A 72,089-nucleotide genomic window follows, 5' to 3' on the forward strand; every position below is an offset into this window, starting at 1 on the left:
TAAGCTTTTTAAATGTTTTATCAGGAACACTTTCTTTGGCTTTTTATTCCAACATTACTGCTTAAGCCGTGTGTACATGAAATGCGCGTATTCCAGACAGTTTAACAGGTTTTGTTACATTTTGTAATAGACAAGAAGTTGAAATCAGGTTCATATCTTAAGAATTAACACTCATACGACTCATTATGTAAAGCATCACAAAACTAAAGATATAAACATGCAATTTAATAATACTTTTAGATATTTGAATGATATGTTGGCTCTCAATAATGACGACTTCAGTATGTATACTAAAGAAATATATCCTGTTGAACTTACTTTAAATAAAGCTAATACTAACAATGACCACTGCCATTTCCTCGATCTTGATATCTAAATCACTAACAAAAAGCTTAATAATATTAAAATTTATGATAAAAGAGATGATTATCCATTTCCTATCGTTAATTATACATTTTTAGATGATGACGTTCCCTTGTCACCATCTTACGCTGTGTATATATCTCAACTTTTACGATTCGGTCGTGTATGTAACAATGTTTTAGATTTAACGAGAGAAATTTAGGTATTACTGAAAAATTATAACACCAGGGTTTTGGATTTCACAAAATAGTCAAAACATTTACTAAATTTTATTATCGGTATAAAGACATCATTCGTTAATATAGCTCAACATGCAGACTTTTTATACGTTCGGGTATTTAACATCGAAATTTTTCTGGAAATATTTTTTATAAAGCACAAAAATGTCAGTATTCACCTCAGAAACTAACAAAACCTTTAAATAGACTTATTAAGAAGGGATATAGTTACCATACTGTTGTTAGGTCATTAAAGATTGCATATTTTGGCATCGAAACTATACATATTTATTCAAAAAACAGTTGTTGGCATGACACTGGTTTTATCTTCTCATATATGGTATGATGGTATGATACTAAACCCCTAACGGGAAGGATTGTGCCTGATATTCATATGATGAAATCATAATCTTTCAATCAGTTTAATTAAAGTCTGGCGCTGGCATGTCAGTTAACTGCTAGTAGTCTGTTGTTATTTATGTATATTATTGTCATTTTGTTTATTTTCTTTGGTTATATCTTCTGACATCAGACTCGGACTTCTCTTGAACTGAATTTAAATGTGCGTTTTGTTATGCGTTTACTTTTTAACATTGGCTAGAGGTATAGGAGGAGGGTTGAGATGTCAAAAACATGTTTAACCCCGCCGCATTTTTGCGCCTGTCCCAAGTCAGGAGCCTCTGGCCTTTGTTAGTCTTGTATTCTTTCAATTTTAGTTCCTTGTGTACAATTTGGAAATAAGTATGGCGTTCATTATCACTGAACCTGTAAATATTTGTTTAGGGGTCAGCGAAAGGACGCCTCCGGGTGCGGTAATTACTCGCTACATTGAAAACATGTTGGTGACCTGCTGCTGTTGTGTTTTCCTGAGGTCGAGTTGTTGTCTCTTTTACACATTCCCCATTTCCATAACACGACAATGAACATGCGCACTATGCAGCCAAACACACAACAGAAACAACAGAAAAAAACATAATTTAATATATGTGAAAGTTGGGTATATCAATACCGAGATAAATCATTTGGCATTGACAATTTACATTGTATAAAACAGTCATAGTAGGGAATAGGGTATGTTCTGTAAATAGTGGAAACGACATTAATGTTAAAGTATAATCTAAGACGTGTGTAAATTGTTATCAAAGGTACCAGGATTATAATTTAGTACGCCAGACGCGCGTTTTGTCTACATAAGACTTATCAGTGACGCTCATATCAAAATAGTAATAAACCAAACAAATACAAAGTTGAAGAGCACTGAGGATCCGAAATTCCAAAAAGTTGTGCCAAATACGGCTAAGGTAATTTATGCCTGGGATGAGAAAATCCTTAGTTTTTCGAAAAATTCAAAGTTTTGTAAACAGAAAATTTCTAAAAAAAAATGACCACATAATTGATATTCATGTCAACACCGAAGTGCTGACTACTGGGCTGGTGATACCCTCGAGGACGAAACGTCCACCAGCAGAGGCATCGACCCAGTGGTATAATCTACGTAATATAATTTAAATTGTTATCAAAGGTACCAGGATTATAATTTAGAACGCCAGACGCGCGTTTCGTCTACATAATACTCATCAGTGACGCTCATATCAAAATAGTAATAAACCAAACAAATACAAAGTTGAAGAGCATTGAGGATCCAAAATTCCATAAAGTTGTGCCAAATACGGCTAAGGTAATCTATGCCTGGGATAAGAAAATCCTTAGTTTTTCGAAAAATTCAAAGTTTTGTAAACAGGAAATTTATAAAAATGACCACATAATTTATATTCATGTCACCACCGAAGTGCTGACTACTGGGCTTGTGATACCCTCTGGGACGATAATGTTGTTCTTTATGTTAGACACATCGTATATATCAACCAATTCATTGTTGTGTTGATCACAGTAACGTATTGAGATATGTGAACATCGTACTACGGAACATAGGGTATACCACTGCTGAGAAATGGATTGGTAATTGGGAACTCATCCCGTTTGTCATGGATTGTCGTGTGTAGTCGTCAGCCTCATTCAATATTGAGGACACTATCAAGGTATGCAGCAGTCCCTTTTGTGCCATTAGTATCCATGCTTTTAAGTTCAATTGGATAAATGAGATGCAAGTCTGACAAAAAAATGGTTATTCGGTGAGAGGACATCATCAGTATATCTGCAAGTAAAATTAAAGAATTGTGTAAGTTCCTTTTTCTTCTTGTCTTGTAGAAAGTTCTGAATGAATACTGATTCATACGAGTACAAAAACAACCCAGGCAGATTATGTTTACTACTAGTATCCATTGAAATATCAATCCTCCAAACGCAACATATCATGTCCAAAGCTGATAAGAACACCAGAGGTCGACCTGCATAATTGTCGACCAAGTTTTATAACATGTATAAAGAATGAAAACAACACAATATCAATTGCTTATTCATGTTATTGTTTTCTACGTTTTAACCCGCCATCGTCAGGAATGCTTAAAATTAAAAAAAATGTCAAATACCTATAGAAACCAATACACTCAAAGAGATATATAACAACATAACCTGAATTATTTGAATCCTTAGATTCTTTATGTTGCAATTGTTTTTAAACCGGCAAATTTAGAAAAGTTTGCCACTAATGATTCCAGTAGTTATGTATCTTAGCGGATGATACCCTTGACCGTTTTAATATTTTATATTGGCCGATGCATTGTCTTTATTAGTATTGGTGAGAATATCTACAGGGTAAACATTTCTTTTGTCGTAAATTTTATCTAGGAGTTTTTCATGTGAAAATGATATCTTAATCTTTGAAAGGATAGTGCTCAGGGTTTATATGTTATTGATATTTTGTAAGTTCTGAATAAATTTCAGCAGTATATTAAGACACTTCTTGATTAATCAACGAAACAATTCCATCAGGATAACAGTTCATGTTGTTTAATTTAATTATCAATGTAATGCAATTTCGACGGGTTTCGACTGGAGTATGTTATTTGACACTCTCCGCTTAACCCAACGAAGCTGTACTAATTACCAAACAAACGTGTCACTACGTTCGTTAAAATGTCTAAGCGATAATTTCGATTTTACTATTTAGAACCCTTTGTATAATAATTTCCATTTTAGAAGCAAACATCTGTCCAGGAAATTGTGATCGGGAAAATATGCTCTTTGTTAGCATATCAATTGAGAGATATTTATTTCATATGCAGGGTCAGTTGGAATGTTGCTATTCCTAATCGAGGTATTTCGAGATGGAATTCACAATCTGAAGGATACTTTATTGTATCAGTGATACTCCTTATCTCAAGATATAATGGGATGATGCATATATCATAGTCACCAAACCTTGATATAGTGGTTTGTCGAATTTGGTGATAATACTTATTTTATGTTTGCATACCAAGTCTTTGGAACTTTGTTTGGTATGTTTAAAAGAGACAGGCGTGCTTCTTATAATGTTTGAAATAGATACAAGACAAAACTGCTGCTGTATGATTTATTCCATAATATTTCTCGAAATCGTTTTATTTTTTTGTAAACTTCACATCTTAATTACATGTTCTATGAATGTCTTCATTGAACTCGATAATTGGACTTTTATGACTGAATTATTGTAATTACATTTAAACAAACACGCTCAAGATAATATTTCAATTGATTCATGTTTCTGTAATTAGCTAATTATTTCGTGTTTAATTAGTATTTAAAATAGTTAGTGTTTACTACTAAGGTGTTTAAAATTTAGTTAAAAGTGTTATAGAAGGATTTATTTTCAAAAAAGTATAAACATTCATAAACAGCGTAACAGACATCGTACACATTTCGAAACCATGGTTGATTTTATTGTTGTGTTTTTATGTGTTATATTTTCAATAGAATTTGCACAGCTGAATGTAATAAAACGTAAATTTATAACAACAAAATATAGAAGAATTATACCGACTAGTACAACAATCATACAACAAATGACCCCGTCTCCAGCGGTCTGTGCATCTTTGTGTACCATTGAGGAAATATGCTGCTGTGCAAGTTATGATACGAAAACAATGCAGTGCAACCTAGATGCATCTTGCTGCCCAAAAAGTGAGATTTCAGCAGATGCACTGTTGTTGAAAAAGTCAAAAGGTAAAAGTAGTATAGTGTGTGGGTTTTTTTAATTTAGTATACATTAACCTTTTTACTACAGAAGGAAAAAATGAAAGAATACTTACATGTTCAACAAACGTTTAAAAGGTTACATGGCAATCAATGTTTTTGATTTTAAAACTTAAAAAAGATAAACTAAGGATGCTTTTCCATTATAATGCCAAATGTATTTAAGTGAAAAAAAGAAAAGCTCATAAATAAAAAATGATTATACATTTGCCATTTTTTTCTTTCTTATGTGAGTTTGATATGCTTATACGATTTGATAATAACGGTAGACCATCATAAAGGTTAAATCAAGAGACATTTATATATTTACTTCGGTTTCACCAAGGTAAAAATGCTGATGTATTTAATGAACTTAAAACTCTAGTAGACAGAAAAGTAAAACAAACCATACAGTTTTTTGACAATAGGCTGATAAGAGATTAGGGGTCTGATATAAAATAAGTTGTATTTTCCGTAATTTGCCAAATGAGAATATAATGACCAAATTCAAATAAAACAGTATTCAATAAAATAAATTTGACCGACATAAACCAGCGACTAAATTCAGGCTTCTGACTTGGGACCGGCACATTATGAACCATGTGTTGATATTTCTTATTTTGCACAATTCTCAAACCTTATGATAAGTCTTTTGTCTAAAACACATGATTACATCGAAGAGCTACCGTAAACCATATTACAAATAAAAAGCTTTTGGTAACCAGAGAACGAATTCCATATCCGAACCCAACCGATCTAGGTTTCAAATCATACATTTATCACTGAATCATATTCTCGATACTCATTCAAAAACCTTAAAGTTGTTTTGATTTAGGTTACATGTATGTCATTCTCTTTTTAAAGTCTAATTATCTAATAATCAAATTTCAGTTTCACTTCCATGTCCAATCGGATGGTTAAAAAACGAAAACAAATGCTACTACTTCAGCAATGAACTGAAAGATTGGACAAATGCTAAGGTTGGTAATTCGAAATGTATTTCATATTATCGTATGTTGCTAGCACTATTATAACATTTAGTAACATTCTATTTGGGTAAATAGACAAGCTTTTTATCACTTTTTTTTATTAAATTTTATTTTTAAATGTATTGATAATTTTTGGTATGTCATCTGAAGCTCATTCTTGCTATAGGTTTATGAATAAAAAAAAGATGCCGTACTTTTACAAATAATACAACTCTCCATAAGACACCAACTGACACAGAAATTAACAACTTTTGTTATACCTTTCATATCTTTTTTTTAAATTTCTATTGGATAAAACGTTATCACGCGTCATGGAGTAATTCTGTTGTTTGTCATTCAATTGCAAGGAAGGACGAATCACTCTAAAAATGTTCACCAGCGGTGCATAACCTATTATTCACTTTTTAAGTTTGTTGATTTGTACTTGATTTACCTCCCATGAAAATGACATCACATACGTATATAAACAAAATGGCAGCGTACGCGTTACCTGACTGGTAGTCCATCGAGAGACGAGGAAATAAGGAATTGGACATGAATACAGCTGACAGTGTTAGCAGCCGATGATACTTAAGTTACCTCCCCTGAAAATGACATCACATACGTATATAAACAAAATGGCAGTGTACACGTTACCTGACTGGTAGCCCATCGAGAGACGAGGAAATAAGGCATTGGACATGAATACAGCTGACAGTGCTAGCAGCCGATGATATCTCTTATAAACGGTCCTTTCCAAGGCAATCAATAATTTACAAAAAAAATCAATTTTTGTTGTAAATTCGAGAAATTCTAGAACACAAATGTATTTTAAACGTCAGTTTGTGTTTGTTATGTTAAAAACATAGACTAGTAAGTGTTCGAAAAGCCCTTCCACTGTTAGTTCGGTAAAATAAAACAATTGTTGCGCCCACAATGAAATAACCTGCTCGTGTTGATAATTTTAAACATTCATCTCCTCAACGGGCCATAATGGTAAATAGTTCACTGTAAGGCCTATAACGATGAACAGAACCTTTAATTCGCTATAAAAGGCTCTGCATTGACTTAAATTAAATAAATTGAACGGGAAAAAAAAACATGTATATGTATGTAGGGCCTATGTTGTCATGTTGTCTAGCGCGTTGGGCATAGTGCAAGGTAATTTGGTGCCACGATATCTCAGTAGCATGTGTTCGAATCCCGATCAGGGAAGAAAAAAACGTTTGCTTCTAAAAAAAATAGAGATCTATCTTTATTGGGCTGTTATTAAGACGACCTATGTGTATGTATTACAGATTGTCTGTGAAGATGATGGAGGATTGCTTGTAGAAGTAGATTCAAAAGGTGAAAACGACTTTTTAAAGTTGTCAGCATGCGCGACAAGTATGTATATTCATTGCATTAAGATGTAAGCAAGTGAACCAGCAATACACTATGAACTTGCTACGCTTATATTTTTGATAAGTTTTCACAGGTGGACATGTTCTAAGATTGTGATATATCCTTCGTGTAAAAGTTTTGCATAAACATAAAATGTGAGCATCGGTATTATAACTGTTTTAAAGAAAAAAAGAATTCGGATAATACTACATCATTTCATAAAATATCAACTTATTTTATTATATCAATATTTGAAAATTTCCAAACGCTCAGATCATCGGTTGTATACGATTTTTTACTTACAAGGATATTAACTGGTTGAGTACGAAATGAAAATTCTGTCAACGAACTAAGAGTCATTACGGTTGACACTCTTCACCAGAGACAAAAAGGTGTAGACCTAAGCAACAATAGGTATCAATATAAATGATGAGCGAAACTAATACAGCATAAAAGCTACAAAAACTCATGAAATGTTATTGTATATAATCGAGAAGCCAACGGCCGTATATTTGAACAAAAACAAATATGATATACAGCAACAGGCGACAGTCACTGATTTACAGGTTCATTATGTTTTACTCATTTTGAAATCATGTTATGCAAGCACGTTTAACTTAGATAAAGGAAACAGTAGTATTCCACAGTTCATAAGTCATAAATCAAAACTATGTTGCATACGATATTTCTACCTACCAGTTAACTATAACATCTTAGCCACAAGTTTATCGTTTTCTGTTTAGTATCAAATTTATATTCAGATCCATTTTGTTTTATCTCGTGATCAATTTTATTTGGAAATCGTCAATGGCAGTCAGCAGGGTTTAAGAACATCAGTTGTTCGACCTGTTAGTAAAATGCGTGTTGTTTAAATAGACTTTTTTACTTTTTTGGTCTTTTGGAAAAAGTTGTTTGTGCTGTATTTAGACCCTTCTACAACGAAATTTGTTTTACATGCACACGTATGAAAATTGCGTTTTTTATCCAACACAATTATACGTTTGAACGTAGTTTTCAATTTAGACTCGTTTATATATTTTCGCTTGGGCTTGTATCATATTTCCCCTCCAGTTTATATGATCCGTTCATCCCCTATCTATACTATTAAACGAGAAGACCTCATTTTGGGTGTCGCTTCTCTTCTTTCCACAATAAATTAATCTTCATGCCTCTGTGTCCTATATGTACAATGCATAATCGCATTTGTCATCCATTCATATGATTATCCAGATTGAGTTAATTTGGGAGAAAAAAGGCGTCCGGATATGTTTCCGTCATTGGAAGAAATTTTAAGTCAGATAAGACTTCCGGTTTGCGTTTTCTGTATACTTTTTAACACACATATACTACGAATATTATAAAGTGTATTATCTGTCTGATATCTGTCATTGGACGAATTTTAATTCAGATTAGACCCTCGGCTTGCGTTTATTGTATACTTTGAAAGAAATACTTATACTAGGAATAAAGTGTACTTTCTGTCTGATACCATTTTCAAGTTTACTATCCACGGTGGTCACAGAGTTTATTAAATAGAGAATGTCTGTATAATATATCAATGACCGCCGTGGATCGATTATTAAACTGAGAATTGAATTTAAAAGAAAATACACTGTATGTATAGTAATAAATGAAGCAGGACCTTTTCGGGACGTCAGGAACGGGTGTTTTTAAGATCAAAATTTAAGGATTGACCTTTTCGGGGTCCGGATTTCTTTTTTTCGAATTTCTGGAAGTCGAGGTATTTAATTTATATTAAATTCGGAACCTCGGGATTTCAAGTTCTTAAGACCGGGATATCTGGATCAGGACCCCTCCCGGTGCGATCCCCCCTTTTATAAATGTTCATAATACACAGATAAGCGCTAAAATTATCCATGTGTCATTAAAATTAATAGAGAACTAACCAAAAAAAATGATTTCTTTTGTGAAAAAAGGAGGAGCCGGCCTAGAAAAACAATTATCCTGTCCCAAATTACCTATGACTTTTGATACCTTTTTCTGAAATTCTCCAGTCGTAAAGTTTTTTTACGAAAAAAGAAGATGAGGTATGAATGCCAATGAGACACTACTCCGCAAGAGACCAAAATGACACCGAAAACAATATTTAAAGTTAAAAAAAATAATTTTCCTGTCCCCAAGTACCTATTACTTCCGATACTTTTCCTGAAATTCACAAGTCAGTAAATCTTTAACAAAATTCTTTCTACAGCACTTTAAATACTTTCAACAACACTCTAAATGCCCGCGATTTCGCGGGTGTGTTCTAGTAAACTTCTAAAATTCAAGAGTCTATCTGAAATTGAGGGTAAATCATTTGACCTTCGAAATACCGTTTCGACCACTAACATCACTGAAGAGACATATATTGTGAAATCTAGATCTGGTGTATAAAACAATATTGACACCTTGTGTTTGTGTCATAACATCTTAGCCACACGTTTATTGTTTTCTGTTAAGTATTAAATTTATATAAAGATCCATTTTGTTACATCTCGTGATTAATTATATTTGGCAATCGCCAATGGCAGTCAGCAGGGCTTAAGAATATCAGTTGTTTGACCTGTTAGTCAAATGCGTTTTGTTTAAATATACTTTTTCACTTTTTGGCCTTTTGAAAATGTTGTTTGTGCTGTATTTTAACCTTTCTACAACGACATTTGTTTTACATGCACACGTATAACAAATTCGTTTTTTATCCAACGCAATCATAGGTTTGAACGTATTTTTTTCAATTTAGACTCGTATATTTATATATCTTTATCTTAGTCTTATCAAATAGAACAGTTTTGTGTAACTGTTTACTCGGATAATCGTTTAACTGATTAACCGGTTAACCGGTAGTGTACATTAATGTTTGTATCTGTAGTACCTTACAAATGTACGTATTTTTAATACGATATATTGTAGTTTGGCATTATAAGGCATATTGTTAGGCTAAGTTGTCTGTGAGAATTCCTGGCGATGTTTGACTTTTGATCAACTAAAACTGCCGTCTCTACTATGGCATGTATGGCGTGTTTAATAACTTCAGATTGAGAAGATAAGCAAACTTCTTGATCTCATCAAATTGAAAATGTCTGAAACCGACTTAAAACAATGCGATGACGTCACCCTATTCACATACCGTGCATTCTTTTTCTAGAATCAACGCTTCACGAATGTGTCGCTGAAATGGACTCACCAGATTATCTTCTATTGTTTCCTTTGTATGTCTTTTTTCATTAAATTTGAAAAGACAAATTTACTGATTTCTGTTCGCTGATGACACAATCTCAAAAACTTACCTATAACTTCTGAAATTTCTATATGCCTTCACTAAGAATCGAACACGTCCATGAGTTGCGTTACGTGATACTGACATCAACATATGACGAAACCATGGGCTACAAGTCGGTTACCATTTAAATGTCTATTATACATATATATACATATAACGCGTCAAAACATCAACCAAACAATGTTAGATCTGTAAATTTGCTTTCGCAATTTTTTGGTTTTCCCTCGCCGAGATTCGAACCCATGCTACTGTGATATCGTGACACCAAATCTCCTGCACTGCAGCCGTCCCGCTAGACCATTCGGCCAGCTGGGTTCTAAAAAATAAAGCTTTAAGTGGCCGTGTGTTACCATTTCTAGTCAGTTTTAATCTAGCGGCGATCTGCAGTATATGATATATAAGGCATGGAGATGTTATCGTTACAGATCAGCTCAAATATCTATAGTAAAGGATCCTAAAAATTAATGTATGATACAGTCACAGAAAATAATTATATTTATAAGTACGTCTGAGTCAGTGACAACTCTACAAAAGATTTATTTATTGGATCGCCATCAATGATGGTGATACGTGGCTGTGTACATTATGTATATACAACTCGTCTAAACATCAACCCAACGATGTTAAATCTGTAAATTTGCTTTAGCAAATTTATTGTTCTTCCCTCGCAGGCATTCGAACCCATGCTACTGTGATATCGTGACACCAAATCGCATGCACTGCAGCCGTCCCGCTAGACCACACCACCACCTGGACTCTACAAAAATAAAGCTTTCAGTGGCCGTGTGTTACCTTTCCTCGTCAGTTTTTATCTTGCGGCGTACTGCAGTACATGGTAAGTAAGGTATGGAGATGTTATTGTTACAGATCAGCTCAATTGTCTATAGTAAAGGATCCTACAAATTAATGTAAGATACAGTCACAGAAAATAGTTATATTTACAAGTACGTCTGAGTCAGTGACAACTCTACAACAGATTTATCCATCGGATCGCCATTAATGATGGTGATACGTGGCTGTATACATAATATATAAATGAATATATGATTTGCAACGCGAAAACGGACGGGGCTTGTACCTTTGTATATACATAATAGGTTAAACGTATAGTATGAGTTGGTAGCTACGAGGTTTCATGGTTAATTTAAATGAGTTAAAGACAAGGAGTTGTCTGTTTAGGTCTTAATCCCTGAATTCTTTTTCTTTTCCTTATTCCCTTGTTTTCAGCTTTTGTTCTTGTTTTGCATGTTATAATATTGTGGATATTTTGTGAAAAAAAAAGTTTGGTAGTTTATTATCGATTTATTGTTGGTTATTCTAAATATTATTTCATCTGTTTCACTCTATAATTTTACAAATGTTAATTCGCACAATTCCTTTGCTAGAATCGTGATGTGCCTAGAATTTGGCGTCTTGTTAGAAATTTGAATAGAATTAAGATAGAATATATATCTTATTTTGTAAAAATTGCAAAATTTAGCTCTTGTATGTCTTACGTCAGAACATAGAACAGTTAACATGAGAGTAACTTGTGTGAAAGAAAGCAGACTTGAGGCTATCATAAACTTGAGGATCACATTATATAAAAGATTCAAGTGTTTTATTACAATTTATAGAGTACTGGTTAGGTGGAACCGACGAACAAAAAGAAGGTGTTTGGATATGGTCACACAGTCAGAATCTTATAACCTTTACTGATTGGAGAGAGGGAGAACCAAACAATTATAACGGCAATGAACATTGTCTTTCATTGAAGGAAGCCTCTGGGTATGCATGGAATGATGGCCCATGTCAAAATTTGATGCCATTTATCTGCGAAAAAGGCAAGTAACTTTTTTTTCTCTATAAATGTTGAAGGCCGTACTTTAACCTATAATGGTTTAATTTTTAAATTGTTATTTGGATGGAGAGTTGTCTCATTGGCACTCACACCACATCCTCCTATATCTATTAAATACATGTATCAAAAGAACGATCGAATGTTTTGATTTAATTTTCGATATAATTCCAAAGTTTTACATTCAATTTGATTTATAATATTTGCTATGTTATTAATTAGCAAAGGTACCAGGATTATAATTTAGTACGCCAGGCGTGCGTTTCTCCTTCATAAGACTCTCATCAGTGACGCTCATATGAAAATACTGATAAAGCCAAACAAGTATAAAGTTGAAAAGCATTCAGGATCCAACATTTTTAGTTTACCCCTAAATGAAATTAACAAAATGCGATGTCCGGCATTGGACACTCAAGTTTTTTTAAGCTTAATATTAAGCAGATAAGTTAAGATTTCTGACTTTCTGATTCTTTTTGAACTTGGTGTTTCATATGTCATTCAATACAAAAATCATTCTATTATTAAAATCATTTTTTTTCTTAATTTTTTCTCACTTTACACATGGTTTTATAAAAAAAAATTATACGACCATTAACCTTTAAAATGATATGTTTATTTGACAATTTTTTTATTTTTTTTTTGCATTTACCTAAAAGTATACTTACGGAATTTGCTATTGTTCGGTAAACCATCATCAAACACAGATTGTGGTTATTGCTACAACAGATATATTAACCCTTGCCGTTGTTATTGCTGAAATAGATATATTTACCCTTGCCGTTTTTGGCACAACTTTTTTATCTTTTGGTCCTCGATGCTGTTCAACTTTGTACTTTTTCGGCTTTCAAACTTTTGTATCTGGGCGTCACTAGTATGTCTTGTGTGGACATAATACACTTCTGGCGTATAAACATTTTGAACTTGTTGCCTCTTTGTTGGCTGTTGTTCGTGTGATTCCTTGTCATTTGTGGTCTCCAATTTATTCATATTGTAGTCCTGTGGTGTTGTGTTGTCATTTTGATGTTATATTTCACATGGTCATAAAAGTGCGAAGTTTGGCATGCCACAAAACCATGTTCAACCCACCATTTTTGCCTTTAAAATTGCACTGTACCAAGTCAGGAATATGGCCATTGTTATATTATAGTTCGTTTCTGTGTGTTTAACATTTTAACGTTGTGTCGTTTGTTTTCTCTTTTTTTTAATGTAAATTCACATTGCGATAAGATGTGTCACGGTACTTGTCTATCCGAAATTCATGTTTTTGGTTTTGATGTTATATATATATGTTATATTTGTTATTCTCGTGGGATTTTGTCTGATGCTCGGTATTTTTCTGTGTGTGTTACATTTTAGTGTTATGTCGTTGCTCTCCTCTTATATTTAATGCGTTTCCCTCGGTTTTAGTTTGTTACGAGGTAAACATTATTTCAGGCCTCTAGTTGAATTTTGGAATCAAAACTGTGCATCGCTAGTTATACGAGTTTTTCCACCTACTCCAAGAACGGAAAATGCGTATCACTTAAGTTGCTCTTTACAGTTGCCGTTAAAGAAATATTGTTATCGACCCTAGTCGTCTTGTATCAGGTTATGTCGTTATCACATATCGATAATAAGCAAAATATGTCGATATTTAATTTTAAATGATACCTATTTATGATTAATAAGAATTGATTTTACATGTGTGCTCCTCTATTTTTAATGACTATAGATTATGACTATTTCGTCTATCAAATTTGTTCTTACTGCCTGTTTAATAATTTTTTTTTTTTTTTTTTTTTTAAACTCAAATGAAACATTATTGATTTTTTCCATTTCGATTTACCTGATAGCTCTACTCTCACTTTAACTACAAATGAATATTAGCAAGCAATCCAGTGCAATCATGAAAACAGGAATGTTATGAATAGTAACCCTAAATTAATCTACTTATTTTATGTTGAATTTATTGTTTTTAGCAAAAACATATTGAGGTTCGAGAGTCTCCATTGTCTACAGATGATTTACATTTATGTCAGGTGTTTTAAGATAACTTCTTTAATTCATTCTAGGCATCTATATCCGTTATTGTTTCTCTTACTTTGTCTTTCTATCTTTCTTATTGACGCATTTTTGTATTGTTTTTGTTTCAATATTTCAAATTCAAATTTAAAACTCCAGAATCCCATGAGTGTGTTTATAGCGCATGCACAGTTTGAGAAAAAAGTGTGGACCAAAGGGAAAACATACTAACGAAGCTACGCCGTTTAATTATCTGAAGATCCTAATAATTATAGTTGTACTTATTACATTACTTGCAATGTAAAACCGTGGTTTCCCAGTTAAATACAAACAGAAAATAACAAATGTGAAATAAATTCCGTTATTTCACTCATCTGACGTCATACAACAATATGTGTTGTCTAGACGTCATCAATGACATCGATTCAAAGCAACTTTAAATCCGTAGAAAAAAAAACATTTTCTACTTTAATTCCACTTACAATTCCATTGCCAATGTAATGAAAATAATAAATAATTTTCTGTATTTGAATTCATTGATTACATTTGGATTTAGTTATTCTATGGGTAATTTTTAGAATTATATGATCTGCTCTCTGATGGGTTTGTTGTCTCCTTCACACGTTCGCCATTTCAATTCTCAATTATACATGTTTCTCCTACAGATGTATTGAATTGAGTTGGAAGAAGAAGTAAAGATTTAGAAGACGAAGATCACCGAGTACAATAAAGCATGTTCTACAACAATTTGTCCAATACATTAAAGTGTAATGTATCTTACAAAGTGTTGTATATCTTTCATGCAAGCTTGTTGTGTGTTGTTGTGTTTGGTTCTTTTGGAGTCTTGTTTTATTATATATTCAATGATAACCAAACAACTAATAATAGGGTTCTTGTGGCGAATAAAAGGATTCGTCAAGTTTCATTATTCATTTATTCATACGACATAAATAAATCAACCCTGAAAGTACACAAATGACAAAACGTAAATACATAGACAGTACAGTGTACAAAGGGGTATAACTCTAAATCATAAAACGGAAAGTACATTATAAAATACGATAAACTAGCTCTTTTCTGTAAGAATACAACCAATACTATTTAAGTGTATATTATAATTATATGAATTCAATTAAACTCAATTATAAACCAAGTCAGGATTAATTACTACATATGTCCAATTCTATTACGCTACTCATTCATAGATTTATGAATGAACTACAATTTCTTACTATAATGAGTACATGTAATAATTGACATACAGGTAACTACTATTCACAAGACACAAACAATACATATACTGAACTAAAATTAAATAGACAAACACAGACAATACAGTAAACTAAAAATACATGTAACACTGATCTTACCATGTATATGGTACAAAGGTCTATCTCCTGTTTAGAAACATCACCAGATTAATTTAATATGAAGATATTCTGGTCCTGTTAAAATACAAATATAACCTACATAAGTCTAATGAACTAACTATATCAGCATAACATTTATATAAACAATAAGTAAAATGTTCAGCAGACATTACTTTGGACCTTTTATAATAATAAAATAACTGTACCAGTACATGTATCATTAATATATCTATGATATATTATTTCTCTGAGTTCATGGAAATACTTCTTTAAAATAAAATATCTATCATTCATGCACAATCATTCTGACTTATTCAAAATACATTTTCTCTCAGATTCAAACTAAAGGAATACTGTGCAAATATTAAAGACTTAGAAATATTAGTAACTGACCTGATTAATATGGAATAAGTGTCCAGAATATAAACTATATAACTATTTTAAATATGGCTGCTACATGTAAAGCTTTCTCTCAAGGTATATCAAAAAGAGTGGCAAAAACTATGAACTCAATGACTGTGACCAATAGTAGACAAGATAATATGACTGACTAATGAACCAGAAAAATAGAGTAGAATTGTACTAAGAAGAAATAAGGGAATAGAAGAATTGATGAACTCTTAATAAACATATAATAAAGCTACTAATTAATATTAATTATTCTAAAAGAAAATAAATATTAATGCTAAACACTCTACCACATACTCCCCTGGCATCTAAAATGACGTCCACGTCATTTCAGAGTATACAACATAATATCCATGAAAAATAAAAATGAAATAGAATTATATCTGAAGCTGCAATGTACTGATACTGCAATCACTAATAAATACAGTAGGAATCAATCAAGGATAATCCACTGAAATATTAACAAATATAAGAATAATAGTATAAATAGTAAAGCTAAAATATAAAACATCAATGATCGGTCAAAATGGCTAATAAAGCCTTCCCTGCTTCAAGCTCTATCCCTGAAAATAATCCTCTAGCAATACAGCTAGACAGTTAATCTGCCTTCTGTCTCCACTCAGCTACAGGTGTAACTACAGGTGTATCAGTAGGTGGAACTGCAGACTTCGTCACATAATCACCAGACTGTAACCACTTAGGTTGTGTCCTCTCTCGGCTTGACCGACGAGGCACAACTGGAGGTATATCATCATCATGAGCTGGATCTAGCGTCTCTGGTTCTAAAGACGACTCCTGCTCTTCGTCCTCGTGTAAGGAATCAAGTCCCTGTACCTCTGTATCTATATCATGGGCGTCCCCATCTGACTCCGGAGTGTGTAGTACTTCTTCTTCGTGATCTTCAATACTATCTGTTTCATCATCACCAACACTGGATGAAGTGTTGACAACCATTGGTCGTTGATGTACGAATATCTCATAATCATCATCACTTTCGATATCGGTATCCTCCATAGTACAGTCTGTGTTAGAGCTGATCTTCTTTTGCAATCTCGTTCTTGGTCTAGGGACTGGTTTAGGTAATGGTTCTGCCGTTGGTGGTTGACTTGAAATATATCCCACAGGTAATAGAAGATTCCTATGCAATGTACGCTTACGCCCCTCGCCACTATCTTTTTGTACAACGTACACTGGTATATCTTTATTAGGTTGTGATAATACTAAATAAATATCGTTCTCCCATTTATCACTCAGCTTATGCTTTCCATCAAATGCAACTTTCTTCACTAAAACCTTGTCGCCTTTTTCTACCACTGCTCCTCTTACTTTCAGATCGTAATGTTCTTTTTGTTTCTCATTTACCTTCTTTGCTGATTCTGAAGCAAGCTTGTAGGCATCCACTAGTCTGTTTTTTCAATTCTGGTATGTACTTGGTGTGTGGTTTCCTATCTTTGTCCTTTATCAGTCCAAATGCTAAGTCGATGGGAAGCTTTGGTTGTCAGCCAAACATAAGAAAGTAAGGTGATTGTCCTGTTGCTTCATGACGAGTGCAGTTGTACGCATGCACTAACGGAGCTACGTACGCTTTCCAGTTGATCTTATCTTTTGGCTGTAAAGTTCCAAGCATTGACAGTAATGCACGGTTAAACCTCCCAGTCATGCCGTTGCCCATCGGATGGTATGGTGTGGTTCTTGACTTCTTTATCCCTGTTAGACGGCAAAGTTCCTGAATGATGTTACTTTCAAAGGATGGACCCTGATCTGAGTGAATTCTGTTAGGTAAACCATAATGCACGATGAAGTTGTTGAGCAATGCTTCTGCAGTTGTCTTTGCAGTCTGGTTGCGTGTTGGTATGACCTGTGCATAACGTGTAAAGTGGTCGGTGATTACCAAGATGTCTTGAATTCCTCCCTTTGATGGTTCTAGAGTAAGGTAGTCAATCCATATAAGGTCCATTGGCTGAGTTGTTGTGATGTTGACTAGTGGTGCTCTTCCTGGATCTTTCTTTCTCTTAATACATCTTTCGCATCGTTGAATCCATTCTTCAATATCTTTATTCATCCCAGGCCAGTAAAAACGTTCTCTTATTAGACTGGTGATTCTGTCTTTCCCTGGATGTCCCATTTCGTCATGTAATGCTTCTAATGCTAATTTGATGTGTGAAGATGGTATGATGAGTTGATGATGTATCTTTTCGTCGATGGTGATCTCTCTGTAAAGTACATCATCTATAAGTCTGAGATGGTTGAACTGTTTACTTAGTGGACTTGCTAATATCTTTCCTTTTACTAGTTTCTGTCCAGATTTCAGCTGTTTTTTCCATGCGTGGAGTAGTGGATTCATAGCTTGGACTTCTGACCAGTTGGTATCAGTTGAAACCTCTATGTGCATATCCAAATTACTAATGTCGATGGTATCTGGTGATATGGCATAGGAGTCAATCAATGGTGTATATATGCATCCACATATCGCTTTAATGGAATCTTTGCTGATAGTTGTCAATCTGGATAGTCCATCTGCATCTGCATTGGTCTTGCCTGGGCGATAGATGATGTCGAAATCGTAAGCGGCTAGTGCAGCGAGCTAACGGTGTCCAGTAGCATCTAGTTTTGCAGACGTGAGTACATATGTGAGTGGGTTGTTGTCTGTGAGTACTCTAAACTTGTGGCCATAGAGGTAATCATGGAACTTGTCGGTTATGGACCACTTTAGCGCATGCTAGCATATGCGATAACCCGTTGATGTCCGTCTTGCTCTTGGTATAATACGGCACCAAGTCCTTGACCACTGGCATCAGTGTGGAGTTCAAATGGTTTAGAGTAATCGACATATCCAAGTATTGGTGCTGATGATAAGTGTTGCTTTAATGTTGTGAAAGCTGTTTCTTGCTTATCAGTCCACTGAAATGCTTCTTGTTGTTGTTTCTTAGTCTTCTTTTTCCCTTTCTTTATATTTGAAGTTGGCATGATGGATGTAAGTGGCTTTGCTATCTGACTGAAGTTACGGATGAACTTGCGGTAGTATCCTACGAATCCGATGAATCTACACACTTCTTCAGGTGACTTTGGAGTAGGCCAATTCATTACTTGCTCAACTTTCTCTGGGTCTGTCTCTACTCCCTCTTCAGATACAATATGTCCTACATATTTGACTTTTGGCTGGAAGAAAGAACATTTTGATGGCGAAAGCTTCAAGTTGGCTTGTCGAAATCTGTCAAAGACCATCTCAAGTCGCTCTAGGTGTTCCTCATACGTTTTAGAAAATATGATGACATCATCAATAAATACGCAACATATACGTATGTGAAGATCTCTGAGGCAATCTTGCATCAGACGTTGATAAGTGGCGGGGGCGCAAGCAAGTCCGAAAGGCATACGGTTGTACTCGAAGAGTCCAAGATGTCCTACGGTGAATGCTGTCCTCTCCTTGTGTTCCGCAAGTATCTCCATCTGATGATAACCCTACGTGGGCGCCAAATGTAATAGGGTTCTTGTGGCGAATAAAAGGATTCGTCAAGTTTAATTATTCATTTATTCATACGACATAAATAAATCAACCCTGAAAGTACACAAATAACAAAACGTAAATACATAGACAGTACAGTGTACAAAGGGGTATAACTCTAAATCATAAAACGGAAAGTACATGTATAAAATACGATAAACTAGCTCTTTTCTGTAAGAATACAACCAATACTATTTAAGTGTATATTATAATTATATGAATTCAATTAAACTCAATTATAAACCAAGTCAGGATTAATTACTACATATGTCCAATTGCATTACGCTACTCATTCATAGTTTTATGAATGAACTACAATTTCTTACTATAATGTTTACATGTAATAATTGACATACAGGTAACTACTATTCACAAGACACAAACAATACATATACTGAACTAAAATTAAATAGACAAACACAGACAATACAGTAAACTAAAAATACATGTAACACTGATCTTACCATGTATATGGTATAAAGGTCTATCTCCTGTTTAGAAACATCACCAGATTAATTTAATATGAAGATATTCTGGTCCTGTTAAAATACAAATATAACCTACATAAGTCTAATGAACTAACTATATCAGCATAACATTTATATAAACAATAAGTAAAATGTTCAGCAGACATTACTTTGGACCTTTTATAATAATAAAATAACTGTACCAATACATGTATCATTAATATATCTATGATATATTATTTCTCTGAGTTCATGGAAATACTTCTTTAAAATAAAATATCTATCATTCATGCACAATCATTCTGACTTATTCAAAATACATTTTCTCTCAGATTCAAACTAAAGGAATACTGTGCAAATATTAAAGACTTAGAAATATTAGTAACTGACCTGATTAATATGGAATAAGTGTCTAGAATATAAACTATATAACTATTTTAAATATGGCTGCTACATGTAAAGCTTTCTCTCAAGGTATATAAAAAAGAGTGGCAAAAACTATGAACTCAATGACTGTGACCAAGAGTAGACAAGATAATATGACACATGACTGACTGACTAATGAACCAGAAAAATAGAGTGGAATTGTACTAAGAAGAAATAAGAGAATAGAAGAATTGATGAACTCTTAATAAACATATAATAAAGCTACTAATTAATATTAATTATTCTAAAAGAAAATAAATTTTAATGCTTAACACTCTACCACACAAAGTGTTGTATATCTTTCATGCAAGCTTGTTGTGTGTTGTTGTGTTTGGTTCTTTTGGAGTCTTGTTTTATTATATATTCAATGATAACCAAACAACTAAATATAACTGTTGGTGTATAGAAAAAAGTTTACATAGATCGGATCTTAATTTTATAATCGATTTTTTTTTCTTCCTGAAATTTGTCCGTTATTGAACATCTTTTTAAAACTTTTACATTACAAAATAAACCTGAAAATTGATTTGCTATCAACTGATTCGGACTTTCGGAACTAAGGGCAATGCTTTTCCGCTTGATAAGTGATATGTGTGATAGTTGATCTGACAAAAAATTTGTGATTGGACTAAAGGAAAAGTATTTCGTGGTATTTAGTAATTTCAATTAGATGAATATGAAAAAAATAATTTGCTGGATTTCTGTTATTAGAATTGATGATTATATTTTTTGGTGAAAATAAATGATGTTTCGCTAATGCTTTTCGTTCATATACAGTTTTAAGTTTGCATTTTGCCAATCACAGTTCAGGTGGCTCTTGTGTCTTCTCCTATCTTTAATTTTTAAGAAGCAGATAACTTTGGTCTAGATATTTGCTGAAATGTTTAAATTTTGAGAGTTGTGTTGTATCTATGTAAAAAAAATGATTTTAATGCGGGGTTCACACATTACCGATTATTGCTCCCGTTTTAGATCAGACCACATTACGACACGAAAAGTGAAAAAAGTCGGATTAGTATCCTCAATTATCTGGAATGTCCTATCATTGTATGAACGCAGTCGTTTTAGTTCGTAACAGATTCCTACGGGTCGGGAAGGTTCCGAATAGTTCGGCAAAGCACCCCGACAGTTAGGTGCGTCCCGTAACATTCAGGGCAACTCAGCCGATTTTGTCTAGTCGGATTACTATCGTGACTATGTCGTGACAGATTCTGCTGTATCGGATCGAATTCCGAACAATGTCTTGTGTATTCTGGACGGTGTCCTGTGGAACGGGAATGATCTGGAGTAATTTTTCATAGCTGTTTTTCTGCCAATTTAGTCCAGATTGCATCCAGATCTTGTCGATTGCGAACCGTTTTTCGCCGAAACCGTTCCGAAACAGTCCCGTTATTAAGACGAAATTCGTCAATGATACCCACGTCCGAGACCCGACAATTACAGAATACAATACGACTGAGACCAGACAAAGCCGTTTGCAATGCGATATAGCGGATCATGATAGGATTACGTTCCGACAGTACCTGATCATCCAGAATATGCCGAAAGTTTTCGAACGGATAACTTCCGTCAGCGTCGGTTTCACTGTCTGGTCACTGTCTGATCTTTGTCGGATTACATTCGGTAGAGTCGGGACGCAGTCGTGACAGACTCGGTCGAATTTTACCTGGCGAAAAATACAAATCGGATTAGATGCTGATTCAGAACGGGATTATCGGGACTAATTCGATAAGAAACGGTTGAATATCGACGCTTCCTGAACACTATCTGATTGTTGTCGTGATCAAATTATTTTTTTTGCAAATTTTAATTTAAGTTTGAATTTCCATCCACGATTCACAGGATCTTGATCAGACTTTTATTTTTTTTAATCGGGAATGGTCCTGTCAAGGACGGTAGTAAAAATCGTGAATGTGTGACCCCAGCTTAATATAGTAAATAATGTGTTTTATCATAATTACAGCTATAATTTCTCAAAAACACCTTTTTTGTGTTTGATTACATTTGTTTCAACTATGCCAAATAAGGGGAGATAACTTAGATGAAGTTTTTTTTATAATATAAAGTGTTATGAATTTACCTATTTTGATACGTAGCAAGAAAAAAAGTTCGCAGACCACATTTGTTCTTCTTTTTTTTTTTATCTGAAAGCATGTTATAAGAGCAATGTTTTTACATTTTATCTTAAAGTTTTGATAGTACGCTTTTTTTCAGATAAAATTTTGTTTTCCACGAATAATCTTTACCAAATCTGACAACTTTGCACAATTTGTAGTGCGAATAAAAGGCTGATGAACCATATTTTTTAATATATTTTTGAAAAAAGCATGATAAAAATTCATTTTGACAAGTTATAAAAAACTTAAATTGTAAATTTTTTTTATACTCCTTAAGTTTTACTAAAAAAATGTCTCATAAAATTCATATTTCATTATTATAGTCTTCGCTGTTATTTTCTTTGGGTTTTTTTTTCTAAGAAATAAAATGTTCTTCATTTTCAGCCTCGTTGTTATTTTTTTTCTATGTTGACGATTTTGCGCCTGTTCCAAGTCAGGAGCCTCTGGCCTTTGTTAGTCTTGTATACTTTTTAATTTTAGTTTACTGTGTATAATTCGGAGTTAAGTATGACGACCATTATCGCCCAACTAGTATACATATTTTTAAGGTGCTAGCTGAAGGACACCGCAGGATGCGTGAGTTTCTAACTACATGAAAGACCCGTTGGTGGCTTTTGGTTTTTGTCTGCTCTATGGTCGGGTTGTTGTCGCTTTGACACAGTCCCCATTTCCTTTCACAATTTTATATTACAACCTCATTACCTTAATATTTTTTCAAATAGATAATACTATGTTGGCTGAGAGTAATGTATACATGTATCCAACAATGTCTGACAAATGCAATAAGAATTAAGTCTTTAAACGCAATACAGTTTTAAAACGACCATGGACGGTTTTTATATTTATTTGTCTATTTGAATTAAACCATCGACGTGGAATATCATTCAGATTTTTTTTATATCAGGATTAAATTTTGATCAATTGCTTTATGTTTTTAATCATTAATATTTGTATAATTTTTATCATCACATGTAAATGTTTGAGGTATTTTACTGATAGCCAAAAATCCTTTACTTTGAATCCAAGACGGTAAAAGGTATATTTAAATACCAAGTGTATATAATCCTTATAAATAATCTACAACTGATACATAAAGAATCAATTTCATCAAAAAGGACAAAAATACGTGGTTTAAATCAAACTAGTAAAATACCTCATAGTTTGCAATATCTGTAATAGTGTTTATACATGTTCTACATGTACTTATCATGATTAAAACTTTGCTGTGTGCATCCTTTGTGTTCTTAGTTGTAAAATAAGATATTCCATTCATTACACTTTTGTTCATTGTTGTTGTTTCATTAATATGAGAGGGACAAAAGTTACGTGGGGGGACATTCAAACTCATAAATCAAAAATAAACAACATAGAAAAATTAAAAAATAAGCAACACGAACCCTACCAAAAACTAGGGGTAATCGCAGGTGCTCTGAAAGGTTAAGCAGATCCTGCTCCACATGTGACACCCGTCGTGTTGTTCATGTTAAAATAAATACGGTAAATAGTCTTGTTCGGTAGGTCACAATCGTGAAAGGGAAGGGGATTATAGCCACGAGGTAAGGAACAAAATAATCAGTTAATATTGATATTAAAAGACCTTTGCCTAGCTTTCTATTGTCTCGTGAAAAGTCTTTGTTTCGAAAATTTTGGCTGATATCAGTCATGCTACTTATATGAACACTCCTGTCAATATATTGTGTCGGCCTGTCATGTGAATTGGAACTATTATGTTTGTGATTGTCATTTACCATAAGTCCCTTGTCTAGTAACACCATTATATTAATCTGGTGCCCCTTCGGTCGTTCACAAAATGAAAGAACTGTTGTATTTTAGGTTATGATGAGAACATTTTGCCATCGTAACTGAGGTAGAAAATATTGTACTGTTAGAACAACTGTTCTACCTGTAGCCGATTGATGCAAAACAATTGTTGGGTTTCTGTCAATTTGCCAAGAATATCTCACACTATCTGTGACCAAAAAGACTAAATTTGAAGCATATATGGCAATTATACTTTGTACTGACTAATAGTGATTTGTCACTGGATTTTTAGCATGTTTAGTTATAAATGGGTTTTTGACAAAGTAGGTCTCTTGACGAGAATTTCCAGTAATGTACTTATATATCTGGATAAAAATTCTTGCCTTTGGGATCGGTTCTATGCAATGAACAATGAATAGAACCAAATAATGCCTTTCTTTATTGTGCCCTGTCATTACATTTTGTATTGATATTTCAAATTTGATCACTTTCTCCGAAGTTGGTGACACTATTTCGCTTTTGTAATTGAAATATGCTCTTATGTATGTCATTAACTGTATCAATGATATAGTGTGTAAATTCGTAGCATCTCCAAAAAGCATATTAAAACTTTTGTCAAGGACGTACAGTAATGTTTTGTAATTCCACTCAGGTCATTGCAATATTAAAAAGGATAATGTGTGGTTTGCTTGACTATGTATAACACAAATGTCAACCAACGTTCAATATCCAATCCATGTAACCAATTATGGTAGTAACCAGGCCCTTTTAACACTAGACAGGTTGTGTTCTGTCAAATAATTGCCCTTTTATCACTTTTAAACCTTTTTGTTAATCACGTCGTCCATACATTCCACAGCAGCCACATCAAAATTATCTGACGAGTTTGTTTTTGTTTTTATTTCATTATTACATTTATAAACCTACATTTGTACAGTCCAACACAGAGTTAGTAATTAATTAATTTTAATTTTAAATTATAACCAATGTATTTTTATTGATTTTAGTAATAGTAAATTCGTACACAATTTACTTTAGATTTGAATCTTAGAATATCGAAGGACTTTTTGTCTGATTTTGAAAATATACTGTTGCTAATTTCTTTGTCATTTTGGTCTCTTGTGGACAGCTGTCTCATTGACAATATTACCACATCTTCTTTTGTATATGTAAATTGAAAAAATATTTGAAATATCTCTCGCCGAGATATAGCCTTTTGACCTCATGCGGCGTAAAGCAAACACCGATTAATCAATCAATCGTAAGTATATTATTCATTTAACATGTTAAATTCACTTTAATGAAGAGTTTTCATTGTTCGCCTTTGCTTCACAACACACGCATACACATTCTTAAGTAAAAAAAAACACAGCCTTTGTCGTCATTATAATATTTTACAAATGACAAGTAGGTGTTATTGAGTACGTTTGCATACTTATTTTCATACTTCCGCCATAACGGAGGGGACATTAAGTTCAACCCTTGTCCGTCTGTTCTACATTTCAAAATGCCTGTACCAAGTAAGGCATACGACAGTTGATGTTCATTGGTTTTGATGTGGTTTTTTCGTACGTCCAATTTTATTATTTATAACACACAATACAGATCAAGTTTCAACATTTGATAGCGTCACATAAACCGTTCTAGAGTTATGCCCCTTTATAAATGGAAAAAAATACAAATTTATAGTTTTCGTTTTATAACTTAAGTTATCCCCGACTAAATGTTATGAAAGTTATACACACTGCTTATTACAACAAAACATAGATCAAGATTGAACTTTGGTGGCGTCACTGCAATCGTTCTAGAGTAATGCCCCTTTAAAAAAAATCGTTTCCGTTCTAAAACTTAAGTTGCCTCAACCTAATATTAATGTTACGAATAGAGGGACGAAAGATACCAAAGGGACAGTCAAACTCATAAATCTAAAACAAACAGACAACGCCATGGCTAAAAATGAAAAAGACAAACAGAAAAACAATAGTACACATGACACAAAATAGAAAACCCAAGAATACACAACACGAACCCCACAAAAAAATAGGGGTGATCTCAGGTGCTTTGGAAGGGTTTGAAACTTATACTCAATATTTTTTTAACCACAAAAATCCGATCAAGTACAAACTTGTGTAGCGTCACTTTTATTGTTCTGGAGTTATGTTCCTTTATTATGCTGTATGCAAGCGGAGGCATCATGTGTGTCCATGCGGATACATTCTCCATAAATATCCCAAATTACCTTGATTGCATAATGATACGTCATACTACATTCTATGAAAAGCAACTATTGTCGTTTTAGAGTGTTAAATTTTTATCTTTTTAATGAATAAGTTTAAATTGTTTTTCAGCGTATTTTACATATGAAATTGTTACTATTATTCTATATAATTTTTATTGATTTTTGTTAATCAGTTTAAGGAGTAATTTCGCTAAGATAAGATGATAATGATTCCATGTTTGTAATAAAGTATTGTACTACACAAATACGTATGTAAAAGAGGGACGAAAGATGCCAAAGGGACAGTCAAACTCATAAATCTAAAACAAACTGACAACGCCATGGCTAAAAATAAAAATAACAAACAGACAAACAATAGTACACATAACACAACATAGAAAACCAAAGAATAACCAACACGAACCCCACCAACAAGTAGGGGTGATCTCATGTACTCCGGAAGGGTACGCAGATCCTGCTCCACACGTGGTACCCGTCGTGTTGCTTATGTGATATCAAATCAGGTAAATAGTATAATTCGGTAGGTCACATTCATAAAAGGGAAGAGGGTTGTAGTTACGACGTACGAAACATATCCGATATCATTTGTGAAACGGTTACTCCATAACGGTCAACCACCTCGTAATGGCGTCCGTAAAATTTACGAAGGGATGATTTCAACTTCACCATTTGAAACTCTTTGTTTAATAGCTTCCTTGTGAGCAGCAACCCTCTATCAAGAAAATCATGATAGGAAATGCAAGCACGGGAATATCGTATCAATTAGGAGATATATACCCCGTATGCAGGTGCTGCTGGAATGTTGCTACTTTGAAATGGAAAGTTCACAATTGGGACGCTGAAATCATCTCTTTTGTCGTAAAGTTCTGTTTTCAACCGACCCTCATGGTCAATGTTTAGATGTAAGTTAAGATATGAAGCCAATTTAACTGTATCTGTCGTATCCTTTATCTCTAATTCAATGGGATAGATGCGTTTTGAATTTTGACTTATTTATTGGAAGAACATCATCTATATAGCGGAAAGTAGAATTAAAGGATATTGCTATCTTCTTATCTCTCTTCCTAAGAAGTTCCTGCATGAAGTCAGCCTTATAATAATAAAGAAATAAGTCGGCAAGTAGAGGGGCTACATCATCATGGAATATATTCTATACTCCATATAATCACATGATGTAGTTATATTATTCTTTGTTAATGCCCGCGTCACACTGTCCCGATTTTTATATACGATGGACACCCGAATGCGAAAATGGTAAGTTCGTACGAAGTTGGTCCCGATCTCGTTAAAATACCAAAAAGTGACCGAAGCAAGTACGATGAATAACAAAGTCTATACGATGATGCCAAAATTATATACGATACCAAAAGATGGACATACGAAGGTTAACCGAAGACGGGTATTTAAGCTTCATATCTCAGCCGAAGCCTACACGATAGATAATGAAGGCTACGCGATGGATTACGAAGGCTACACGCTGGATTACGATGATGGTGCGATGGCCATACGATGTCTTAAAGACGTCGTGTATGTAGCTTACGATGCATTTAAATTAAATGCCGAAGTCATCACGCGTTTTAAATTGTTTAATCAATATTGAATATATATTATATTGTATTTAATTTCTGGTTTCATCATAAGACGGAAGACCGTGGGCTTGAAGGGTAAAACTTAACTCTGAGTCTGCATATAATGCCACCAAAATCCGGTATATAAAATTGGTACAGACACTCTGGAACCAAAATGCTAAAAACTTGGTATGGTGTTACTCGTTAAAAATTATATCTTAAGCACTATTAACTTTAAAGTTCAAAGGTCGAGGTCACAGTGGCAGTTGTAATACAAGGTTATATCACCCTTGTGGACACTCTAAAACAAATATGCTTCAAGAGATTTTAACCTCATTTGATATATTTTCCCTCCTTGTAATGATTTGACATTTTTTACGTTCAAGGCCAAAGGTCAAGGTCATGCAGATATACTTTTTTTCTCTCATTGAAATAGCATAATACACGGGAAATTTGTTGCTCTTTTTTTACCTGCAGGTTCTAAAGACAATATGATAGGTATTTCCAGTTACTGAATGTTTTGGTTGATTTCTAAAAAAAATAGTTTATGTATCAAATATGCATATTCCATTTACCATTTTCTGCATGTATCATATACAAATATAGTGTCCATATTTGTCCCAAATACGATACATACAAGGGGATGCCACGCTCGGCATTGTCTTGTTTGAACTGTAAAATGTGTGCACTAGTTTGAATAATCACCCATAAATATGCCCATGTTTACTGATCTATCTTTAAGGTAAGGTAATATGTTCGTTGATGCCTTTTTTTTAAAGAGCTCTTTCCAGAAGAATATCATAATAATATAGACAAAAGGAAGGATGTGGAGAAGCGACAAATGCGGCAAAATATGGCATAGAGAAAACAAAATGGTAATGGAGTAAACATTCGTGTGACAACAACTCAGAAGATACATAAAAAATCAGAATAATGAAGAAAAAGTTCGTTTCCCTATGTACCTGACCTGCAGTGTTGGTGTACGAGGCGCGTTTATGATTTTCATTATGTTACTTGATATGAAAAATTTACAAACAATAATATTTTAATTGTAAAAGTAAATGCTGAGCCTGTAATAACTGATTTTCTTGTTCCATTTGAATTAATAGAAACAACTATGTCGCCTTTCTTGTTCTCATTTAATCATATGATATAAGCTCCATGTTTTGTGAACGTCTTTTTCAAATGTCGTAAAAGACTGACCAGGGCATATCGTGCATGGCACTTTAAATGTAGTTTAGCGCGAAAATTAATTTACATTTAGATGGATTTATTGCCGTCGCAGTTTCATCTTGTCGCCTTCGTACTTTTATTCGATGGCAACACGACGGGATTACGAGGTATTCACGAAGTCGTGTTGCCATCTTAAGACCTTCGGGTAGCTTCGTGATTCATTCGTGTAGACATGGTAAAGTCAAAATTGCCCGATGGAAACAATGGAAACACGAATGCAATACGATGTTCAAAGATGCATTCCCGGTGACCTTACGATAGTGAGGATGGTGATACGAACTCAATACGAACCCTCAACATCGGACTCACCGTCGGGGATTTTTTAACATGTTAAAAAATTAAGAACCCTTCCCGAAGTTGTCTCCGAAGGCTTGAAAAAGTGGCCGATGGTTCTACGATTGTTAAAGATGGCACTACGAATAGCCCGATCTTGGTACGATCAGTCCCGATTTTGAAAATTTCCATAATCGTGTTGCAATCGGCGTAAAAATCGGGACAGTGTGACGCGGGCATAAGTATATGTAAGACGGATGTAACTTACATCATCATCATGAAACTTATTGTAAAGCACATGCAGTACGTAATTCTGTAAGACGGAATTGCCAAGGCAGTCCATTATGTGTCAATGTCGATTGGAGTTTTATATTTGAGACTTAATTATATGTTTATACTCGGAATGACGTCTCTCGTTTCAATTTTCATATATAATTTGCGACTGTAAGTAAACCATAAACACCTTGCCTGCCTTAACACACATTAATGTTTATAACATGTAACAACAGGTGTATCAATGAAACAACAAGTGTACAATATCAAATAACAACTGTACAACACAGAAAACTAGAGACTAAGCAACACGAAGCACACTGAGAGTGTCCAGTGGTGCTACAAAAGGGTAACTCGATTATAATCCTTATGTAGCACCTTAAGTGTTATCGGTCCTTATTACCTATTTGTTAGTAAGAATAAGATCAAAACGGATGTTGATATGAAAGTTTTTAACAAAGATTTAAAACAATCTCAAGTAAAAACAACATAAGTAATTCAATGCTATCTTTCTGTGAAAGGACGTGGTACTTTTTTCAAATTGTTGACAAAGTTTGTTTTGGTGTCAGGGATTTTGTAAAATCGTTATGAAATTGAAACAGTTAAATAATTTACTTATTTCTTCAATCCATTCATAAAATCCCAACAGAAATTGAAAAGCATTTGACAAAATACGTCATATAATTTCATATTCACAAAACCCTAATTGATCATAGTTAGAAATGACAGAGCAGCTAGTTTAAAATTATATAATTATCATTGCATCGCGTTGTTAAAGTTTATACAATTTGAAATTTGATTCTTTTAAACTATTTATGATTCGGATTACTTTTTGGTTGTAAAATTGTTTGTTATTCCCCCAAGCCCTACAACATAATTGTTCTTGATATGTTTTGTATTTTAAATACACAATAGAATTATACAATATTGTGGTAGCTTTCAAGTTGTTCTGAAAGAGTCTCGTGTACTAGTTACAAATTAATACATTCTTCTTTGTCTAGACAACTTCGCTTCGTACGAGGGGGTTATAACATACAGATCAAAAATATTAATCATGGTATACTAACTACGTGTTGGTACAAATATAAAACTTAACAACATAATATATTAGTTGCAAACTATTTCAAGAAACGTTTTTACTTCAAATGATAAAAATGTTTTTTCGTCATAACTTGGTTCTGATAATTGATTTTAATTTTTCATCGGTTAAATTCAATAGTTTTATGACTTTTAACTCTAAATAAGATATATCACATAATTACATATGAAGTACAAATTACAGACATGAAATACATAGCGAGACGTTACCAATGTTAACATCACTATCTATGCCATTATTAAAAGCTATTTATCACTTTGCTTTTGGTATTAAAACAGACATATTTCAAAAAATGTATTACACTGTGACTGAAGAATATATTTCTAAACAGTTACAACAACTCAATCCAAGCAAAAGTACTGGATTGGATGGAATACTATCACGGTTTTGAAGAGATGGGTCAAGTAGTTTAATTAGCAAAGCCAATTACTTATTAACTTGTCAATAACTTCAAGCATAGCACCTGATGAGAGGAGAATTGATAGAGTGTGCCTTATATATTAGAAAAATAGTAGACTGGATGTCGGGAATTATCGACCAGTCAGTATTGTTGTTATCAAATATTGAAAGATCAGTTTATTCACAACTTGAAAAATTCTGGTGGAAAATGATCTACTTTATAATTTACAATCTGGTTTCAGATCTTCTCATTCTACAGATACATGTCTTACTCATTTGTTAGATCATATTAAAAATGAAACTGCTAAGGGACTTTATACTGGAATGATAATGTTAGATTTACAAAAAGCCTTTTAAACTGTCGACCATCTTATATTGTGTAACACACTACAAAAAATGGGTGTCAAATTTGTACCAAATGGTTTAAATCATATTTGTGCAATAGACAACAAAAAGTTAGTATAAATGGTACTGAATCTGATTTAAGATATATAACACGTGGAGTTCCACAAGAGAGTATTTTAGGACCACCTTTATTCCTATATTGTGTTAATGACATGTCTTTAAGTAATAGTAAAGACTGCCAAATTTTATTATATGCAGATGATAGTAACATACTATACTCTCATACATGTGAGAACTCAGAAGTTGTATCTGAGAAACTGGGTAAGGAACTTGAATCTTGATAATAAATTATCACTTCATTTTTGGAAAACGGAAACTTTTTCTACTAAGGTTTAAACGTAAATTATCTAAAATCCGTAACTTTGATGTTCCTTGTAATTATCACACAATTTCATCGAAACATTGTGTAACTGTGTGAAATATTTAGGCTTAATATAGATAATTCTCTTTCTGGGAAAACATTTTTGAATAATATTATTCAAAAGATAAATTTAAGATTGAAGTTCCTATACAGAACAATAAAAAAAGACTGAAGTTACAGCTTTAAGTCAATGTCATTTTGACTATGCCTATTCTGCATGATATGGTGGTGTCAGCAAAAAAATATAGAGATAAGTAAAAAGTACTGTGAAAGTACTTTAATTCGTGGGTACCAATTTTCGTGGATTGAGCAATATTTACATGTTCTTGGGTTTTTAAATTCGTTGATTTTAGATTTAAATGAAAAAATAATTAAAGCCTTTAGAAACGGAGGTTACAAATAGTCTGGATTGAAGGAAATTGCAAAGTAAACATTGACCCATGTAAATCGTAGTGATAACACTCATTAATCCCATGATAAAGTGATCAACAGATTTATGACCATCAAAGGTGTTAATTAGGCCATAAACATGTCATCTATTGAAAATAGTAACATAAACAAATGCTATAAACGTATCTTGAATTGTTAATACCGAAAATCTTACTTTCATCGATCAAAAATATTTTTGATGAGAATTAAAGGATCAAAAGTTGTACAGTTTAGGTCATTAAAGATTAAATTGATATGATCCTGCATGCGGTTGTAGTTTTGTGACTGCTATTAAAGTATTCTCAGATTTGGCGGTAATCAATATATTCTCTTGATCATATCATTAGCGGTCAAACCTAACGATGGGGATTTTAAGATGTCTTGATTTAGACAATGGTTGTTTTATTTCGTTGGACACTTAAATTCGTGGATAAAGTCATCCACGAAAACCACGAAAATTATTACCCCACGAATTAAAGTACTGTCACAGCATTACAAAACAAATGTGTTATATTTATAAAAAAAAACAGGATATAGAACAAAAGTTGACTATAATCAGTCAGGGGCGTTACTTAAACAAGTTATTTTTTTCTAATTACTTATATAAGTATTTTTTTATTCTAAAAATAATAAAATTACTTAATAGAGTTATTTTAATTTTCAATAGAAACATAGACTAAATGCAGTTGTCTTGATTTTAAACAACATTTTATATCATAAAATAAAGAATTTATCAGATTTGAGAGGAGTATAGAGATAAAGGGTTACTTTGAAAATAATGACAAAAATATTACTTGAATGAGTTATTTTAAACATTTTTGAAAAAAATAGCAATTACACTTATCTAAGGCACATATGTAATTGATTTAGGTTACAAATTATAAATAACTTCAGGTCTTAATTAATTCACAAGTATTTATCTATTTATATCAGTCTACATTCAAGATTTTAGAGGAAAATGATAAATTAATAGTCCCAAGAGACCAATCTTTGACCCAGAAGCGTCGGAAAGTTAATTAGTGTTTCAGAAGAATTAGTTTTTATATATCAAGGGCAAAATAACCAGACAACTGTGAAAATTATTTAAAGCTAGTAAAATCTGTATTCTTGGACACCTATAAAAATAATATTCAGAAAAATAACTTATATAAGTTATATTTAAATTAGCCTCGTTTTCAACATTACTTGTATAGGTAATTTTAATTGTTACTTGTTTAAGTAATGCCCCTGACTGATAATGTATTGAATAGTATTGGTTATATTAACATTGAAAATTTTTTTAACTATTGTGTTAAACAATTGAGATTAAACCATGTACATAATATTTATTACAACCATTGTCCTAAGTATATGTATTCAAATGTTACAAAGGTGAGACATTTACATCATCATTTCAGTTACATGTAAGAGTCAACAAAAAGACACATTTTATTTTAATGGCATATAAAATTGGAATACGTTGCCAATAAATCTTTAAAATAAAAAGAAAATGAAGGAATTCAAAACTAGCGTCAGAAATATTTTATGGTAACGGGCCTAATTGCAACATTAACTTAAGCCTTGTATAGATTTATGTTGTTAGTTCAGTTTAGTTACTAATGCAGTGAATTAATTTTTTATCTAAGTTATTAATAAATATGTATATTTACAAAAGTATTTAAAGCAAATTGATAAATTTTAAAAAATGTGAACTTTGTTTGGTTAAACCAAGAATTAAATATAATCATGATTATAGAATTTTCATAGCAATCCTTTTTTAAAAAAGGAAATGTGTTCCAAAGTAGCAGTATTTCAGATAAATTTGAGTAGCTTTTGTCAAATTAAAGACATTACATACACAAAGCACTTTAACATGGTTTAATTACCTCAGTACATGTGTTTCACTGGTTAAAAGAAAGCCCTATTTTCTTAAACTCGTGTACTAGTATATTCGAGAAATCTTGTTATTTAAGTTAAACAGGATTGCGCAATTTTGAATACATGTTATCTAGAATTTAATATATCTGATCACGTGTGATCTAATTAACGAGTTTATCCCAAGCAGAGGTAATACTTCATTCTTCACCACTAATCAGAAGAACAATTTTATCAATTGTTTTAATTATATTCCTGTTTTATATAAATTATATATAATATAAATAAATGTATCCCAAATTATAATAGTAGATACATTTCAAATATAAGGTTAAACAATTCATTGATTTTGTTGGCTGTTGTTATATATATGTCAGTTACAAAGACATTTATTTTAACAATAAAAATTGTAGAGCTTATTTGATTCAGTATGGTTCATACCTTATTTGATTCAGTATGGTTCAGACTGATCGAGTGTTAATCTGAACTTTGGTTAAGTATGGTTTTGACTGGGGAAATAGGTCGAATACAGGTCAAGTATGGTTTAAGTCTGTTTCAGACTGGTCAAGTAATAGGTCAGACTATTTTTTAATTGCAAAGGGAAGGGATAAGTACGAATCAGTGCAGTCCAGTATGGTTCAGACTGGGGTCGAGTTATGTGAAGTAAAAGTCAGACCAATTCAGACTGGTCGAGTAAAAATCAGTACAGTTGTAGGCCATTTCAAACTTTTACTGGTTTGTAGTGTAAATCACAGAACTTCACTCTGCTGGAGTGGTAATGCTAGCTCGAACAGAACTATTGACGTCTGTAAAGACAATTGATGAACATACACAAACCTTATTAATAAGTTCCTGTTATATGACTACTGTATAACTTTAAATATCATAGTCCTGTGGTAGATGTCACATACCATTAGACCATGATATTATTTTCTAGACATCAACTTATAAAATCTATTAAAAATCAAAGGAAAAACAAAGGTTTCGAACACGTTTCTCAAAGTGATCAGGCAAGGTTGGTGAATATCAATAACTAAACTTATATGTATGGATTATTTTTTTATCTTGTCTTTAACTCCAAATTATGTTTGAATTAGAATAATGTTGTTGATATTGAGAGGCGTGACCTATTTATAAGGTACCATTATGACTGGTGTTACACACTCATTCATTAACGTGTTGGTATTTTATTGCATTTTGTTTTTAGTGCACGCATTTATTTTAAATATACGACAGTTAGTCAATGATTCGTCCTTTGTCCTTGTTCAGCTAGGTTTTCTTATTTCATGATTGGATTTGTTGTCAAAAAGAAGTGTCGAGGACTGCGCTTACATCATAGAAAATATGACATTAATCTTTGAACATGTTAAAATTATTAGAGAGTTATATATAAAATGTGTCATGGTAATTCTGCCAATAACAGCCTACACAAAAGTAATGTATCCATATTATAGTATGAATGGAATATTATGATTGGATTGTTCTGCAACATTAAACACACACATAATATGTAATGATATTTAAACTGATTCATATTCATTCAATTAGCCAATACTTGCATTTCGTAATCATTTATTAAATCGATAATGTCCAATGTACTTTAGTTCGCAATTCATTAAAGTATGTGCTTAGAAAACAATCAGTTTGGAAATATTTTTATCCCTCCGAACATTGATATCACTTTGATCACTAGACGAATCTGAAAATCTGTTGCCATGATTTTTTTGCATACGACGAGAGTTGATTTTTCGATAGTATGTTTGTGTGTTATGTTTGCAATGGGTGTTGCTCAGCTGAATGTGATAAAACGTGACTATTTCACTACAAAAGACAGAAGAATTCTCCCCAACAGTACCACTATAATTCAGCACAAATCAAGATCACTGTTAGCGTGTGCGTCTTTTTGTTCAATACATAAAGCATGCTGTGTTGCTAGCTATGATCAGAAAACAAACCAATGCATCCTAGATAAATCCTGCTGCCCAGAAAGTGAGCAATCAGTAGATGCACTGATGTTGAAGATCCAATCAGGTAAACTTTCATCCAACATTATTTCGATTTTAATGTATTATTTCCTGTTTTTTTCTGAAAGTGTGTAAGTATTAATGTTATTCTCTCCGTATAACCTTAACTTATTATAATTTACAAAAAGATGCGAAAATTTAACTTAAAAGTTGAATTCGATAAACGAAATAGTTTAGCGTTATTTGACAACCATGATCATGGTTTATTAAACTACAAACTTTGTTATTTTTTGAAATTTTCGTTCGAATAATGTTTTTGTTTTTTATAAGCAAGAATTATGATACCAGAAGTCTATTTACTAAAACTTGTACATTAGTTTTACGCGGTTTTATTCTTATATATCTCTATATTTATCACAAGTTGACTAAGACATAGTTATGCACTCGAAGCATCGTCGTTGAACTCGATTTGCAAGGAATTGTTATATATACTTCTTGAATTTTTTAGGTCTTGATTGTTTTTTTTCGGGGGGAGGGGGGTTGGGAGTGATTTATTTTTCTGATTATTTTCCTATCTAAATGCCGTTTCCACATGCAACATGTGTAAAGATATGATTATCCATCTTAAGTCTCAACGATCAAATAAAGGTGATAGCATTGGCATGATCCATTTATTTATTTCCAAAATCGTTGATTGATTTTATATACAATTATGTTGTTTGTTATGCAATCATTGATGTTCATCCAAGTAAAATTGTAAAGTTAGACTTGTGTCATCATTTTAGACTTAGCTGAGTTATTCATCGACTAGATTGAATGTTTACGCCTATTGGTTTGTTTAAGATTCGTATTTGATTGACTGTCCTGTGTTTTCACTATTTTTCTTTCATCAGAAATGACATTTTTTTGTCTTTTTCGTGCTTTTGAAAGCACTCACGTTTGACAATAAATATTTGCAGAACGGATTTATATTTATGTTATATAGTATAGGGGAGGAGGGTTGAGATCTCATACACATGTTTAACCCCGTCGCAATTTAGCGCCTGTCCAAAGTCAGGAACCTCTGAACAGTCTTGTATTAATTTTAATTTTAGTTTCTTGTGTATAATTCGGAGCTTAGTATGACGTCCATTATCACTGTACTAGTATACATATTTTTTAGGGGCCAGCTGAAGGCGGCTACGGGTGCGGAAATTCTAGCTAGATTGAAGACCCATTGGTGGTCTTCGGCTGTTGTCTGCTCTATGGTCGGGTTGTTGTCGCTTTGAGATATTCCCTATTTCCTTTCTCAATTTTAATGCATAAACCTGGAAACAATTATTTGCTTGCCCCCTAAAAGGCGAGTCTTGTCCAATAATTCATAAAGAAAAATTATAGTAAGTTTAGTCGTTCGTAAGGGGGTAACATATTAATACACATATACAATCTTGTTTCAAAACTTGATATAGAATTGTTGTTGCCAGAATATTTACTACCAAGAATAAGGTATATTCAGGTCACTTGTTTGTCGGTTTAAATCGAATGTATTCTTTTTCAAAGACAAGTGTGTAAGTTCTCCGTATTTTGATGTTTGAACAGTGTCTTACATACCGTTTCATTTTGTTACAATTTTTTGTTTAATGTTATTTAACTTCAAAAAACAGCAAAAATAACCACATTTTAAGATTTTTTCTGTGTTTATACATATGCGAAGGGTTTACTTCACCAGAAATATTTTAACGTATTACACTTGTCTATAAAGATATGATCATAAAAATAATAACGTTTAACACATTAAGTTCGTCAAACTACTGTAACAGTTATAAAATCATTAGAGCCCTTGTTTTTTTTATTTAAAATGAAATAGCTTCATCATTTTGCTCATCATTAATAACATGTATGATTTATGTATCGGATGGGACCTTTTTTTTAAATGTCATTATTCGACTGTGTACTATTTTGTTGATATCAATTGTTGGCATGGTTACGTTATGTTTTGAAATACAATCGATAACTTACAGATCATACAAATAAACTGGTACCTAAATATTTATAACCGTGAAAAACACTCCCCTTTAGTTTAAACACCTACATTTTGTATAGGGCAATACATTTGTGATGGTATACACTAACGGTCTAATCTGATTAAAAAACGTGAAGCGAAAGACATTTATAAACAACAAAACCAAATGACATTTATTGAACATCAAGGTCCAGGTGCAAACAAACGCAGCTCGCCAAGACGTTTTATAAAAAAGAGTAAAATCATAAAAATACTGAATTTCTAGAAAAATACAAAACGTACTTAATCCCAAACGACAAAATGGAAAGCTCAATCCATCAAACGATAACAACTCTTATATTGCTGACTTGGTACAGGCATTTTCTAATGTAGAAATTGGCGGATTAAACCTGGTTTTATAGTCAACTAAACTTTTCACTTGTTTAACAGTCACATCAAATTCCTTTATATTGAAAACGATGTGTAAACAAAACATCCATACATAATAGGTAAAATGTCAAAAATAAAGCAGTCAATATTGTGTCATTTTTTAAATCACTACAAAAAAAAAAAAAACGATAACCATGTTACAAGGAAGCACAAAATGACATTTTAACCAAGGATATTAGCAATCATTCAAGACATAATACACACATTTACCATTTTACAATATCTCAATAACAGGATGTATAAGTACAGAGCCATGTCATATATGTAACTGAGTTACATAAAATGGCATATATACAAAGCACATAGCAAGAATGGAAGAAAAGAATACGATAATATCATAAACAATAATGACAGAGTTTAAAATAACACAAGTATCTTATATTTTAAATCACAATAAAAACAAAGAGATATTTAACAGTTTAGCAAAAAAAAAACACAAAAAGGCACACATTAAATTAAACAACCTCATTTATTGCCCCCTTATTCTTAAATGTTATTTAAGTTTGTTAAATCTACGCTTCCTTAATTCTAAATTTCATTTAGGTATGTCAAATCCATCCATAAACGATTAAAAGATCTTAAAACTGGCCATATAAACATTCAATCTAATGTAGAATCGCGCGTCAAAATGTACTCGTCACACAGGTAGCGATATATACTGATGAAGTCTATCGTTCTTTGTGACCTTCACCTAAAACAATATCAGAACACACAACTCTGTAAACCAAACTACTATTAAGTCAAATAAACCATATGGGTTCTATGAAATTAAATGATTCACTGTTCTTGGCCTTTTAGAAACAAAATTAATTCAAACGTCACTGATGAGGCTTATGCAGCTAAAACAAGCGTCTAGCGAAAAAAACAAAATTTAAACCCTGGTATCTATGATGAATTTATTAGGTCTTTCACCTTTCGGATGAAAGACCTATTGTTTTTGTTCTGATTATTATTTTTTTTTCTTCCGCCAACTGTTTTTCCCTTCGCTGTTTTTTTGTTTCGCAAGATGTCGCTTAGATTAATGAAATATAATATCAAACATTTTATGCGCTTTTGAACCTGACACCGCGAAACCCAATACTTTCCCAGATAAGAGTTATCCCTCCGAACACTGTTTTTTTTGTTATCGCTTCACAACCATTTAAGAAACCGACAAATCTATTTTTCAAAATGGCGCGTTACATCCTCAGGATGTTCTTTTTTATTTTGACCGAAGCCGTATAGAGATTCCATATGAGAGTTATTTCCCCTTTTGTTTTTGAATTTTGAAATGTATTTTAAACTGGAAAACCATAAGTGATAGAGACCTCGGGTCTTTTGATGTAAGATCCTTGGTCCAAAAAAATGAAAATTAGGTCAAGGTCAAAGGTCAAGGTCATGATCTAAATTTTGACATTCACTTCAAACTGCTTTTTCTTTGAAAAAAGTTGGGGGTAAATTTGAAAAAAATGTGTGCAAACTGTTAGTCGTGACATTATTTATGTTGTGAAATTTTATCGAAAAAATACGAGTAGTATTTTAGGTGTTTTCATGCCACTGAAATGGGAAAATCAACAAATTGACTAATTATAGCTCCAAACTTTACAGCTCTCATGATGCGTACATGCAATTTATCTTTGTAAATCATACATTCATACAATGCTCACACACAACTACCCATCTGCCCCCCCCCCCCCCTTTTTTTTAGGAATCTTATTTCTATTCTATTATAAAAATGAATGCTAATCCACCTTTTTTATGAATAAGCTTTCCGAAATGCAAATCTATTCCTGCAAAATGAAATATCTGCTCCATATCATGTACATGTATTTCTGAAAATTAATCGATAAGCGTTTTGTTAAAGTACTATATAACACCAGCATTATTGTTGTGTGCATGCAATGAATGAGTCGACCAGTGGTCAGCGGTCAGTGATTGGACAATAGTCTACCTGTAAAATAAATCGAGAAAATATATTTTCCGTTAGCAGTATAATTCACGTGCAGTCCGCTTAACGTTCCAATCTGGATTGAGAAATTAAAATCAATGACGTAGAAATCAATCCAAAGCTCGTAAATAGTAGTAAAATCCTAGATTCAAACTTCTAAACAAAAAGTCATGTATTAAAAATCCAAAATATGTGTTCCCGTTGATACGTGTACGAAAAAAGCATGCACGATCCCACATCAATGACCTGTAAGTGAAAGAAAATTAAATCCGTTTGCACATTCTTTATACATAGTTGTGATCAGGACGACGTCTCTCTCTGCAAAGGATTATAATAAACTATCTGTTTGACTATATCAGCTTGGTGACGTCACAATCGCTGCATCCGGTACTACCTAAAATGAAAAAGGGGTTTTCCCCTTTTCGAAAAGAAATTAAATGTGCACGTACATTTCAAACCATGCAGCTGGTCAGGTTCGATTTACTTTACATACAAAATTGAATACAATGCACACACAATAAGATTTATAAGTAAATAAGACACACATCCTGGAAAACCCTATAATAAAAAACATTTATAAAGGAAGATGCAAGGATTTTTTTTATAGACGTGTATATATCCTTGCATGTTCCTACAAATATCATAATTTCAATACAACTAAAATGTTGCACGGACCCGTTTTCATGTGTTCCTAGAGGCTAGGTCTCAAGTGTTTAAACACGGGCACTAGGCTCTCAATGCCGTTTTCAAGTGTTCACAGAGACTAGGTCTCAAGTGTTTAAACACGGGCACTAGGCTCTCAATACCGTTTTCAAGTGTTCACAGAGACTAGGTCTCAAGTTTTTAAATACGGGCACTAGGCTCTCAATGCCGTTTTCAAGTGTTCACAGAGGCTAGGTCTCAAGTGTTTAAACACGGGCACTAGGCTCTCAATGCCGTTTTCAAGTGTTCACAGAGACTAGGTCTCAAGTGTTAAAACACGGGCACTAGGCTCTCAATGCCGTTTTCAAGTGTTCACAGAGTCTAGGTCTCAAGTGTTTAAACACGGGCACTAGGCTCTCAATGCCGTTTTCAAGTGTTCACAGAGTCTATGTCTCAAGTGTTTAAACACGGGCACTAGGCTCTCAATGCCGTTTTCAAGTGTTCACAGAGGCTAGGTCTCAAGTGTTTATACCTCTATCTGGCGCGCGTGCTGTACATATAAATAAAATAAAAACTTTCCAAACAAAACATGAAACTTCTCCGGTAACACAATAATATAGACCCCATACCGAAACAAACAAAAGAACAAACAAATACCCCCCCCCCCATATAATCAATTTCAAAGGGGGAAATACCGTGTACAATTGCTTTTGAAAAGCAATTGATTTATATTTATTAACATTGTTTGTATACTGATATATAGGACTTTACTATAAACGTTAGGACATGAGATATGATTGCTATATCGACGACTATCCACCAAAGTTCAAACAAGGTTGACATAAGTAATCATTGGCAATCGTACTACCTTCAAACAAACAGAAAACCTATACCATACAGTCATACAAAACATGATTCAATTCAAATGAAAATCTAGCCGTTTATTAAAAAAACAATGTACAAAAAAGTAGGCATGACCGTTATGAACAAACGACAACCACTGACTTCAGTTTCCTGACTTGAGACAGGTACATTAAGGGTGTTTCTATGTCTTATTTCGCACAATTCTCAAACATAACACAAGTGTTCTGTCGAAGACACTTTACATTGTAGAGTTTCCGTTAAATGTACAATAGAAACAAAGCTAATTTCGTTTATGAACAGAAACGGTTTAAGTTTCAAATCATTTATTTGTCATTGAATCGTATTCTCGATTGCCATTAAAAAACCGTTAAAAATTGCTTTAACTTATGTAATGTCACGTAAATATCTCTTTCTAAACGCTAATTACTTAATAATCAAATTTCAGATTCACTTGCATGCCCAAACGGATGGTTAAAAAACGAAAACAAATGCTACTTCTACAGCGATGAACTTAAACCTTGGACAGATGCTAAGGTTTGTTATTCGAAATTTATTTCATAGTATTGTACATTGACTGCATTACTTTGACTTTCAGTAATATTCTATCTGGGTAAATAGACAAGCTATGTTATCACTTTTTTTTTATTAGATTTGATTATTAAAATTATTGATAATTTTTGGTATATTACCTGAAGCTTTTTCTTGCTAAAGGTTTAAAACTAATAAGATGTCGTACTGTTGCCAATGATAGAACTCTCCACAAAATACCAACTGACACAGAAATACCAACCATAGGTCACTGTACTGCATTTAATAATGAACAGAACATTTGCCGCACAATAAGCAACAAAAGGTCCCGATATGAATTATGTGATACGATTTGGATAAAAAAAAAAACTCCCTATATAAATTTATGTCGAGCCCATATGTTCTAGGGGTCTGGCGCGTCGGACATAGATCAAGGTGATTTGGTACCATGATATCGCGATGTGTTCGAATCCAGATCAGGGAAGAACAAAACATTTGTTTCCAAAACATTACAGATCTTACATTGTTCGGCTGTTATTTAGACAAATAATATGTATATATTACAGATTTCCTGCGAAGCTGATGAAGGAATGCTTGTAGAAGTAGATTCAAAATGTGAAAACGACTTTATTAAGATGTCAGCAAGCATGCCAAGTATGTATATTCAATGCATTAATATACAAGTAAGTGAGCCAGCAGAGTGTCAAACTCATAGATAGAAAATAAACTGACAACGCAATAGCTAAAAATAAAAAGACAAACAGACAAATAATAGTGCAACATGGTGTAGATCTAAACAACACTAGGTATAAGTACAAACTATGAGTGCAACCAATACAGCATAAAGGCCACAGAAATTCATGAAACGTTTTTGTATATAATCGAGAAACCATCGGCCGTATGTTCGAACAGCACCAATTATGATATACAGCAGCATGCGACAGTCACTGATTTACAGTTTCCTTAATTTTTAGCAATTTTGATTTCATGTTATGCCTGCACGTTTAATTCAAATAAAGGCAACAGTAGTATTCCACAGTTCAAAAGTCATAAATTAAAATTATGGTGCATACGATATTTCTACCTACCAGTTAAAGACCAAACAGCCTATTGTTTATGCGCATCAGCTAACGCAACTTGGTAGTGACATAAAGGCTCTATGACGTTGTTTTTAGCAATGAAAACACGTCAAATTGTAACGGCCTATTTCGCGTTTCAAAGATTCCAACATGGTGTACGTACGCTACGTCTCCCAAGAAAAGAGCAACTATTATGCGTCGCTCTACTTTAATATCATGTGGGAATTTAACACAAATGGACACATAAAATACTACACTATATTTAACCTTCGTTCTAATAAAAATAATAAAATATAAACTTTTTATTCTTTCACATGCATAGATTTTGTCTTATATTTGCGTCGATCTGCATTTAATTTTTCTTCTTCACTTGAGTAGATTTTTGTCTTTCGTTTGTGCCGATTGTGTACAGGTTAGGTGGAACATATTTGTATGCACGATTTATGGACATTATGTTTTCTGGTCTGTGCGTCCGTTCGTTCGTCCATCTGTCCCGCTGCAGGTTAAAGTTTTTGGTTACAGTTTTTGGTCAAGGTTGTTTTTGACGAAGTTGAAGTCCTATCAACTTAAAACTTAGTAAACATGTTCCTTATGCAATGATCCTTCTAATTTAAGTGTCGATTTTTCAAAAATTTAAAAATTGAGTATTTACAAGGTTATGCCGATTATCAATTATTCCTTAAAGTTTTGACATACTGGCAACATGTGCATGTAACTGATGTCTGGATGATTCTTGTAAAATAATGTCCGATCTTGCAATGAAGTTTAAATTTACTTATACTGCTTATTTGACAAAATCTTATAGTAGAATTAAAATGATGACAAAGGGTCATTTTTGTTTGTCATTTGTTTCATTTCAAATTGTCTTTAAGAGAAATGATAAACATATCGTCTAATCTCACTGAAGTTTACATCTAGTTTCCTAATGTCTGTAGGTCAACACTTTGGTTTGCCTGCTTGCTTTGTTTGTATATTTTGTATAATTATATTATTATTTTGATAACGTATATACAGGTTTACATACCAATATATACACATGTCAATCTTAATTTCAAAGCTTGAGTAAATATTAATACAAACAAAGCAAGGAAGCCAACCAAAGTTTTACCCTACATGCATTAGGAAATTAGCTGTAAGGCAAAAAATATTAATAAAACTAATGCTACTCAGCGAATGTGAATTAAAACAAAAATGTTCAATGTTTAAAACTAAATTGTTGTAAATTTAACTTATGACAAAAACAATTGCTCCAAGAATAATTATATCTTACATAAAATAGCTCCCTTTCATTTAGCTACAACTGTGACCAGAAAGATTGAAATAAAATCGAATTTCAATGCCGGCAACAACTTTTTCTTTGTTTTAATTTCCAAAATGAGCAATTAAGATTTATTATATTTTATCCTGTTGGAGAAATCTTACTTTGTAGTTTTCAACGGAAAATTATTTCTAAATTAATTTTTGAATCAAAAACTTTTTGTATTTTATATTAACTGTCTTGTTTATTGAAAACACATGAGGTAGTAATAAAAGGATTGTATTTTAAGATATATGTATAATGTTTTAGAATCCAAACTTTCATTCATAAAGTATACCTATAATTTTAATTTCCTTATATCTTAAATATTCAAAAATAAAGAATTCACAAACTTGATGCAATAGTTTCCAAACGTTCGTCTTAGTCGGGAAAAATAATAGTATAATAATTGTATGTCCGTCTTTTAACAGTACCGAATGAGTTCGCTACGGAAAACTTCTGAAATTGACGCGAAAAAGAAACAAGCACATATAGTCTGGTATAGTCAAATACTCTGTAAGTTAACCTGTGTCATCTTTCATTTCTTTTTTTGTTTTCGATAATTCTGCTTATGTGGTACAGAGAACAAAAACAGACTTTCAATACAAAAGCGGCGTGGAAGGTTATTTCAAACAATTTTTCATTCCGACGGATGGTGTTTCTGATGGTTTATATTGTGCGGCAACATCATAAAGATCGGAAACTGATACATGCTTAATCTCTAGTATTACCGGACAATACAGTAGGTGAATATAGTTGCTACTCTTAGAAATTTAAATGTGTGTTTTAAACGTCTAATTTGCAATTTCTTTTTTTCAAATAGTGAAACAGCAAGGAAAATTTGTACTATGACGTCAAATGCAATGTTCTGAAGAAAGACAACTCTTTTCTTCAAAACGAACGAGAAAAAATCATAAAAATTACTCATAACTTTTTAGAAAGGTCGGTGACATACACTTTTTTTTGCTTTATTTTGAAGAGTACAAATGGCACTTTCCTTCTTTAAATTTTTATGAAGAAATCACTGGTAGATATTTTTTAATACTGGAAACGTTTTTCGAGTTTTACGTTTAATTTTTGGCGGGAATGAAATAAATCATATTTTTAAATGATGAAATCAATATGAGCATTAATCTCTTGAACCTGTATTTGGAAGATACAAATCTACCGTTTAACGTAAAACAAAATTTATGCTTGTAGGTTTGATAGAAAGCATTTTTTTTTTAGTTTGAATAACAAGCAAATATTATTGTTAATATTCGGGAAAACAGGAAACTGAGGTTGCTATAGTGACAAAACTAAGTCGGTGACCCCCAATTTTTTTCATCATATTTTATTCCTCAAATCATGAAATACCTTCACACAAAATTTTAAGGAAAAATCACTGGTAGAAAAGAATAGGCTGTTTGGTCTTTAAATATATGTGTTCAGTAGTCTTGTCAAATAGAACAGTTTTGTGTAACTGGTTACTCGGATAATCGTTCAACCGATTAACCGGCTAACCGGTTGTTAAAGTTGATATTTGTAGACCCTATCTTTAGTACCCTACATATGTACGGTTTTAGTTTAAACATATTTATTATAATGGATTGGGAAACAAGTTTTGCAACTTAAATTAATCCCTTTCCACTTTGCGGATGCGAGTGCTGCCTTGTAGCTGCATTTGTCTATTCTTTTTTTCGACAAGGGTGTCTTTGACGTGCAAGAGATATGGCTCTTTCTTAACACGGGTCAGCCATTTATCGTCCCCTTCTATGGAACGCCGGAACTGTCTTATAGTGTAAATATTTAATGTGTTATGTCGCTTTGCCTTCACGTCCTGTTATTTCTTCTTTATGTTATGTGCAGATGCCTTTATGTCCTGACACGGCATCTCTGTGTTATGTCAAATTAGTAATTTGTTTGGTCAAACAATTGTATGATATGTCATTGCTAAACTTTGTTGTGTAAAATATGCATTACATTATGCTGTAACTACTATATATTCTGTGAATACTTCGGAACTTTATAATCAACCACCTTTACATTCTCTCATATTTTATCTATGTTGTGTCTATTCTTCTTTTACGTAGGTCAGTTAATAATTGCGTCCTGTCTCGAGTGTTATTGTTATGTGAAATGTTCTAAACGTTTTGTCGTGATACACCTTTGTTCTATGTAAATCCCATGATATTATAGTCTTTTGGCGTTATGTTGTGTTTATTCAGATGTATCTCCAGTGAAAAACATAATACATCATGGTATAATTCATATGCGTTTTGCCGTAGAGTAGATACTCTCTGTGAGCATTCATTGCGTCATGTGCAAACGCCTTCCACATTATGTGCAAACAACTAATACGTTTTGTGCAAACCCCGTTTACGTTATGTGCAAACACCATGTAAGTTATGTGCAAATACCTATTACATTATGTCCAAACATATATTACGTTATGTGCAAACACCTATTACGTTATGTGCAAATACCGCGTACATTATGTGCAAACACCATGTAAGTTATGTACAAATGCCTATTACATTATGTCCAAACATCTATTACATTATGTGCAAACACCTATTACGTTATGTGCAAACACTGCGTACATTATGTGCAAACACCATGTAAGTTATGTGCAAATGCCTATTACATTATGTCCAAACATCTATTACGTTATGTGCAAACACCTACTACGTTATGTGCAAACATCTATTACGTTATGTGCAAACACCTATTACGTTATGTGCAAATACCGCTTACATTATGTGCAAACACCATGTGAGTTATGTGCAAATGCCTATTACAATATGTCCAAACATCTATTACGTTATGTGCAAACACCTATTACGTTATGTGCAAATACCGCGTACATTATGTGCAAATACCGCTTACATTTTGTGCAAACACCATGTAAGTTATGTGCAAATGCCTATTACATTATGTCCAAACATCTATTACGTTATGTGCAAACACCTATTACGTTATGTGCAAATACCGCGTACATTATGTGCAAATATCGCTTACATTTTGTGCAAACACCATGTAAGTTATGTGCAAATGCCTATTACATTATGTCCAAACATCTATAACGTTATGTGCAAACACCTATTACGTTATGTGCAAATACCGCGTACATTATGTCCAAACACCATGTAAGTTATGTGCAAATACCTATTACATTATGTCCAAACATCTATTACGTTATGTGCAAACACCTAATACTTTATGTCCAAACACCTATTACGTTATGTGCAAACACCTATTACGTTATGTGCAAATACCGCTTACATTATGTGCAAACACCATGTGAGTTATGTGCAAATGCCTATTACATTATGTCCAAACATCTATTACGTTATGTGCAAACACCTATTACTTTATGTTCAAACACCTATTACGTTATGTGCAAACACCTATTACGTTCTGGTAAACGCTTTTTTGACACAGATTTAAATAAAGCGCATCAATGATATGCATTTTGAAAATGAAGAAAATTAAAATTTTGATATTGAATGGTGTAAAAAGGCTATATACATACTATGTATTTAGTTTTATGGGAAATTATTTTGCTCCACATTAAAAGTGTGCGTTATGCAAACCACATTAAAAGTTGTGCGTTATGAAATAATTATATTGAATGGTGTAAAAGGCTATATACATACTATGTATTTAGTTTTATGGGAACTTATTTTGCTCCACATTAAAAGTGTGCGTTATGGTTGCATATCGCACACTTAAGGTGACCCGCCCCTCTTATCTGACAATTTTTTTTAAAACTCACAGGGATGTTAGAAAAAAATTTTGTTAAGACCTGTGTTTTACTTAAGAATGGACTTCCAGTTATCATTACAGTCTGAAGTTCTTCTGTAATTTTCCTGCTACTGATTATAAATTAAGAGAGTTCACTTGTCATGTTTTGTATTATTGGAATTTTGGAACCCTGTTGTTCATCCGTTTAAAGCACCATGCAACAATTGCCAGGTAACTCCCAGTTTTCAAGTATCTTAAAATGTGCAGTATGTCATTGATACGATTCGAGCTATCAAAATGAATCAAAATAATATAAGGACAATAAGACATTTGTAAAAAATATAAAACCCTTGTTATGTTTTGTTACTAGTTGAGAACATCTTTATGTTAAATATATGAATCAAAGCACTGAAGTACTGAACATCGGATGACCGCAAGTTCTTGTAGACAGTCCCAAGCACTTGTCCCATAAAACCAAATCACATCTCTTTACCTGAAAGTGACGTTAAAGTACAGATAGATAGTTTTTTCTGCGCGTGGATGATAAATTCAACCTCATCGTAGAAGTCATAAAAATCAGTAAAGTTTGGGTTTTGTTTATACATTATTTTAATATTTGTAAATTACAGTTACATGTATATATAATTTTCATCCATTTGTATATCATTCTATTGCACTATATTAGTTATAGTGCTGTGCAAGTGCATGGTGGACACTCTGCTATAATTAAATGATTTTTGTAATAGATTGCATTTGAGTGGGCATTCATATTTTCCAGCGAAAGAGGAAGCAAAGACAGATAACTCTGCATGTGATATCGCAAACGTTCTTGAGATATTCTTCCGCATGCGGTAACACACTTTTTCTGTACGTGTGTATAAATATTAAAGATTTGTTTACTTTATTTATGTTTCTCTTTATTTATGTTAAAATATCTTCGTCCTCAGACAATATAATCTGAAAAGACGTATATATTATGTGTTGACCTTGTCAACAGTCTATAATAAATAAATGTAATTTGGCGCCTCCAAAACTATATGTTATGATTATGTATGCAAGATATGGCGACCTATGAAATGCCCCGCTTGGTGCAGTTGGAAAAGAACATTTCATAAATAAGGCCGTTAGTGCTCTCGTTTGAATTGTTTTGCATATTCTTTTCGGGGCCTTTTATTGGGCCATTCCAGTAAATTTCTGACAGGTGGGGACGGATGGGGAGATTTTGTTTTACACGTATCAGAAAAAAAAATCATGATAAACTACCTATCAGATCTATAAATTAAGACCTATCAGATGTATAGTGTCTGTTCATATTGGGTGGATGGGCTTTCATGGGAAAATTTGACCTATCAGATTTTTTACTGCAAGGATTGTACCCATCAGAATTTTAAATACAATACCGGATAATGCATGATACGAAACTGTATACATTCAAAAGCACCCCTAAGATCTGAAATAAGTATTTTTTGTAACCCCTAAGATGTAATTATTTTTAATTTTTTACTGCTGCAAGACCCTCATAAATTTTTGCGTATAAGTGTATGTGTCAGATGAAAAAACCCAAAATTTCACCCCTAAGATGTATAAATTTTACACCCCTCAGAAAGGACCATCCATCCCACTTTACAAGATATTAACTGGAATGGCCCTTTGTTGACTATGCGGTATGGGCTTTGCTCATTGTTGAAGGCCTTACGTTGACATAAAGTTGTTAATTTCTGCGTCATTTTGGTCTCTTGTGGAGAGTTGTCTCATTGGCAATCATACCACATCTTCGTTTTTTTTATATCAACTTATTTTCCGTTCCATTTTCCGTTAAGAAATGAGATTGCATTTTGTTTTTTACATGTAGCTTTTTTTTTGCTTCGAATAACAGGGCGGACCTTTTAGTTTCAGTCGACATACACGCTATCTTGAAATAATTACTTTTCACATATAAATTATGTTTGGTTGCTTCATGATGTGGGTGAAATTCAGCAACAACTATTGGCTTACATGAGATAAATATTTACAGACTGTTCTCTTCTGAGGATATTAAGCCACGAAATGCCGGAAAATTAACTGTGTTAGATCAGATCAAATGTAATTAATTCATGGTCGTTTTATTATGCATATATTACACACTGAAATTGAAAATTGAAATATCAATCATTAATACGTCTTTACTTGTATTGCTAATCTGCGCGATGTTCGTGTCTGTAAGCGTATCATACGTTATCGCTAAAATCGGACGTTTTTCATGGTTTAGACGCTACAAAAATACTTCTAGAATAAGTAAAGTTAATGTACCTGTCTGGTTAGGGGAGGGTTTGGATCCTGCTAACATGTTTAACCCCGCCACACTATGAATGTATGTGCCTGTCCCTAGTCCATGTAGTCAGGAGCTCGTAATTCAGTGGTTGTCGGTTGTTTGTGTGTTACATATTTGTATTTCGTTCATTTTAAATAAAACACAGTTCTTAGTTTTCCAGTTTGAATTGTTTTACATTGTCATTGCGGGGCCTCATTGTTGAAGGCCGTACGGTGACCTATAATCGTTAATGTCTTTGTTATTTTGGTCTCCTGTGGATAGTTAATTGTCTCATTGGCAATCATACCACATCTTCTGCGAGACCCGAATTACGGCTTTGGTTGTTCTCGAAAATTGTCGGTATGGTGGCCTTATACTTCAAATGGAATATTTATGCAGTCTTTGAAAGTACCAAACAAATAGTTTTCACAAGAATTACATGACAGGTACGTAACTGTCAAATAAGCACCATTCAAAGAAGAAAAAAATTGATAAAGACTATTGATATTAGGAACGATTTAAAAGATATTGTCTCACGATCTATACTCCCGAGTTCTGCCCTGTTATTCGAAGCAAAAAAAACTACATGTAAAAAACAAAATGCGCCCTCATTTCTTTACGGAAAATGTGAACGGAAAATAAGTTGATAAAAAAAGGAGACGTAGTATGACTGCCAATGAGACTACTCTCCACAAGAGACCAAAATGACACAGAAATTTACAATTTTAAGTCAACGAACGGCCTTCAACAATGAACAAAGCCCATACCACATAGTCAACAATAAAAGGCCCCGAAAACAATGTTCAAATGCTTTCCGCAATATTTAAAAAAATCGACCACAGATTGTATTATTTCGTTCCCGCGAAAAAAATCTTGTCTACTTGAAAAAGTCCCCGGCTGCATTCTAATGTCCCTTTCACGAAGTTTCGAAATATTATTTTTGAATAAAAATTATATATCCGTGTTTGAAACAAATGTCGGTTTAGTAACATTCAAACCAATTGCGTGACTTACATGTATACTGAACCGATAATATAAAGTGATAGTACATGAAATATCCGGCAAACTTTCTACTCCGTCTACCTCTATGTCGATGATAAATGAAACACACATACATAAATATCTCGTTGCGCTGAAGATAAATTTGCAACCGAACTTTTTGGAATAGTCATGAATTATCAGTGCTAATATTTTATAGATAATAAGTTTTCTTTCAAACATTTAAGTTGTGCATTTTGCCACTATATGCACGGAACTGATGTCTAACGAATTTGTCTTAAAGTTCTCTAAAGTAATTCAACATGTTACCCGGTCTAATGTATTTTCTGACAAGTGTAAGTTTTTTCTTAGTTTTTACAGTAATATATTCGTATCGTTTCAAAGAAACATTGGGAGCATCATCCGAAAAATTCTTCGTCCGTAAGTTTTAAAGAAGACTCTTTAATGCTATAAGATAGAAACGCAAACAAAAAATGCTCGTGCAATTACGCACCCAAGTTTTACTCGTTTAAACTTACAAGTGTTGCACTTAATTTAAAATTTGCGAGTAAAAATAAAACATTCAATCTGTTCCGGGTTATGGGCAACATTTATCAATATCATAGAATGATAAAAATAATCAGAAAAAATCAGTAACATATAGATAAATCAAATCGTAGTTTAAAAAGTATTTCTCTATATATGTAGCACAATATATGCACCGACAATCGACTAAGTTGTGCGCTTGTTCTGTGTGTTTTATGGCACTGCGTTTTTTTGTTTCGTTGACTATTCAAAACCACGCTAGGTTGCCGCGGACATTACCTTGAACAAGAACTATTTTTGAAAAAGATATCCGACCTATTTAAATTTGAGTATATGTTTAAAACTATCATTTCGATAACCTTCAGAAGCACAATGACTTAATGATGCAGGACCTCTTTAATTAAATCTCCATCTGAATGTAACTACAAGAAATGCTATACTAAGTCTGGTTATACTAGGGCAATAATATATAAGAATATTGTGATGACACCTAAAAAAATTATTTGTGTTCAGTATTCTTGGTCCTCGTATCTTTGTGTTTACATTCACCAAAACCCCGCGGAAGTCTCACATGTGTAGGTGCGTTCTAAAAGTCATACATGTACGTTCGTACAACAAAGTTTACATTAAAAAATTTTAATTATCCCGAATAAACAGCTGTCATGGATGCAAAGAGCTATTGGAGAAACAATTATTTTAATAAAATTTAAATCTTTGTAAGATCTAGTTCAAATATTTATAGTTTTTCACTTGCTTTCAATCACGATATAATTAACGAGACGTGTTTTCAAACACAATCAAATCATCCACCATGAGATCATTTTGTCCAATCACAGAAAGGATTTTCGAGCATGCGTATTCTGTTGCCATAGTTAAGCGTCCTTAAGTTCAAAGGGCACAAACAGAAACTATACCGACTACGTCGGAAAAAGAATACAGCGAATTAGTTCAAAGCTTTTTAGAAAGCTAAAACTTATAGTTTTCAAAGTGTATATCACTGATGCGTTTTGTTTTAATCTGTGTCAAAAAAGCGTTTACCAGAACGTAATAGGTGTTTAGACATAACGTAATAGGTGTGTGCACCTAACGTAATAGATGTTTGGACATAATGTAATAGGCATTTTTGCACATAACTTTCATGGTGTTTGCAAATAACGTAGTATTTGCACATAATGATGAAGTTTTTATACATAACTTAATAGGTATTTGCTGATAACGTAATAGGTGTTTGCACATAAGGTAAACGATGTTTGCACATAGGGTGAACAATGTTTGCACATAAGGTAACGAGGTTTGCACAAAACGTATTAGTTGTTTGCACATAATGTAAAAACCATTTGCACATGACGCAATGAATGCTCACAGAGAGTATCAGCTGTATGGCAAAACGCATATGAATTATACCATGATGTATTATGTTTTTCACTGGAGATACATATGTATAAACACAACATAACGCCAAAAGACTATAATATCATGAGATTTACATAGAACAAAGGTGTATCAAAACAAAACGTTTAGAACATTTGACATAACAATAACACTCGAGACAGGACGCAATTATTAACTGACTTATGCAAAAGAAAAACAGACACAAAATAGATAAAATATGAGAGAATGTAAAGGTGGTTGATCATAAAGTTCCGAAGTATTCACAGAATATATAGTAGTTACAGCATAATGTAATGCATATTTTACACAACAAAGTTTAGCAATGACATATCATACAATTGTTTGACCAAACAAATTACTAATTTGACATAACACAGAGATGCCGTGTCAGGATATAAAGGCATTTGCACATAACATAAAGAAGAAATAACAGGACGTAACGGCAAAGCGACAGAACACATTAAATATTTACACTATAAGACAGTTCCGGCGTTCCATACCCTTCCGACGAACTATCATTGTTTCCTAAAGACCTATACTCGCATATGGTGTCAAGGGAGAGCCGAAAATTGAGTACCTGAAATTTTCATCCTAAACGGGAATCGAACCAAGAACCTTTGCGTTGGTAGTCCGATGCACTAACACTACACCACGGCTATCTAAAATTGAAAATGTCTGAGGCTGACAGAACAGATTTTAGGGAACTATATGTTTCACTGTTTTACATTATTTCAAATAATACGAAATTTAGCTTATGTATGATTACTTCACGTCAAAGTTTGGAAGTCTTTTTTTTACTTTGATAGTTTGAAGATACACGAATGACGTTTTGATAATTTCTTACGTCAAAACATAGAACATTTATTATGAGAGTAACTTGTTTAAAAAAAAACAGACTTGAGTCTAGCATAGAATTGTGGATCATATGTTTAAAGGAAGACAGTGTTTAATAATGTGTTAATACAATTTATAGGATACTGGTTAGGTGGAACTGACCAACAAAAAGAAGGTGTTTGGATATGGTCACACAGTCAGAACGTTATCACCTTTTCTGATTGGGCCAAGAGACAGCCAGACAATTATAAAGGCAGGGAACATTGCCTTGAATTGTGGAATAACAATGGATTGTATTGGAATGATTGCCCATGTCACGAGTTACGGCGATTTGTCTGTGAAAAAGGTAACTTACTTTTTGTTCTTTACAAATGTTTATTAAATACATGTAGCAAAAGAACGATCGTATGTTTATATTAAATCTCCAATATGATTTGATTATTTTACGTTATTTTAATTCATAACATTTACATTGTTATTTTACCACAAATAAAATAAACAAATCACGAAGTATGTAGGCTTTTTCATCAAAACATTCTCAAATATTTGGGAAAATTGGACACAATAGTTGGTTTCCTTTTTCGTTTAGATAGATATTAAGCAGACAAGTTTAGATGACTATAGATAAAACTTTCTTATTCCTTTTAAATTTGTTATTTAATGCAACGTGCATTGTTAAAATTAATGTTCTTTTCTTAATTTTCTCTCACTTTGCACATGGTAATATACTGTGTTTTTGTCTGTTGTGTACGACCGCTGACGTTTTAAATGATATGGTCATTTGACAAAATAACTAATCTTCTTGCAGTTACCTAAAATAATACTTACGGAATTTACTATTGTTTGATAAACCATCATCAAACACAGATTGTTGTATTATAAGTCTGACAAATCCAGCAATGGACGAATTGTTATTTTTCTTTAGGAATATCTTACATATATTTTTTTAATGTAACACTTGTTTACCGAGATAATGTTTCTATGATTTACCACTTAAAGTGAGGTATACATAATGGCACGCCCCTCGGAGAATTTTAGAAACAAAACTGTGAGTCGTTTGTTACATGAGGTTTCTCATTAACACGAAACAGTAAATACGTAGTATTTCTATAAGTTATCACTTGAGTTGCTCTTTAAAGTTGTCGTTTAAGAAATATTGTCATCAACCCTATTCGTCGTCTATAAGGTAATGTCATTATCACATATCGATAATTAGGAAAGGCACGTTTTTGTACTGTTTCAATATTTCAAACTCAAATTCAAAACTCCAGAATCCAAATTATGTTTATAGCGCATGCACAGGTTGAGCAAAATATGTGAACCAAAGGAAAATCATACTAACGAATCGATCCCATTTGAATATATGAAGATCTTTATATAATTGTATTTATTATATTACTTGCAATGCATAACCGTGGTTTCCCAGTTAAACATTTAATGTTAAATACAAACCGAAAATATCACATGTGAAATAAACTATGTTATTTTACTCATCTGACGTCATAAAATAATATATGTCGTCATTACGTGGTCGAGGACGTCGCATCAAAGCCACTGTGAATACTAACACTTCCATTGTCAATGTAATTTAAAGAATAACTAATTTTCTGTATTTTAGTTCTTCGATTACATTTGGATTAGTTATTATATGGATAATGTTTAGAATTATGTTATGTGCTCTCTGGTGGGTTTGTTGTCACTTTCACATGTTCCCAATTTCAATTCTCAATTATACATGTTTCTCCTTACAGATTTATTAAATTAAGTTGAAGAAGAAGAAAAGATGTAGAAGACAGAGATCATCGAATGAATTGAAGCCTGTGCTTCAACAATTTTCCGATATATGGAGAAGAATTATTTTGTCTTAAACAAAATTGTAAAAAACGTTCATATTAGATACTTTCTTTTTGTTGCTTTTTTACTTGTTTAGAGTCTTGTATTGTTATATATTTAATGATAACAAAACCACTCAGTATATTTGTTGGTGTATAGAAAACAGTTTACCTAGATAGACTCCTAATTTAAAAACAGAAAATAAAAAAATCTTTTTAAATGTGTTAATTCCGTTTTTTAATCTTATCAATATCAATTTTAACTGTTATTTCACAAAACAAACCTGTCCATTGATTTGCTATCAACTGGTTTGGACTTTCGATGTAAGAATTAGTGGCAATGATTATCCGCTTGATAAGTGATATGTGTGATGATGGTTGATCTGACACAAAATTGTGATTAGACTAAAGAAAAGGTATTGTGTGGTATTTAGTGATTTCAATAACATAAATATGAAAAACTCATTTGATTGATTGCCGTGATTATAATAGATGATTATTATTTTTTGTTAAAATCACCGTTGGTTTTCAGTCATAAATATTGAAATTTGCATTTTGCCAATCAGAGTAAAATATTGTTTATTCATACGGTTTTTGTTTTGTATAAAGCTCAAAATCAAACAGAACACATATCATGTATGCTGCTTTATAATTTATTTTTAATTGTTGTGATAAATGTTTAATTGGCTATCTAGATACACATTTGTTGACGTGCTGTATATACACAAATGACTACCATCTATAAATTTGAATGCTGTCTTAAGATATAAATGTAATATCGTACAATTTATATATATCAAATTGCAAACAGTTTTTGTTCCAAACAGGTTTTTTCCAACATCTGCGTGTTTGTAAAGGGAGGTATCTTAACTATGATTTTACTTAAACGGATTGTAAATGAAATAAAGGTGACCGGCTAGATTTAGAATAAACAATAAGATCTAGTATTAATTCTTACAAGAGAAATCTTCACGAGTGACCAAATGACTCAGAAATTAACAATGTTAGGTTACCTTCCAGCATTCTAAAATTAATAAAGCCCATACCAGGAAGTCAGAGCTCCCTATATAATTGTTATTAAATACAACCATAGATATATAAATGTGAATACATAATTATGTCTAGTTGGTTTCAGATGATGATGCATATTCTTTTGTTTTAAGTTCGATAATATGCTAATGACTCTATTCAAGTCAGGAATATGACAGTTGTTATCCATTCGTTTGATGTGTTTGGACTTTTGATTTTGCCTTTTGATTTTGGATTTTCCTTTATGAATTTTCCTCGGCGTTCAGTATTTTTGTGTTTTTACTTTTTTCTAAAACAATTGTTTTATTTCTTAAGGACATCATGTCTAACACATGTAACAAATGCAATAAGAATATAATTATTTAACGCAATACTGTTTTTAAGAAACTAAGGACAATTTTCATATTTATTGTCTCTTTGAATTTAACCATCAACGTAGATTATCATTTAGATTTTTTTATATCAGGATTACATTTTTGCATTAATTATTTGTATCTGTATCATTCTTAGCATCACATGTAAATGTTTGAGGTATTTTGCAGATAGCATTGAGGCATATTGAGTTACCATGGAGACAGCCTTCCAATAGGATGATATTACAAGTTCTAATATGTCAATTCCTAACTAAAAGTTAAGAGTTCCAACTGGTGAAGTTAAAATCATCCCTTCGTAAATTTTACGGACACCATCAAATTTATCGTTATGGAATAAACGTTTCACAAAAGATATCGGATATGTTTCTTACGTTATAACTACAATCCCCTTCCCTTTCATGAATGTGACCTACCGAATAAGACTATTTACCTGATTTGTTATCACATAAGAAACACGACGGGTACCACATGTGGAGCATGATCTGATTACCCTTCCGGAGCACATGAGATCACCCCTAGTTTTTTGTGGGGTTCGTGTTATTCTTTAGTTTTCTACGTTGTGTCATTTGTACTATTGTTTGTTTGTCCTTTCCATTTTAAGCCATGACGTTGTCAGGTTATTTTCGATTTATGAGTTTGACTGTCCCTTTGGTATCTTTCGTCCCTCTTTAAGAGGGGAATTGTACACGGTTTTTTTTTGTTCGTTTCTACCTAGTAAACATTGTAAGCTTAAAAATCAGAAGCGTAGCCTTAATGTAAGTGCTATGTTAAATACCGAAAATGGCAAAAGGGCAAGATTCAAAATAAAAATATATTTAGGACGCCATTATTCATGATTTGTCCGTACTGAGGGGGAAATCTTGCAGATTAATTATCAGTTTGAATTATTTGTTATGGGACCTATTTTCTGAGAATTTCGGCAAAATCGATTTTTAAACATGATTATTTCATCCTTTCATTTCATAAATAATTAAATGTTTATAATCTTAAATAGATTAACACAAGATATAACTACACGTCCGTTACAAAAAATCCTTTAGTTTGAATCCAAGACAGTAAAAGGCATGAAGAAATAAAAAGTGTCTATAATTCTTATAAATAATTTACAACTAAGAACAAAGGCACGTGGTTAAATCATATGAATAAATTTCTCATATTTTGCAATATATGTAATATTGTTTTTTCATGTACTTATCATGATTAATGCTTTGCTGTATGTATTCTGTGTGTTATTTGTTGTAAAATAAAATATTCCATTCATTACATGTTTGTTCGTTGTTATTTCATTAATAAGTCGATATGTATATATATTAAAAGACCTTTGAATAAACAGGAATTTCGAGAACCGCGAGCCTAAAGATTGACTGGATTTAATCAGCCTGTTTTGTGAGGATGTCTTAAAGTATCAATCTAAACTGATCACTGAAGTTTAATTGACCACAAACAAACAAAAACTTATAAAGGTAGAAAAAAAAACACTTGCCTCATCTCCTATCTGACAAGTTTAAACATATTCAAATAATAGTTAAACAGTATTCCCAAAATTGCTGGTTCTTGTTTATTTTACATTAGCTAGAGGTTTGCAATCTCACAAAACATGTTTAAACATCCCGAAGAAAAAGTCTGTCCCAAGTCAGAGACCTCTGTCCTTCGTTAGTCTTGTTAACAATTTCTTAAGTTATAGTTCAATTTTATATATTGGAGTTTAGTGTCTCGTAGCTAGTGCCCGTTTAAAAACGATGATATTTTTCTATCGTATTATTTGGAAAAATAGTTCACCATTTCATTTATTTTCACTGACACTGGTACAAATAAAATATGTTTTTTCAAACACAAACTTGTGTAGGGCTTATATGGATACTTTAACCAGAAAAAATATTAAATCCATAACGTATTTTGTAATCAGATCGGTTTTGAGATTATTTGTTTGCATTGGCATCGTTTTTTTTTTTTTAAAGAATGTACAATGTATGTTTAATTTATATGTTTTGCATAGTCTGAGTCGTTAGATTTCTGTCGCATTTATGTATAACATTATCTCCTTTTATTCAAAACCAAATGAATGGCTTGAGTATCTATATATTTATATAATGAGAAGGGACTCAAGCACCCAAGAACCACAACCATTAAAACATAAGATATTGTTAGGAACCAACGATTCCGAAAAGATGTCCAATATGTTCAATAGACAAGCAATACTTGGGGAAGATTTTTTGATTGATTGATTTATTAAGTGATTGTTGTTTTCTTGTCTACGTCCAGTGAAAAATATTTATAATGTTTAGGACGAAAACAAATACAAAGTTAATACACACATAAAATAAGGTAAAATAAAAAGTATTGACCAACATAAGGGCGGGAAATTTAATAACAAATTGGAGAATAAGGGTTACCTGGATAGGGATAGAAAGGAAGCCTGAAGACAGGCCACACACGTACCCCTAACAGAATCATAGCAATGTTTTCAAACAAAACAAGAAGCTTTGAATCTCTCAATAAAATGTTAACGTCTTTAATCTATTTAGACGCGGTTGGTTCATCATTTACATTCAAAACGCAGACTGAAACCCAATGTTTGTAACGTTTTCCCTGTAAAAACACATCCTTTGGGCCATGAAAAACAAAACGCTGCCCAATAGACTGACCTGAGTTTTGCAAAATAGTAACAGACTTTATATCAAAATAGATTCAATCAGACAAAAATGAAAAAAAAATGTTTCTTTTTTATGAACATTTTGTGTTATCTGAAGTAATTGTTTGTTACATAAAGGAATCTGTAAAGCATCTATCTTTTATTCAAATCAAATATTCGTTCTCGCTGTTAATAATTCTTAACGTAAAATGAGTCGTCGAGGTAGACATACTCAATACATTTGATTTTTTATATTTCTAATAAATTGTGACATATTGCAGTATGTAAGCAATACACAGTAAGTCTTTCCTCGCTGCTATCGTCCGAACATAAAATTTGCATGAATGAAACTGATGAATAAACCTGAAGGACAATAGTACACAAAACATCTTTATTTCTAACATCAGAATGTCAATAATGTATGATGACTAGGAACTTGTCAAAGAAGAAAAATTATGTGTATATCAATTGTTAAATTGATTCAAATAATGAAATATTTCTTGAGCATGTCATGTGTGAAATTGAACGGTATGTAATGCTTTCAAGTCAGAAATTATATGTTGACAGGAAATCTAATTACAACAATTACTATTTTTATATTAAATGAATAAGACATTTTGGGAAATACTTAGGACTTTCTATCCTATACAAAATTATTAGATGCAAATATGATTTAAGCTTTTTAAATGTTTTATCAGGAACACTTTCTTTGGCTTTTTATTCCAACATTACTGCTTAAGCCGTGTGTACATGAAATGCGCGTATTCCAGACAGTTTAACAGGTTTTGTTACATTTTGTAATAGACAAGAAGTTGAAATCAGGTTCATATCTTAAGAATTAACACTCATACGACTCATTATGTAAAGCATCACAAAACTAAAGATATAAACATGCAATTTAATAATACTTTTAGATATTTGAATGATATGTTGGCTCTCAATAATGACGACTTCAGTATGTATACTAAAGAAATATATCCTGTTGAACTTACTTTAAATAAAGCTAATACTAACAATGACCACTGCCATTTCCTCGATCTTGATATCTAAATCACTAACAAAAAGCTTAATAATATTAAAATTTATGATAAAAGAGATGATTATCCATTTCCTATCGTTAATTATACATTTTTAGATGATGACGTTCCCTTGTCACCATCTTACGCTGTGTATATATCTCAACTTTTACGATTCGGTCGTGTATGTAACAATGTTTTAGATTTAACGAGAGAAATTTAGGTATTACTGAAAAATTATAACACCAGGGTTTTGGATTTCACAAAATAGTCAAAACATTTACTAAATTTTATTATCGGTATAAAGACATCATTCGTTAATATAGCTCAACATGCAGACTTTTTATACGTTCGGGTATTTAACATCGAAATTTTTCTGGAAATATTTTTTATAAAGCACAAAAATGTCAGTATTCACCTCAGAAACTAACAAAACCTTTAAATAGACTTATTAAGAAGGGATATAGTTACCATACTGTTGTTAGGTCATTAAAGATTGCATATTTTGGCATCGAAACTATACATATTTATTCAAAAAACAGTTGTTGGCATGACACTGGTTTTATCTTCTCATATATGGTATGATGGTATGATACTAAACCCCTAACGGGAAGGATTGTGCCTGATATTCATATGATGAAATCATAATCTTTCAATCAGTTTAATTAAAGTCTGGCGCTGGCATGTCAGTTAACTGCTAGTAGTCTGTTGTTATTTATGTATATTATTGTCATTTTGTTTATTTTCTTTGGTTATATCTTCTGACATCAGACTCGGACTTCTCTTGAACTGAATTTAAATGTGCGTTTTGTTATGCGTTTACTTTTTAACATTGGCTAGAGGTATAGGAGGAGGGTTGAGATGTCAAAAACATGTTTAACCCCGCCGCATTTTTGCGCCTGTCCCAAGTCAGGAGCCTCTGGCCTTTGTTAGTCTTGTATTCTTTCAATTTTAGTTCCTTGTGTACAATTTGGAAATAAGTATGGCGTTCATTATCACTGAACCTGTAAATATTTGTTTAGGGGCCAGCGAAAGGACGCCTCCGGGTGCGGTAATTACTCGCTACATTGAAAACATGTTGGTGACCTGCTGCTGTTGTGTTTTCCTGAGGTCGAGTTGTTGTCTCTTTTACACATTCCCCATTTCCATAACACGACAATGAACATGCGCACTATGCAGCCAAACACACAACAGAAACAACAGAAAAAAACATAATTTAATATATGTGAAAGTTGGGTATATCAATACCGAGATAAATCATTTGGCATTGACAATTTACATTGTATAAAACAGTCATAGTAGGGAATAGGGTATGTTCTGTAAATAGTGGAAACGACATTAATGTTAAAGTATAATCTAAGACGTGTGTAAATTGTTATCAAAGGTACCAGGATTATAATTTAGTACGCCAGACGCGCGTTTTGTCTACATAAGAATTATCAGTGACGCTCATATCAAAATAGTAATAAACCAAACAAATACAAAGTTGAAGAGCATTGAGGATCCAAAATTCCAAAAAGTTGTGCCAAATACGGCTAAGGTAATTTATGCCTGGGATGAGAAAATCCTTAGTTTTTCGAAAAATTCAAAGTTTTGTAAACAGGAAATTTCTAAAAAAAAATGACCACATAATTGATATTCATGTCAACACCGAAGTGCTGACTACTGGGCTGGTGATACCCTCGAGGACGAAACGTCCATCAGCAGAGGCATCGACCCAGAGGTGTAAATTGTTATCAAAGGTACCAGGATTATAATTTAGTACGCCAGACGCGCGTTTTGTCTACATAAGACTTATCAGTGACGCTCATATCAAAATAGTAATAAACCAAACAAATACAAAGTTGAAGAGCACTGAGGATCCGAAATTCCAAAAAGTTGTGCCAAATACGGCTAAGGTAATTTATGCCTGGGATGAGAAAATCCTTAGTTTTTCGAAAAATTCAAAGTTTTGTAAACAGGAAATTTCTAAAAAAAAATGACCACATAATTGATATTCATGTCAACACCGAAGTGCTGACTACTGGGCTGGTGATACCCTCGAGGACGAAACGTCCACCAGCAGAGGCATCGACCCAGTGGTATAATCTACGTAATATAATGTAAATTGTTATCAAAGGTACCAGGATTATAATTTAGAACGCCAGACGCGCGTTTCGTCTACATAATACTCATCAGTGACGCTCATATCAAAATAGTAATAAACCAAACAAATACAAAGTTGAAGAGCATTGAGGATCCAAAATTCCATAAAGTTGTGCCAAATACGGCTAAGGTAATCTATGCCTGGGATAAGAAAATCCTTAGTTTTTCGAAAAATTCAAAGTTTTGTAAACAGGAAATTTATAAAAATGACCACATAATTTATATTCATGTCACCACCGAAGTGCTGACTACTGGGCTGGTGATACCCTCTGGGACGATAATGTTGTTCTTTATGTTAGACACATCGTATATATCAACCAATTCATTGTTGTGTTGATCACAGTAACGTATTGAGATATGTGAACATCGTACTACGGAACATAGGGTATACCACTGCTGAGAAATGGATTGGTAATTGGGAACTCATCCCGTTTGTCATGGATTGTCGTGTGTAGTCGTCAGCCTCATTCAATATTGAGGACACTATCAAGGTATGCAGCAGTCCCTTTTGTGCCATTAGTATCCATGCTTTTAAGTTCAATTGGATAAATGAGATGCAAGTCTGACAAAAAAATGGTTATTCGGTGAGAGGACATCATCAGTATATCTGCAAGTAAAATTAAAGAATTGTGTAAGTTCCTTTTTCTTCTTGTCTTGTAGAAAGTTCTGAATGAATACTGATTCATACGATTACAAAAACAACCCAGGCAGATTATGTTTACTACTAGTATCCATTGAAATATCAATCCTCCAAACGCAACATATCATGTCCAAAGTGACGAATATACAGCTGATAAGAACACCAGAGGTCGACCTGCATAATTGTCGACCAAGTTTTATAACATGTATAAAGAATGAAAACAACACAATATCAATTGCTTATTCATGTTATTGTTTTCTACGTTTTAACCCGCCTTCGTCAGGAATGCTTAAAATTAAAAAAAATGTCAAATACCTATAGAAACCAATACACTCAAAGAGATATATAACAACATAACCTGAATTATTTGAATCCTTAGATTCTTTATGTTGCAATTGTTTTTAAACCGGCAAATTTAGAAAAGTTTGCCACTAATGATTCCAGTAGTTATGTATCTTAGCGGATGATACCCTTGACCGTTTTAATATTTTATATTGGCCGATGCATTGTCTTTATTAGTGTTGGTGAGAATATCTACAGGGTAAACATTTCTTTTGTCGTAAATTTTATCTAGGAGTTTTTCATGTGAAAATGATATCTTAATCTTTGAAAGGATAGTGCTCAGGGTTTATATGTTATTGATATTTTGTAAGTTCTGAATAAATTTCAGCAGTATATTAAGACACTTCTTGATTAATCAACGAAACAATTCCATCAGGATAACAGTTCATGTTGTTTAATTTAATTATCAATGTAATGCAATTTCGACGGGTTTCGACTGGAGTATGTTATTTGACACTCTCCGCTTAACCCAACGAAGCTGTACTAATTACCAAACAAACGTGTCACTACGTTCGTTAAAATGTCTAAGCGATAATTTCGATTTTACTATTTAGAACCCTTTGTATAATAATTTCCATTTTAGAAGCAAACATCTGTCCAGGAAATTGTGATCGGGAAAATATGCTCTTTGTTAGCATATCAATTGAGAGATATTTATTTCATATGCAGGGTCAGTTGGAATGTTGCTATTCCTAATCGAGGTATTTCGAGATGGAATTCACAATCTGAAGGATACTTTATTGTATCAGTGATACTCCTTATCTCAAGATATAATGGGATGATGCATATATCATAGTCACCAAACCTTGATATAGTGGTTTGTCGAATTTGGTGATAATACTTATTTTATGTTTGCATACCAAGTCTTTGGAACTTTGTTTGGTATGTTTAAAAGATACAGGCGTGCTTCTTATAATGTTTGAAATAGATACAAGACAAAACTGCTGCTGTATGATTTATTCCATAATATTTCTCGAAATCGTTTTATTTTTTTGTAAACTTCACATCTTAATTACATGTTCTATGAATGTCTTCATTGAACTCGATAATTGGACTTTTATGACTGAATTATTGTAATTACATTTAAACAAACACGCTCAAGATAATATTTCAATTGATTCATGTTTCTGTAATTAGCTAATTATTTCGTGTTTAATTAGTATTTAAAATAGTTAGTGTTTACTACTAAGGTGTTTAAAATTTAGTTAAAAGTGTTATAGAAGGATTTATTTTCAAAAAAGTATAAACATTCATAAACAGCGTAACAGACATCGTACACATTTCGAAACCATGGTTGATTTTATTGTTGTGTTTTTATGTGTTATATTTTCAATAGAATTTGCACAGCTGAATGTAATAAAACGTAAATTTATAACAACAAAATATAGAAGAATTATACCGACTAGTACAACAATCATACAACAAATGACCCCGTCTCCAGCGGTCTGTGCATCTTTGTGTACCATTGAGGAAATATGCTGCTGTGCAAGTTATGATACGAAAACAATGCAGTGCAACCTAGATGCATCTTGCTGCCCAAAAAGTGAGATTTCAGCAGATGCACTGTTGTTGAAAAAGTCAAAAGGTAAAAGTAGTATAGTGTGTGGGTTTTTTTAATTTAGTATACATTAACCTTTTTACTACAGAAGGAAAAAATGAAAGAATACTTACATGTTCAACAAACGTTTAAAAGGTTACATGGCAATCAATGTTTTTGATTTTAAAACTTAAAAAAGATAAACTAAGGATGCTTTTCCATTATAATGCCAAATGTATTTAAGTGAAAAAAAGAAAAGCTCATAAATAAAAAATGATTATACATTTGCCATTTTTTTCTTTCTTATGTGAGTTTGATATGCTTATACGATTTGATAATAACGGTAGACCATCATAAAGGTTAAATCAAGAGACATTTATATATTTACTTCGGTTTCACCAAGGTAAAAATGCTGATGTATTTAATGAACTTAAAACTCTAGTAGACAGAAAAGTAAAACAAACCATACAGTTTTTTGACAATAGGCTGATAAGAGATTAGGGGTCTGATATAAAATAAGTTGTATTTTCCGTAATTTGCCAAATGAGAATATAATGACCAAATTCAAATAAAACAGTATTCAATAAAATAAATTTGACCGACATAAACCAGCGACTAAATTCAGGCTTCTGACTTGGGACCGGCACATTATGAACCATGTGTTGATATTTCTTATTTTGCACAATTCTCAAACCTTATGATAAGTCTTTTGTCTAAAACACATGATTACATCGAAGAGCTACCGTAAACCATATTACAAATAAAAAGCTTTTGGTAACCAGAGAACGAATTCCATATCCGAACCCAACCGATCTAGGTTTCAAATCATACATTTGTCACTGAATCATATTCTCGATACTCATTCAAAAACCTTAAAGTTGTTTTGATTTAGGTTACATGTATGTCATTCTCTTTTTAAAGTCTAATTATCTAATAATCAAATTTCAGTTTCACTTCCATGTCCAATCGGATGGTTAAAAAACGAAAACAAATGCTACTACTTCAGCAATGAACTGAAAGATTGGACAAATGCTAAGGTTGGTAATTCGAAATGTATTTCATATTATCGTATGTTGCTAGCACTATTATAACATTTAGTAACATTCTATTTGGGTAAATAGACAAGCTTTTTATCACTTTTTTTTATTAAATTTTATTTTTAAATGTATTGATAATTTTTGGTATGTCATCTGAAGCTCATTCTTGCTATAGGTTTATGAATAAAAAAAAGATGCCGTACTTTTACAAATAATACAACTCTCCATAAGACACCAACTGACACAGAAATTAACAACTTTTGTTATACCTTTCATATCTTTTTTTAAAATTTCTATTGGATAAAACGTTATCACGCGTCATGGAGTAATTCTGTTGTTTGTCATTCAATTGCAAGGAAGGACGAATCACTCTAAAAATGTTCACCAGCGGTGCATAACCTATTATTCACTTTTTAAGTTTGTTGATTTGTACTTGATTTACCTCCCATGAAAATGACATCACATACGTATATAAACAAAATGGCAGCGTACGCGTTACCTGACTGGTAGTCCATCGAGAGACGAGGAAATAAGGAATTGGACATGAATACAGCTGACAGTGTTAGCAGCCGATGATACTTAAGTTACCTCCCCTGAAAATGACATCACATACGTATATAAACAAAATGGCAGTGTACACGTTACCTGACTGGTAGCCCATCGAAAGACGAGGAAATAAGGCATTGGACATGAATACAGCTGACAGTGCTAGCAGCCGATGATATCTCTTATAAACGGTCCTTTCCAAGGCAATCAATAATTTACAAAAAAAATCAATTTTTGTAGTAAATTCGAGAAATTCTAGAACACAAATGTATTTTAAACGTCAGTTTGTGTTTGTTATGTTAAAAACATAGACTAGTAAGTGTTCGAAAAGCCCTTCCACTGTTAGTTCGGTAAAATAAAACAATTGTTGCGCCCACAATGAAATAACCTGCTCGTGTTGATAATTTTAAACATTCATCTCCTCAACGGGCCATAATGGTAAATAGTTCACTGTAAGGCCTATAACGATGAACAGAACCTTTAATTCGCTATAAAAGGCTCTGCATTGACTTAAATTAAATAAATTGAACGGGAAAAAAAAACATGTATATGTATGTAGGGCCTATGTTGTCATGTTGTCTAGCGCGTTGGGCATAGTGCAAGGTAATTTGGTGCCACGATATCTCAGTAGCATGTGTTCGAATCCCGATCAGGGAAGAAAAAAACGTTTGCTTCTAAAAAAAATAGAGATCTATCTTTATTGGGCTGTTATTAAGACGACCTATGTGTATGTATTACAGATTGTCTGTGAAGATGATGGAGGATTGCTTGTAGAAGTAGATTCAAAAGGTGAAAACGACTTTTTAAAGTTGTCAGCATGCGCGACAAGTATGTATATTCATTGCATTAAGATGTAAGTGAACCAGCAATACACTATGAACTTGCTACGCTTATATTTTTGATAAGTTTTCACAGGTGGACATGTTCTAAGATTGTGATATATCCTTCGTGTAAAAGTTTTGCATAAACATAAAATGTGAGCATCGGTATTATAACTGTTTTAAAGAAAAAAAGAATTCGGATAATACTACATCATTTCATAAAATATCAACTTATTTTATTATATCAATATTTGAAAATTTCCAAACGCTCAGATCATCGGTTGTATACGATTTTTTACTTACAAGGATATTAACTGGTTGAGTACGAAATGAAAATTCTGTCAACGAACTAAGAGTCATTACGGTTGACACTCTTCACCAGAGACAAAAAGGTGTAGACCTAAGCAACAATAGGTATCAGTATAAATGATGAGCGAAACTAATACAGCATAAAAGCTACAAAAACTCATGAAATGTTATTGTATATAATCGAGAAGCCAACGGCCGTATATTTGAACAAAAACAAATATGATATACAGCAACAGGCGACAGTCACTGATTTACAGGTTCATTATGTTTTACTCATTTTGAAATCATGTTATGCAAGCACGTTTAACTTAGATAAAGGAAACAGTAGTATTCCACAGTTCATAAGTCATAAATCAAAACTATGTTGCATACGATATTTCTACCTACCAGTTAACTATAACATCTTAGCCACAAGTTTATCGTTTTCTGTTTAGTATCAAATTTATATTCAGATCCATTTTGTTTTATCTCGTGATCAATTTTATTTGGAAATCGTCAATGGCAGTCAGCAGGGTTTAAGAACATCAGTTGTTCGACCTGTTAGTAAAATGCGTGTTGTTTAAATAGACTTTTTTACTTTTTTGGTCTTTTGGAAAAAGTTGTTTGTGCTGTATTTAGACCCTTCTACAACGAAATTTGTTTTACATGCACACGTATGAAAATTGCGTTTTTTATCCAACACAATTATACGTTTGAACGTAGTTTTCAATTTAGACTCGTTTATATATTTTCGCTTGGGCTTGTATCATATTTCCCCTCCAGTTTATATGATCCGTTCATCCCCTATCTATACTATTAAACGAGAAGACCTCATTTTGGGTGTCGCTTCTCTTCTTTCCACAATAAATTAATCTTCATGCCTCTGTGTCCTATATGTACAATGCATAATCGCATTTGTCATCCATTCATATGATTATCCAGATTGAGTTAATTTGGGAGAAAAAAGGCGTCCGGATATGTTTCCGTCATTGGAAGAAATTTTAAGTCAGATAAGACTTCCGGTTTGCGTTTTCTGTATACTTTTTAACACACATATACTACGAATATTATAAAGTGTATTATCTGTCTGATATCTGTCATTGGACGAATTTTAATTCAGATTAGACCCTCGGCTTGCGTTTATTGTATACTTTGAAAGAAATACTTATACTAGGAATAAAGTGTACTTTCTGTCTGATACCATTTTCAAGTTTACTATCCACGGTGGTCACAGAGTTTATTAAATAGAGAATGTCTGTATAATATATCAATGACCGCCGTGGATCGATTATTAAACTGAGAATTGAATTTAAAAGAAAATACACTGTATGTATAGTAATAAATGAAGCAGGACCTTTTCGGGACGTCAGGAACGGGTGTTTTTAAGATCAAAATTTAAGGATTGACCTTTTCGGGGTCCGGATTTCTTTTTTTCGAATTTCTGGAAGTCGAGGTATTTAATTTATATTAAATTCGGAACCTCGGGATTTCAAGTTCTTAAGACCGGGATATCTGGATCAGGACCCCTCCCGGTGCGATCCCCCCTTTTATAAATGTTCATAATACACAGATAAGCGCTAAAATTATCCATGTGTCATTAAAATTAATAGAGAACTAACCAAAAAAAATGATTTCTTTTGTGAAAAAAGGAGGAGCCGGCCTAGAAAAACAATTATCCTGTCCCAAATTACCTATGACTTTTGATACCTTTTTCTGAAATTCTCCAGTCGTAAAGTTTTTTTACGAAAAAAGAAGATGAGGTATGAATGCCAATGAGACACTACTCCGCAAGAGACCAAAATGACACCGAAAACAATATTTAAAGTTAAAAAAAATAATTTTCCTGTCCCCAAGTACCTATTACTTCCGATACTTTTCCTGAAATTCACAAGTCAGTAAATCTTTAACAAAATTCTTTCTACAGCACTTTAAATACTTTCAACAACACTCTAAATGCCCGCGATTTCGCGGGTGTGTTCTAGTAAACTTCTAAAATTCAAGAGTCTATCTGAAATTGAGGGTAAATCATTTGACCTTCGAAATACCGTTTCGACCACTAACATCACTGAAGAGACATATATTGTGAAATCTAGATCTGGTGTATAAAACAATATTGACACCTTGTGTTTGTGTCATAACATCTTAGCCACACGTTTATTGTTTTCTGTTAAGTATTAAATTTATATAAAGATCCATTTTGTTACATCTCGTGATTAATTATATTTGGCAATCGCCAATGGCAGTCAGCAGGGCTTAAGAATATCAGTTGTTTGACCTGTTAGTCAAATGCGTTTTGTTTAAATATACTTTTTCACTTTTTGGCCTTTTGAAAATGTTGTTTGTGCTGTATTTTAACCTTTCTACAACGACATTTGTTTTACATGCACACGTATAACAAATTCGTTTTTTATCCAACGCAATCATAAGTTTGAACGTATTTTTTTCAATTTAGACTCGTATATTTATATATCTTTATCTTAGTCTTATCAAATAGAACAGTTTTGTGTAACTGTTTACTCGGATAATCGTTTAACTGATTAACCGGTTAACCGGTAGTGTACATTAATGTTTGTATCTGTAGTACCTTACAAATGTACGTATTTTTAATACGATATATTGTAGTTTGGCATTATAAGGCATATTGTTAGGCTAAGTTGTCTGTGAGAATTCCTGGCGATGTTTGACTTTTGATCAACTAAAACTGCCGTCTCTACTATGGCATGTATGGCGTGTTTAATAACTTCAGATTGAGAAGATAAGCAAACTTCTTGATCTCATCAAATTGAAAATGTCTGAAACCGACTTAAAACAATGCGATGACGTCACCCTATTCACATACCGTGCATTCTTTTTCTAGAATCAACGCTTCACGAATGTGTCGCTGAAATGGACTCACCAGATTATCTTCTATTGTTTCCTTTGTATGTCTTTTTTCATTAAATTTGAAAAGACAAATTTACTGATTTCTGTTCGCTGATGACACAATCTCAAAAACTTACCTATAA

The 72,089-nt window shown here is 32.7% G+C and overlaps 3 protein-coding genes across 3 annotated transcripts; 2 read left to right on the plus strand and 1 right to left on the minus strand.

The window, feature by feature from the left end:
- Positions 1–1,038: 1,038 nt before the first annotated feature.
- On the plus strand, positions 1,039–12,153 carry LOC134699855 (perlucin-like; the record flags this gene model as incomplete). The annotated part of the gene is made up of 3 exons (XM_063561262.1): positions 1,039–1,083; positions 6,958–7,045; positions 11,939–12,153. Coding segments are annotated over 3 exons (348 nt in total), but the record flags the coding sequence as incomplete, so codon positions are not given.
- Positions 12,154–18,647: 6,494 nt separating this feature from the next.
- LOC134699857 (uncharacterized) lies at positions 18,648–19,163 on the minus strand. Its single transcript, XM_063561263.1, has one exon. It carries the CDS (start codon positions 19,161–19,163, stop codon positions 18,648–18,650), a length of 516 nt encoding a protein of 171 aa, XP_063417333.1.
- Positions 19,164–36,235: 17,072 nt separating this feature from the next.
- LOC134699790 (galactose-specific lectin nattectin-like) lies at positions 36,236–59,296 on the plus strand. Its single transcript, XM_063561205.1, has 5 exons — positions 36,236–36,378; positions 42,621–42,709; positions 43,270–43,357; positions 54,985–55,191; positions 56,597–59,296. Exons 1-5 carry the CDS (start codon positions 36,360–36,362, stop codon positions 56,608–56,610), a joined length of 417 nt encoding a protein of 138 aa, XP_063417275.1. The 5' UTR covers positions 36,236–36,359; the 3' UTR covers positions 56,611–59,296.
- Positions 59,297–72,089: the final 12,793 nt, after the last annotated feature.

The sequence above is a fragment of the Mytilus trossulus genome, unplaced genomic scaffold, assembly GCF_036588685.1.
Source record: "Mytilus trossulus isolate FHL-02 unplaced genomic scaffold, PNRI_Mtr1.1.1.hap1 h1tg000085l___fragment_1__unscaffolded, whole genome shotgun sequence".
NCBI lineage: Eukaryota > Metazoa > Mollusca > Bivalvia > Mytilida > Mytilidae > Mytilus > Mytilus trossulus.

Excerpts from the sequence above, each read along its gene's own strand:
- LOC134699857 (XM_063561263.1), bottom strand. The coding sequence starts at position 19,163 with ATGGTCTTTGACAGATTTCGACAAGCCAACTTGAAGCTTTCGCCATCA.
- LOC134699790 (XM_063561205.1), top strand. Across the intron at positions 42,710-43,269 it reads AACCTTGGACAGATGCTAAG|ATTTCCTGCGAAGCTGATGA; the intron begins GTTTGTTATTCG and ends TATATATTACAG. Across the intron at positions 43,358-54,984 it reads GATGTCAGCAAGCATGCCAA|GATACTGGTTAGGTGGAACT; the intron begins GTATGTATATTC and ends TACAATTTATAG.